The sequence below is a fragment of the Dendrobium catenatum genome, unplaced genomic scaffold, assembly GCF_001605985.2.
Source record: "Dendrobium catenatum unplaced genomic scaffold, ASM160598v2 fragScaff_scaffold_1287, whole genome shotgun sequence".
Taxonomy (NCBI): Eukaryota; Viridiplantae; Streptophyta; class Magnoliopsida; order Asparagales; family Orchidaceae; genus Dendrobium; species Dendrobium catenatum.
The window spans coordinates 1-60,380 of record NW_021319749.1 but is presented as its reverse complement, the minus strand read 5'-3'; the positions used below and the strand labels follow the sequence as shown (position 1 = coordinate 60,380).

The 60,380-nt window shown below is 37.6% G+C and overlaps 2 protein-coding genes across 4 annotated transcripts; both read left to right on the top strand.

The window, feature by feature from the left end:
* The first annotated feature begins 11,452 nt into the window (after nucleotides 1–11,452).
* Nucleotides 11,453–38,512, top strand: LOC110113539 (phosphomethylpyrimidine synthase, chloroplastic). 3 transcript variants are annotated; one of them, XR_002305157.2, is made up of 6 exons: nucleotides 11,453–11,785; nucleotides 11,929–12,056; nucleotides 12,484–13,310; nucleotides 21,538–22,215; nucleotides 29,103–29,186; nucleotides 38,208–38,512. XR_002305157.2 is itself a non-coding variant. In XM_020846173.2 (5 exons), exons 1-4 carry the CDS (start codon nucleotides 11,475–11,477, stop codon nucleotides 22,210–22,212), a joined length of 1,941 nt encoding a protein of 646 aa, XP_020701832.2. In that variant the 5' UTR covers nucleotides 11,453–11,474; the 3' UTR covers nucleotides 22,213–22,215; nucleotides 29,103–29,321. The 3 variants fall into 3 exon arrangements, 1 of the variants encoding a protein (XP_020701832.2); XR_003702382.1 differs by lacking the exon at nucleotides 38,208–38,512 and adding an exon at nucleotides 29,358–29,707; XM_020846173.2 differs by lacking the exon at nucleotides 38,208–38,512 and having other exon boundaries at nucleotides 29,103–29,321.
* A 13,895-nt stretch (nucleotides 38,513–52,407) lies between these two features.
* Nucleotides 52,408–54,434, top strand: LOC110113529 (uncharacterized acetyltransferase At3g50280-like). Its single transcript, XM_020846165.2, has one exon. The coding sequence runs from the start codon at nucleotides 52,570–52,572 to the stop codon at nucleotides 54,046–54,048; it is 1,479 nt and encodes a 492-aa protein (XP_020701824.1). The 5' UTR covers nucleotides 52,408–52,569; the 3' UTR covers nucleotides 54,049–54,434.
* Nucleotides 54,435–60,380: the final 5,946 nt, after the last annotated feature.

Sequence of the window (60,380 nt, the reverse complement as noted above, 5' to 3'; positions counted from 1 at the left end):
TCCTTATTTATAGATCTATACAAGATATCTTAATAAAGAAATAAATAATAACAGAATTATGCATAATCGCTCTAATATAATACTTCCTAAATCAGCCACCTAAATATGAAAGGAGATCAGTGTGATTCAGGTGAGCCTCCCACGAATCCCTATCCTAGTTGTGGGATCAAAATGCCAAAGGGCGGTTGGAATTTAACACCCCCCATCAAGCTGTGGAATATGGATCAGTCATTTTCAACTCGGTAATCAACCCCAAAAAGGTAGAGTTATCAAGTCCCTTAGTAAGAATATCTGCAAGCTGATCTTTTGATGAGACATGGTAGATACATATAATACAATTGTCTAATTTCTCCTTTATGAAATATCTGTCCGCTTTTATGTGCTTGATCTTGTCATGCTGAACCAGATTGTGAGCTATGCTGATTTATTGTCATAATATAGCTTCATGGGTCATTCCCACTTGATTTTTAGGTCTTCTAAAATCATCTTGATATATATTAGCTCACATATTTCCATGATCATAGCTACGTATTCTGCTTCTACACTAGATCTTGCCACCACATTCTGTTTCTTGCTTCTCCATTAATAAGGTTTCCTCAAAAAAATATGCAATATCCTAAGGTAGATCATTTATCTGGGTTCCCCTTAAGGTAGTGCAGTATTCTGTCTATAGCTTGCATGCGAGTCTGCGTTGGATTTTGCATGAATTGGCTGATCATGCTTATAGCAAATGCTATATGCCTATATCTGATCTACTATGGGAAAGATAAATCAATTTCCCCACAAGTCTTTGGGAAGCTCCCTTATCTACATTCTTTTTTAGCTTCCCCCTATTTGAAATTTAGTTCAATTGGTGTTGGTGTCAGTTTACAAGCTAGTTTATATGTTTCTTTAAGAATAACATTAATGTATTTTTGTTATGAAATGAAGATTTTTTTGCTGGAGTGGGCCACTTTAATTCCAATAAAATATTTTAATCTACCAAAATCTTTGATCTCAAATTCCTTGGTACGACATTTCCTTAGAATCATTTTCTCCTTTTCATCATTCTCAATCAAGATGATATTGCCCATATAAACTAATTAAATTGTGGCTTCCCTTGAGTCTAAGTGCTTGAAGAATAATGTATGGTCTCCTTGGCTCTGCCAATAACCAATAAGTAGCATGTTGAGAATCTTCCAAACCAAGCTCTAAGTGACTGCTTTAGCCCATATTGAGCATTTTTTAACTTACACTCTTTGTTACCCTGAGATTTCTTCTTGAATCTTGGTGGAATCTCTATAAATATTTCTCCCTCCAAGTACCCGTATAGGAATGCATTTTTGACATCCAGCTATTCCAGATGCCAGTTTTAATTAGCTATAGTGAGATCAAGATCCTCACAATGTTCATTTTAGTCACAGGTGCAAAAGTTTTATGGTAGTCAATATTGTATGTATGAGTGTACCCTTTCGCCACTAATCTTATCTTATACCTTTTTAGTATACCATCAGCTTTTTATTTCACAAAGAACACTCATTTGCAGCCGATTGATTTTTTTCCTACCGGTAGGCCGGTGATCTCCTAGGGTTGTTCTTCTCTCGGGTTTGTATTCATATTTTATGACACTTTTTTAATTTCTATCAAATAAGGTCTCAAAAATATCATTAGGAATATGAATATCATTTAGTATAATTAGAAAATTTGTGTGTGAAAATGAGAAGTTATGGAAAGATACAAAGTTGGTTATGGGGTATAAGGGAGATTTTTTTGGTGAACTTATGTTTACCTCAATTTCAGGAGACAGTTCAAATTCTTGGATATGCTCTGGAGTATAGTTTGAATTTATATGACTAGAATACACTTTCCCAAACCTCATGTTATCCATAATAGCTTTGTCCTCAATTTCCCTGGCTTTGATTTCAAGTTTAGGTGGATTAGTTTAAGGTGGAACTAAAAGGTTAAGAGGGGAAAGCTCACTTTCCTTATCTTTTTGAGTTTTAGTCTCCCCCTAGAGGCGAGGTTTGATGAAATAAGTTTTTTTTTTTCCATCAAAGGTAACATCAACATATACAAGAATTTTTTTAGTGGAGGGATGATAATACTTATAATCTTTTTGGGTAGATGAATATCCACAACAACAAAAACAACATCAAGCCTTTATCCCACTATGTGGGGTCGGCTACATGAATCCTTTTTCTCCTTTGTGTCATATTAAAAGTCAAATTCTCGTTTAAATCTAATAAGGAAAGGTCATTCCTAATATTTTTTAACCAAGTCTTTTTAGGTCTGCCTCTATCTTTCTTAACATAAGTCAAATTTAATACATCTACTCTCCTAACCGGGTCATTGGAAGACCGCCGTTTTATGCGACAAAACCATCTAAGGCGACTCTCTCTAATCTTATCTTCTACTGGAGCTACTTCAACCTTTTCATGTATATGCTCATTTCGTATCCTATTTCTAAGGGTAAAGCCACTCATCCACCTCAGCATCCTCATCTCTGCCACACTTAACTTAGTATTATGATTCTCTTTTAATGGCCAACATTCGACACCATAAAACATTGCAGGCCTCACTACCATCTAATAGAATTTTCCCTTGAGATTGAGGGGTACTTTTCTATCACATAATAAGCCCGATGCATTCCTCCACTTCAACCATCCAACTTGAATTCTGCTCATAATATCCCTATCTATTTCATCATCACTTTGAACAATAGATCCAAGATATCTAAAACATGTACTCTTATTAATGACTTGATCGCCCAAAGTCACAATCCCCTCACTAGGTTTATTCTTACTAAAATTACACTACATATATTCCGTTTTAGATCTACTCAAGCAAAAACATTTAGACTCTCAGGTTGACCTCCATAATTCAAGTTGACCTTCAACTCCCTCTCTAGTCTTATCAACAAGAAGAATATCATCAGTAAAAAACATACACCAAGGTATATTTGAGTGCTTTTGGATTTAATTTTTTTCTCTATTTTGACTGTGAATTTGAAAATAGGTAGTGCACCCAAAGATTTTGGGTTTAAGTTTATTTTGGGTTCAGAATTCAGGATAAAAAGAGGATATAATATCCATTGGTGTTTTTAGTCCCAAAATTTTTGAAGCTTGTTGGTTTATGAAATATATGACAATCAGAAGGGCATCCCCTTAGTAGGATTTGGGTACATTGTCGTGGAATAGAAGTGCATGGAGGGTAGAAGGTAACCATTTTTCCTTTCTGCAACTCTGTTTTGTTGTGGGATGTGAATGCAGGAAGACTCATGAATGATACATTCTTTTTTAAAGTAGGAGGATAGAGTTTGGTTAAAGTAATCTTTAACATTATCATAATAAAATTTTCTTAGTTTTACCCCGAATTGGTTCTTGATCATGGTGTGAAAAATGAAAAGGATATGTTAACATCAGATTTATTTTTGAGAAAGATCCAAGAGTCTCGAGTGTAGTCATCAATGAAGGATACAAACTATCGGGCCCCTGAGATGTTAGAGATTTTTTAGTCTCCAGATATCTCTATGAATAAGGTAGAAGAGGGTATCACATCTCTCATGTTTGTTTGAAAAAGAAACTCGTTTATGTTTGGCTAACTTACATGTTTCACAATGAAAAGATTTATTTTCCAATTTATAAAAAAGTTTTGGGTACATAATTTTTAAGACATCAAAAGATGAATGTCCTAATTTAAAATGGTGTCCTAATCTAAAATGATGAAGCCAAATAATAGATTTTTTATCAAATATGGATAACATAGAATAGCTATTATTGATAATATTATATTTGTTTAGCTCTTCCAGGTAGTATAATCCATCTCTCTCCTTAGCAAGTTTAATCTTCTTCCCAATTCCCAGTCCTGAAATAACAAGTTGGGTTAAATAGGACTTTGCAATTATGATCGCTAGTAAGTTTTTATATAGAGATTGGGTTTGTTGATAATTGAGGTATGTGGAGCACATTTTTTAGAGGGAGGGAGGGAGATAATGATATGTCTCATTGGTCTGCTATTGTGATAATAGAACCATTAACAGTGATAATTTTCTCATTACTTGAGTAAGGAGTATAGTTGATGAAGTGGGTTGTGGAGTGTGTTATGTGATCTTTGGCTTCCAAGTTAATGATCCATAAACCTTTCAAATGATTTCTAGTGGCACTTAATCCAATTGATATATGAAACTTACCTAAAAGTGTGTGGACCTTCGAAAAGATACCGCCGACTACAAAGTGCAGAGGGATATACGATCACACCACCTCGAGGGATAGAGACGATTACAAGCCTTCGTGCTCCTCACAAACGGGCCAATGGAAGGGTAGATTATATCGTACATATGACTAACCATTGAGGATAATAGCTCTCGCCAGCGCACCTTGATAGGTAGTAATATATACGACTTGATCAAAACAATGGGTTTTCTCCACTCGATACATCAGCTTGAGTGGGGTTTATTTGATATGGAATTTTGTTTCCCACAGGCGCAAGTCCCCTTGGTTAATTACATCTCGGGCCGGAGCCCGAAAATACTCTCGATTAAGGATCCAATATTATTCTTCCCAGACAAGGGAGGATTGTCACACAAAGGGAGACTAAAAAATCTTACTCAAAAGGAAGGAAGGGTTTTAAATGGCTTAGTCAACACGTAGGGTTCATACCAATATTCGGAGGGACTAAGGCAGTAATGAGAGAAATATAATCACACACTCAGAGCATACAGAGGGGAAGAATAGAAGTAACAACATCCATGTGACGCGGATAAGCAGGATTTATAGTCCCTGAAGAAAAGGAACTTACCCACTATTTAGGCATACTATGAGACACCCAGTGTAGTAGCCTCGAATCCTAGATCTATGATGGGATTAGTGTTCGCCCAACACTAATACCCGTGTCCTAGTTAATGCACCTAGGCTTATATCCTACATGAAGAGGGAAGCTATGAAATTGATTTGAAATCAAATGAAAGGAAATTGGGTCAATTTGGGTCAACCTAGGTTGACCTAGTCAACTAGGTTAACTCAGGGCCTAGGTCTGGGCTCAACATACTCAGGTTGACCCACTGAATTGATTGGGATGGGTCTTGGGGCCTGGCCTGGTCAAATTGACCAAGTCAACCCTTTGACCCCGGGGTTGGAGAAAAACATGGTCAACAAACGGACCCCCAATAGGAGTGACAAACAAACTAGTGAATTGCTGGTGTTGACGTTGATCGAATGTGACAAACAAAAAGGAGTAAAAAAATGACTGTAAAGATCACCAAAAGGTAAAAGAGTATTAGTATCCTCTCCTGGCCTTACCCCATAGTAAGGGCAGAGCTTAGGAGAGACCAATGAGCAAAGTGGAGATCACCAAAAGGTGAAAAAATAGTGAGATCATCTCCTGGCCTTACCTATAGTAAGGGCAGAGCCGAGGAAAGAACCCAATTAAGGTAGTAAAGTAGAAGATCACCGAATAGTGATCAAGTAGTGGGATCCTCTCCTGTCCTTACCCTATAGCAAGGACAGAGCCTAGTAGAAGACCCAAGCAAACAAGGTAAGAGAACACCGGACGATGAATGAGTAGTGTGATCATCTCCTATCCTTAACCTATAGCAAAGGCAGAGCTGAGGAAATAACCAAAGTAAAGCAACAAAGTAATTCTCCCCTAGCCTTACCCTATAGCAAGGGCAGAGCTGAGGGGAAAGCAAAAGAGCGAAGTAGAAAATCACCGAATGGTGAACAAGTAGTGAGATTCTCTCCTGGCCTTACCCTATAGCAAGGGCAGAGCTGAGGAAAGAACTGAAGTAAAGATCACTAAAAGGTAAAAATAAAGTAAAGGAACTCTCCGCTAGCCTTACCCTATAGCAAGGGCAGAGCCGAGGGGAAAACAAAAGAGCAACAGTGAAGATCACCAAAAGGTGAAAAAGTAGTGGGGTCCTTTCCTAGTCTCACCCTTTAGCAAGGGCATAGCCGAGGAACGAACAAAGGTAACAGTAGTAAAGTAGACAAATTATCTGCCTGATCTTCTCAAAACAGCAAGATAGAAGGTAAAAGGGGTGGTGAGGAATGCATTCAAGGGGCTCTGTCAGGCTCTCTCAACTAAGTAACTCTCTACATCTACCTTGCCATTTCAGCTTAGCAAGCATAGATAGGCTCACTATTCACTTGGCCATTTCAACCAGGTGAATAAAGAGTCAAGATCTGATGCCTACTTGATCACAACAGGGTATTAGAGAAAAAAGGTGGTGAGGAATGCCTCCCAGAGATTCTATCGGGCTCTCTCAACTGGGTAACTCTCAACATCTGCCTTGCTATTTCAGCTTGGCAAACATAGATGGGCTTGATGTCCACTTAATCATTTCAATCAAGTGAATAAAGAGTCAATGTGATGGGGTGTGCCTCCCAAGGGCTTTGTCGGGCACCCCTAACCAGGTAATTCTCTACATTTGCATTGCCATTTCAGCTTAGCAAACATAGATGGGCTCGATGTCCACTTGATCATTTCAATCAAGTAAATAAAGAGTCGGGGTCTGGCGCCTGACTGATCACAACAGGGCATTAGAAAAGAAAAGTTGTGAGGAATGCCTCCGAGAGACTCTGTCGGGCTCATCCCTGGACATAGTAGGAGTATCTACGCTCGTCATCTGGGGTACCGCCCCCAACGCTGTCAATTGTGCGGCCATTGCCGCCATGGCTCTGGCCATCTCTGCCATCTGAGTCTGAAGGTGTAAAACGGTAGCCTCTGTATCAACTGACTGGGGAGACCCACGCACCTCGGGCTCTCCCTGCTCCTCACCGTCCTCGGGCTCTCTCTCCTCGTCCGAGTGACCTCGACAGGTAATCACACAGACTTTGTGTACTGGTAAGTCCTCGTCTGACTCATCCTCAAGTACGTCCTCCTCGGAGAAGGTCTGACGAAGTGCCTCTATGTGCGGACCTTGTGAATCATCAGGGGAAGCTACAACATCTACATCGCAAACCATCAGAACTGCCTCAGACCCGATAGGAGCAACTGCCTCTATCTACCCAACTGCCTTTGTCTCGATAGGGTTGTCCGCCTGTCGTTGTCTCCAAACCCACTTACTGTGGTGGGGCCCAGAAGGGGCAACTGGCTGCTGAGGGAACTACTGAAAGGATCTGAGCGCTGGTAGGCTCCAATCGCTGTCTGGCTCCACGACGACGACGGTGTCGTCCACCTCCAGGTGTAACTGTCTGTGGTCGGACTGTCAGAACTGAACTAACTGGCTGCCTAGGTGGCTGTCCTCTCTGCCATCTATACCTCTATCTCAAGGTCTGCCTTTGTAACTGAAAGGACGCCTGAGAGATCTGACGGAGTAACCTCTTTCGACTAATAGACCCTCGACCTCGCGCTAGGAGGACGATACTTCGAATCCTCTGAGAGAAGGTTAGGGCAGCATCGTCCTTGGGGGAACTAGCTCGAGGTAGAGCAATGGTAACAGGAGGGGTCGCCGCGATACGGACGACGTCCTCATCACCATTGTGTGCTAGTGCAGAGAAGCGTCCTCCCTGGATTGCTTCTATCTCATGCGCTACTACAACCTTTGGAGTAGGTGGAATTGACACTGGTCGTGGCTCCCACTACACGGGGACCACTCTCCTCTAAACAGGCTCCTAGTGAGCCAATGCCTCTGCCATCCTCAGTCTATTTACCTCAGACGCAGCCAAACACATTCTCCTATTTCTATTCCTCCGGGCCCTTCTCCCAAGGCCGGAGGTGGAGGAAGGGACATATGAACCCACTGCCTGGGTGACCGGGGGAACAGGAGCTACATGAACTATAGGAAGTGTCAGGGTCTGCTCGCAGTCTCGGGGTGAGAGAGCCTAGCGAACATAGAAGTCCGATGGGCAAAAGGTGAAGGAGCCTCGGTCTGGGCACCCCTCTTCCTAGAGGAAGGAGGGGGAACCCAAACTCGAGCTACATCCACCGGAATAATAGGAGTAGCAGCAACTGGCTGCCGGCGCTGAGGGGATGGAGCAGCCTACACAATAGGTACAGTAGGTAAAGGTTTCCTAACAACTGGACGAGTAGGAGGAACCAGGAGTGGCCTAGGCACTGACTGCCTAACTACAGGGCGCACTGGCTACGTAGGAAGGGGAGCGGGACGAGCAGGTGCTCGGGCTGTCCGCCGAGCCACTGGTCGTCCGAAGGGGCGCATGACTGCGTGTCCTCTCCTTTGAGGAGGAGAGAATGAAGCAGCCTCAGCCGGGGTCGGCTTGCTAAGAGTGACGAAAGCCGAGTTAATGAAGGAACCAAAAGTGATCCCTCCAATAGGGGGACAAGCCAACAGGGACTCAGAGAGAGTAATATGTGCGTCCAAGCCAAAGTAGAAAGTCACGGAAGAAGCACATGAAGCCATGCCTCTGCTGCCAAAAGAACATAGAATTGAAAAGATTAGTAAGAGTTGAGATTACGAGAGAAAAAGAGAATTGATAGGGTATGGAATGGTCTAGAAAGCTAGAAGGAAATGAACAATAGATAAGGGAGAACCCTAGCTAAGAAGAAAACCTAACTAAGAGTAGGACGAACCTAATTTAAAGAGTACCAATCATAGAGTACACACAAGAAAGAATAATATGAGATCCAAAGATGGAGAGAGAAACGAGTCCCACCGTGGCCGCTAGAAACTTGTGGACCTACGAAAGGACACCGCCGGCTGTAGAGTGCAGAGGGGTATACGAGTGCACAACCCTGAGGGATAGAGACGATCGCAGGCCTCCGCGCTCCTCGCAAACGGTTCAATGGAAGGGCAGATTAGATCATACATACGACTAACTATTGAGGATAGCGGCTCTCGCCAGCACACCCCGATGGATAGTAATATATACGACCTGATCAAAACAATGGATTTTCCCCACCCGATACATCAGCTCGAGAGGTTTATTTGATGTGGAATTCCGTTTCCCACGGGAGCTCCCATGGTTAATTACATCTCGGGCCAGAACTCAAGAATACTCTCGATTAAGTATCCAATATTATTCTTCCCAGACTAGGGAGGATTGGCACACAAAGGGAGACTAAGAAATCATACTCAAAAGGAAAGAAGGATTTCAAATGGCTTAGTCAACAGGCAGGGTTCATACCAACATCTGGAGGGACTAAGGCAGTAATGAGAGAAAGATAATCACACACTCAAAGCATACAGAGAGGAATGATAGAAGTAATGTCATCATGTGACGCGGATAAGCAGGATTTATAATCCTTGAAGAAAAGAAACTTATCCACTATTTAGGCGTACTACGAGACACCAGTGTAGTAGCCTTGAATCCTAGATCTTTGGTGGGATTAGTGTTCGTCTAATACTAACACCCGTGTTTTAGCTAATGCACCTGAGCTTATACCCTGCCTGAAGAGGGAAGCTATGAAATTGATTTGAAATCAAATGGAAGGAAATTGAGTCAACCTAGGTTGACCTAGTCAACCATGTTGACCCAAGGCCTGGGTCTGAGCTCAACAGACTCAGGTTGACCCACTGAATTGATTAGGGGGGGTCTTGGGGCCTGGCCTGGTCAAATTGACCAAGTCAACCCTTTGACCCAAGGGTTGGAGAAAAACAGGGTCAACAAAGTGCAAGAGAAGAAGATGCATGTGATTTTTCAAGAGATACCAAGAGTTGTTTTAGCTTATTAATATATTCTTTTTTGAGTTCTCTGAAGCTGGATTGCATTTATGAGGTGGGCTCATTTGTTGTAGTGTTAGGTTATGATGTGCCTTTTTATCTACTTCTATGGTTCCACTCCTTATCAAGGGGGCTTTTCATGTATCTTCCGGCATGTATTATTTGTCTGTCTTGATTTCTTGTAATAGTTACACCAAAGGGAGTCTTTGTTTTTTAAATTTTGAGGAATTGTTACCTTTTTTCTTCCATGGCGCCTCTTTGGTTGTCACAATTCTAAACCTTAAATAACTTTTGGCTCCAGCATCACCTCTCATCGGCTTTCTTCAGCACGAATGAGATAAATGGTCTCATTTAATGAAGATTTGTACTCTTTGCCAAGGATCTAAACTCTAACCTGATCAAACTCCGTATTTAGTTGTGCAAGAAAGACATACACTCTATCTTTATCAATAAAATTTTTCAGGATAGCAGCTTCTTCTGGATACTTGGTCTCTATGCATTTATAGTGATCAAGTTCTTGCCACAAGCCTTGAAGGAGAGTGGCATATTACGTTACAGTTTTGCTTCCTTGTTTTGTGCTTCTCAACTTGACCTTAATTTCGAAGATTTGGGCATCATCCCGAGCATTTGAGAAGGTTTGCCTGGTGGCATCCCATATTTCATTTGCAGTAGATGGGAACATAAATATATCACTAATTTTTGGAGTCATAGATTTCCACAATCATGAAGTTCGCTTCATCCCATGCCCAAAAATTAGGATCTACTTCTCTTGGTCCTACTCTAAGGAGGTGATTCATCTTTCATTTTCCTTTCATTTAAGTCTTCACAAATTGGGACCAATTCATATAGTTCTTCTCATTTAAGCGAATGGAATGTTGCATATTTTGGAGATCTCTTTCTTGGTGCACCATAGAATCTTCAATTTGATCAAAGCTCTAGGTGGAATTAACTTTAGACATTACAGTGTCAAATGGTAGCAATGAAAGCTTTCTGCAAGATATTGGGTAGCAATAAAGGCTACCTGGAACTATACCCTTAGAATTCTGGCAACGACAATGAAGGTCAATGCTTGTTGAGTAAATAAAGATCTATTGCAGCTTCTGTTTGGTTTGCACGAGCAGGTTTCCAAGGTAGGCCTGATCCGCCCCACTCTAGGTCACACGCACAAGTGGATAGAACACCCTCTCAATTTTAGCCCCCTCTCGATTCCTCTGGACAAGACGTGCGCACGAACCGATTGCCTAGACGTGAGCGCGGGAGCCTTGGGCCGCACACCTCTTGTCCGATCCTTCCTGAACTGGTCACATGTACGAGTTGCATGTGAGGAGCCTCTCCTCTCATTCTCGACCTGTTCCCATCTGCTCGGCTGGATGCACCCACACAGGAAGTTCCTGCTCGATCTCTGCTTCTTCTGGTCGTAGGCACAAAATAGAGGATTTGGACAGTTTGACTCTCGTTCGATTTCCAATGGCAATGAAGGCCTCTTGCTCCTCTCCGCTTTCTATGATTCAAGGCTCTTATACCATGTTAAATTAAGAGATTGGGAGAGGGAAAATGATTAATTTTATTGTTACAAGATATCTTAATACAAGAAACAAATAATAGCAAAATCATGCATAATTACTCTAACATAATCCTTCCTAAATCAGCCACCTAAATATGAAAGGAGATCGGCGTGATTTAGTTGAATCTCCCACGGATCCCCATACTAGCTGTGGGATCAAATGCCAAGGGATGCCCCGGGGTTTAACAGTAACTTGTAAATCAACAAATAAATCTTCCATAGAAGGATCATTGGAATATATGCTTTTAAAGATTATATTTTGTGAAGTCAGACAAACATCTCATGATTACTGATTTATTTGATCCTTGTGAAGAGATGGCATCAGCTTATGGGACACCAGGACTTGGTTGTGTGTTGAGTAAGAGTGGCCACATTACTGCAACCAAATTATGCAACACTAGTTTCTTCCCTGGATTTCAAGCAACAAGGCAAGCCTCAAAATTCTTGGAGAAGGAAACATGCCACACTTTTATGAGCTGCAGTGCGAGAGCTACTCTGACCTTTGACCCTTCAACTGAACCCTCAAAGCTAAAAGAGAGGAGACACACCCTTGATCCAGCTGCTCCAGATTTCCTTCCACTTCCATCCTTTGAAGAATGCTTTCCAAAGAGCACGAAGGAGTACAGGCATGTGTTTGATCAAATTTTCTGTTTATACAATCCGCCACATTGATTGTGGAAATGAATTTTTCATTATAAACACAGCAATATTATTTATTTATTCTCTATTTTGAAAATACACACAGTATACGCTGGTAATTATTTTGCAGGGAAGTTGTTCATGAGAAAACTGGCCATGCCTTCAAGGTGCCATTTCGACGTGTCCATCTCTCAGGGATGGAAAAATACTTTGATACATATGATACTAGTGGTCCGCAAAATATGAACCCTCGTGTAGGTGAGTATGCTCTCATTTAGTGCGATTTTCCTGATGCAATGCTTGCACTGGCATAGATGCATGCATCTGTGCCCGCACATGCACACAATAAGAGTGCTAGGGAACAATGCTTACCTTATTCCAGAGATATGTTATTATAATGTTTTCTCTTTGAAGTATCAATTCATGGCCAGTACTTTAGTGGCATGATGTCTGAGAATTTAGTCCAACTGGCAGACAACATTTTAATTACATTGATGATGGTTTTTTAAGAATACATATTTACAACGTTTGAAATTCGATCAACTTAATACAGCTTTGTGCACCTCATATACAATCTGCGTTTTTTTTTTTGTGTTTTATGCCGACCAAAAGTCATTTCTAGTTACTATTAATATCAAAGCTTCTGTTAGTTGATGATGTTGAATCTATTTTTAATCATTTTCAGGTCTTCCCAAGATCCGGAAAGATTGGATTGACCAAAGAGAGAAGCTAGATGAACCCAGATGCACACAGATGTATTATGCTAAGAAGGGAATCATTACAGAAGAAATGCTGTTCTGTGCCACTCGTGAGAATCTTGATCCTGAATTTGTGAGGTCTGAGGTTGCTCGTGGAAGAGCTATCATCCCCTCCAACAAGAAACACCTGGAATTAGAACCAATGATTGTCGGTAGGAACTTCTTAGTCAAGGTGAATGCTAATATTGGTAACTCTGCTGTTGTGAGTTCTATTGAGGAAGAGGTACATAAGCTTCAATGGGCCACTATGTGGGGTGCTGACACGGCCATGGATCTGTCAACTGGTCGCTACATCCATGAGACTCGTGAATGGATTCTTCGGAATTCTGCTGTGCCGGTTGGAACTGTTCCAATTTATCAAGCATTAGAAAAAGTGAATGGCATTGCAGAAAAACTTACATGGGAAATTTTTAGAGATACTCTTATTGAACAGGCAGAGCAGGGCGTTGATTATTTCACCATCCATGCTGGTGTGCTGCTTCGCTACATTCCTCTTACAGCAAAACGAATGACTGGCATTGTTTCACGAGGAGGATCTATTCATGCAAAATGGTGTCTAGCTTATCACAAAGAGAACTTTGCATATGAGCATTGGGATGATATCCTTGACATTTGCAATCAGTATGATGTGGCACTGTCTATTGGTGATGGACTTAGGCCTGGTTCTATATATGATGCTAATGACAGTGCACAGTTCGCAGAGCTTTTAACACAGGGTGAGCTCACACGCAGGGCTTGGGAAAAGGATGTGCAGGTATTTTAGATGTGTATGAATTGATTTGGTTATTTACTCCCTTCCAGTTTTAATATTTATTTCTCCATATTATTCAATAATCTATAAGTCATCAGTTTGATTGATTTTAATGAGCTATGAAAGATGTACTAGATATAGATGTGTGCATCTATGATCTTCATTTATCAACTTATGTTAACCGCTTTAAGGATAGTTGTCAGTTATGTATCTATCACTAAATATCAGATGTGCCTTGCTTGTCTTTTGAGTTCTTAGTTAATTTTCTACCATTACAGAAATATAGTTCTTATCAATGGGTTGTTTGGTTGATAATGGTAACACAGTCTACATTTTTATGCTGGAAGTAAAAGAGTTACTAATAGCTAACAATAACAATAATAACATGCCTTTATCCCACAACGTGAGGTCGGCCAAATGAATCATTTTTCTCCATTGTGTCTTATTAAATCTTAAATTCTCATTGAAATCTAATTAAAAATATCATTTTTCATTTTTAATAATTTCTAACTAAGTTTTTTAGGCCTATATCTATCTTTCTTGATAGAGGTCTGATCTAATACATCTACTCTTCTAGTAGGGTCATCGAAAGGCCGATGTTTTATGTGACCTAACCATTGAAGATAACTCTCTCTAATCTTATCGACCACCGTAGCTACTCAATCTTTTCACATATATACTTGTTTCACATTCAGTCTCTAAGTGTAAAACCACTCATCCATCTAAGCATCCTCATCTCTACTGCACATAACTTAATTTTATGCTTCTCTTCTAATGGCCAACATTTTGTGCCATAAATAATTGCAGTTCTAAAATTTTCTCTTACGTTTGAAGAATACTTCCTATCACACAACATGCAACATGCATTCATCCACTTCAACCATTCAACTTGAATTTTACTAATAGTATCCTCACCTATTTCACCATTTCTTTGAACAACAGACCCGAGATATCTAAAACATGCATTCTTTTTAATGATTTGATCACCCAATGTCACAATCCCACAATTATATTACTACTAAAATTACACTATGTATTCGGTTTTAAATCCACTCAACCGAAAACTTTTAGACTCTAAGGTTAACCTTCATAATTCACGTTTTTCATCTAATCGCTCTCTAGTTTATCAACAATAAGAATATCATCAGTGAAAAGCATATGTAAAGGTATAACCTCATACAAGTGTCTAGTAAGAACATCCATGACTGAAGCAAAAAAGACATGGGCTTAAAGTTGATCCTTGATGTAATCTAGCTCAAATAGGAAAATACTTTGTTAAACCATCTTGTGTTTGAACACAGGTAACAACTCCTTTATACATATCCTTAATGAATTAATTATAAGCTTTATCAAGTCCATTCTTTTCTAGAATCTTCAGAGCACATCTCTTAGACCTGTATCATATTTAAATGCAGTGAATGTGGGACTTGCTAATAATTGTTCACCATTTGGCTAGTGATGCCTTCAGTTGTATAGGCTTATTGCTATATGTGCAACATCATAGTTTATATATTCCTTCGTTCTTTAAGAGATGTTCTTTAAGTTATTTAAGAGATGTTCTTTAATGATGCTTTGATCTAGGATGGTCAAGGGTCCAGGGTTTCTAATGTAACTTATTTTAGTGAAAATTTGTCGTATTTATTGTATGGATAACAAACATATTCATTCCACAAGATAATGCAGCAATTGCCTGAAATTTGAAATTTCACAAGAAAATAACAGTAAATGATTAAATTCAGCTAGTAATTGATTCAAACTTAAGAAGAAAATTGGGCATACATCTCACTTGAAAAAAATTTAATCACCGCACTAAACCAACGTACTAATTAATTAAAATTGCAAGAATAACAATAAAAGTCACTAAAAAAGGAACAACTAGGCTCCACTGCTTTGTAAGTAGTTGCCCAACCTATGAAGCACTCTTAAGTACACATATTTGTTGACCTCGGTCCCAAAAAAAAAAAAAAAAATCACAAAATCTCATACCTGTCCAATCACACGTCATGGCCATCCTGCGCACGTTCGACGTCGCATCCTATCATACCCTATGCACGTCTTCACCATCGTTAAAAGGGCAAATTATTGGGTCAGGTGACCGAAGCCATCTCTCCGTTCGGTCGCCAATAAAAATGCGACATCTGTAGGAAGGGAGCTCCCTTGCTGTAAAGTTAACTTTCTCCCCTACATGGACTTCTTCGGCCAAATCATGTAAATCCTGTGGTCCATCAAGCCCTTAGGGCAAGAAATGAGGGAAATAGAGGATTCATTCCACCGAGAGTTTTACGGGATGCTCGAATCCTGTATACCCAAAGCCATTTAGCCCACGGCTTAAGTTTTAATCTAATTATAATTAATTATAGTTAAACTATAGTTAATTTTAAATTAGATATAATTAACTTATAATTAACTTTAAATTGAATATAATTAATTAGATATCATTATTTATACTTAATTTATCATTAGTTATAAATTAAAATAATTAATTCTAAATTAATTATAAGTAATTAGAAATAATTAATTATAAATTAAAATAATTGATTTATGATTAATTTTAGATTAATATAATTAATTTTATATTAAAATATAATTAATTATAATCAATCTTTAATTACTTATAAATCTAATTAATTCAATAATTAATTATGGATTAGATATATTTAATTATATGTTAAGTATGATTAATTATAAATAATTTATAATTAACTATAAAATTAGTAAGCTTGCCCTCGGCGTGTGTGACGAGCCGGTCAACCACACATACACGCTTTTCTTAGCGTGGTAGGAGGGAACTCGGTGCGACACCTACGACGAGGCAGGTAAGTAATCATCGACCCCAAAATCCTATTCTCGGCGTTCGTGTCGAGCCAGCAAACCGTCATACACGTCTTTCTCTAGCGTGGTGGGAAGGAAACTCGGTGCGAAACCTAAGACGAGGCGGGTAGGCCTGATGCACGCTTTTCTTAGCATGATTGGGATAACCTTAAGTACCCGTACATGGCTCTGTACCTACGGGGAAACAACTATTTTTCTTTGGCAACAGGTACCGAAGACCCATACACACTTTTCTCTGGCGTGGTGGGATTGAAGATTTCACGGCCGCGATATCTAATGACACATACCATATATGCTTTTCTCTAGTGCGGCGAGAGGCCCAGTTTCCTGTAGTTTCCTCTAAACAAGGGAGACGTCGGGAGGCTGCCGAAATTTCGAGTGAACAGAAGACCGCACTTGGACTTGATTGAACTCAAAGGACATGAATTAGGACTCAATTTGAATTCAAATGAATGCACTACAAAGACATATTTGAACACAAATCAAATGACTAATCAAGACTTGAACCTAAATAAAATAAGTTCGAATTTGAACTTGATTTGAATATTAAGTGAATATGACTTGGGTAATTTTGACTCAAATATAAATGGACAAGACTATGCTTGGACATTGAACATGAATTGGAATTGAACTCAAGCAAAGAGTTTGTACTTTGATTACAAAACACTTGGGCTCGAATTAAGAAGGGAACTACAATGAGCATGAACTTGCAAACTTTTGAACATAAGAGGATTTACAAATTTGGACTTTAGCTTGATGTGAACTGAATATAAGAACTTGCAAGGACTTATGAACTTAGACTTGATTTGAATCAAGCCTTCAGTGCACTCAGATGAATGTTGATGAACAAGTGAACTTGTGATATAGCTTTCTTGCAAGCATGAGTCAACGAAAATCAAAAGGGAATGCAATAGTACGAGTGAAGATGATTGTACAAATTTATTAACAAATGAATAATATGAAACTCATAGTGCTCAAGTCAATCAATATATGAGAAAGAAAAAGGGAACTATAATACAAGTGTTCATCCCAAAGGTAAAAATCACGGACTTGTAATAGCATTAACCATCATCCTACAAGTATATACAAGGAGGCCATGATGAATAAAATGAACTCCCACAACTATTCCTATGAGGTCAAATGTATTGTACTTGCAAGCAATAATAGTCATGTGTAAAATGCACGAGTATCTCCCACATGTATTTATGAAGGCCTTGATGCAAGCGAAAATTCGCCAGTAGAGTGAAAGAACAGTGTTTACAAGTAGTGGTAAAGGGCCTGTTATGCACACAACAGTTCATATAAAGACAACAAAAATTGAAAATGGCAATGTATTGTAGCCAACATTAATAGTTCACATGCAACTGAATACCCTATACTTGCAAGCGATGACAATTGACTGTGGAATGTACGAGTGTTTCTTACTTGCATCAACGAGAGCCTCAACACAAACAACAGTTTGCCTGTGAATTGAGATGGCATTACTGACAATTTATAATAGAAGATCCGTCCTTGCAAACAAGTACATCAAACCACCTAAGATTGATGAAAGGTGGATATGATGCATGAACAATAGTTCTTCTACGAACACCTCCAGGAGGTCATAGTGAATACAACTGGTCTCTTTAAATAAACATGAGCCACTTGTGGATAACAACAGTGGGTATATCGTAAGTATAACGAACTCTTGTAGACGCAAGTACATATATCACCTACAACAACAGTGATTGAGATTTGCGAGTACGTCGGGTATGAAGACAACTCGATGTACGGAGAAGGACACCTCCTGGTAGAATGGAATAAATGTTTGAACAAATTCGAATTAAACTTGTTGGTGTTCCAAAATTTCTTCTTGGTCATATACTTAGGAAGAAAATAGTTCTGACATCCATAAACACTAGAAGTGACAAAAGCACTCAGATACCTCTATTCATTTTGAAGGCCAATTATGTGGTTATGGATGTTACATCTTGTAGAAGCCTTATACGTTATAGATCTTGAAAAGAGTTCTTTTTAAGGTAGTGGTCACGAATTTCAAGAAGGACCTCCCGGTGAATGAGAAAAGGGGAGTCAACATCAGGATGATGAGGTGTCTCATGACATCCAGATAATACCTCCACCGGATCCACAACATCCATGCAAGCAGACAGAAGACATTTATAAATATTTAAAAAACATACTCCCGCACATGCACTGTAATTTGTATACACATAGATACATAAAAAGGGGTAAGTGCAATCATACACCCACATGGGCCCCGGCGAGCATGTTATAAGTACACACGTGACGTCTAGGGATGCTGCGCGGGTCAATATGTAAATTCAAGTTCAAACTCGATCCTTTTATGCGGGTTAATAGGAACTGACAGGGTTCGAACCATCAAACAAATATACGGTGGTGGCGATCGATATATTTGTCTTAATACATTCATATTAGGCCTTCAAGGCCTATATTCAAGAGAATTCACTAATAAAAACATAAAGCCTATGAAACCTGGTCATCCGAAGCGGGTAAAATAGGAATTGACAGGATTCGAACCACCAATTAAATATACAGTGGTGGCGACTGGTATATTTTTCTTAATATATTCATATTAGGCCTTCAATGCCTATAATCAAGATAATTCACTAATAAAAGGCATAAAGCCTATGAAAATCGATCCTTCTATACGGATCAATAGGAGTCGACAGGGTTTGAACCATCAAACAAATATACGTTGGTGACGACAAGTATATTTGTCTTAATACATTCATATAAGGCCTTCAAGGCCTATAACAATGATAATTCACTAATAAAGACATGAAGCCTACGAAACCTGATCATCTGTAATACCTATGATAATATATTTTCAAATTCCCATGAAATTTAAAGCTCCATAGAAAATCTCAAAATCATCAAATCCAAATATTTAAAATTGAAATAATTCATCAAACCTCTAAAAGCAAAATTCATTTACCATCCGCAACAGTTTGTCAGGTGGACAAATTGAAATTTACTTTAGCTCATATAGAGATAATGCATAGTCGAAAATATCACTAAGATCCATTCTCAAAGTCTTCTGCTAGAAAGAACGTGGTACGTGTCATCTTACCGGCAGTTTCGCCGCCAAACAACACTGCATGATAAACGGTTATGACCCAGGGTTCTCTGAGCCGAGTGGTTTTGCCGCCAAATGGCTCAACTAGATACTGGTTATGGCCAGAGCCAATACGCTCCTTAGTGGCATCAAATTCTTGAGATACGAATCAATATGATATAATCGATATGACACAAAACCCTCTGTTAGCTAAGGTGGATTCAAATTTGTCCCCTTAGACAAAAATTCACCCTAGGTCTATAAGGTACCCTTGGACGAAACAACCCATGGTTGCTGACAAGGATCCTTCTGTCAAGTTGGGTTGACTACCTCCTCTGACTAATTAGACCAGGGACCACAATGGTCTGGGATAGGGGTGTAAACGAGTCGAGTCGAGTCGAGTTTTGGCCCTTATCGAGCTTGGCTCGTTAGATAGATAGCGAGCTCGAACTCGAGCTCGAGCTCGAGTGGAGCTCGACAGTCGAGCTCGAACTCGAGCTCGTGTCACTATTAACGAGCTCGAGCCGGCTCGCCAGCCATGGGCGGGAATTTTTAAATTTAGGCGGGATTTTTCAAAAATTTTAAAATTAGGCGGGATTTATAAACTTTAAGCGGAATTTTTAAAACTTAAACAAAATTTTTATAAAAATATGAAATATTTCACTTTTAAATAAAATTTAGGTGATTATTACTATAATTTTTTAATATTTAAATTTAATAAATAAAATAAATTATTTTTAAAAATATTAATATTTAATCGAGCCGGCTCACGAGCCAAGCCGGCTCGAGCTCGAGCTCGAGCTCGTTTACTAAACGAGCTTGAACTCGAGCTCGAGCTTGACTCGTGAGCTCGATAAGCTCAGCTCGCGAGCTCATAAACGAGTCGAGCTCGAGCCGGCTCTTACACCCCTAGTCTGGGACGAGGGAACCATAGGATCTTGATTGAGTTCATCATCTATTCCTCCACCATCCGCTTTAAGTGAAAGATGGTGAAAATTTCAATTTTAAACATCAAACCTTCAAATCCTCATGCCCATGCTTCTACTATATGCCATATAATATATATTTCTATGTATCTAATTAATGACTAGCCTTAATCGAAAGTTAGCTCTCGTTATCGAGAGGGGTAATTAACTATAGGGGCTTGCGCCTATAGGAAACCAGAACTCAAATCATAAAGTCCTCATAAAATGAGGGTGAAATCTCTGGGTTATCTACAAACCCATCTGTCTTCCAAAATTTACCCAAGAACTTAATTCGTTAAAACTCCCTCGAAGAAAAAGCGCAGCGGGTCCGGGGCCGAATTTTCGGAGCCCACAATATTTAACACATACTTGTAAGAAAGAAAAACTGAAATTGTATTTCAATATTGATTGATTAGTGGTTTTCTTATATGCCTCAAGGGCTCCTCTTTATTGGCCTAAAAGGACCCAAAATAAGAAATTATGAAAATTTTCAAGATCTCCTCAAGACAATAGATTTAAATACATTTAGCAGGAATTTCAAACCTTGCCTAAAATTTCTATTGGGAGATTGGTGAAACTTATGCATACATAGAGTGAAAAAATAAAAAAAGATCAACGCACAAAAGTACACTGAGAATTTTTTAAAGATTCACTCAATTGATGACTGCGCCTCATTGCTGCTGTATTAATTTTATTATGAATTGATTGTAAAGAATTACGAAGCTATTTCTGCAGTAGAACATAAGATGACTTTTCCTCAAAAAAATCTAGGGAAGAAAGCATAAAACAAAATTCCTACCTGTCCTACAACTAAATTCTGCATTATGCAATTTTTTCATTGGATAGATACTGCCATAAAAACACATCGACAATAGAAAAAAAATCTGAGGGAAATAATGGAAACAACAACTACATATTGGAACTAATAGAGTACATGGTAGAAGTATAGCTATCACTTTGCTTTTTGGTAATGATTCCAACTCCATGGGTGTTGATTGGAGTTCCATGGGCTGTTAGCTGAAATCATGCAGTGAATAGCTACTCGTAGCAATTTTTTTCAAATACTAGATAACACACACTGGTCGTATAGGAGCTGACCTAATAGCAGGTTTTTACATAGAATAACTAAAAAAACAAAGCATAATGATGCAGAATCATTTAAATCAACACTTTCCATGGTTAGGACGTGTTTTTCCTTTCGGTTTTCTTTCTTGCCCATTTTGTTTTCCAATTCTTTGATCATATGCCTCTGCGTAATTAAGCGGTTAACATTTTCAACAGAATTATTACTTTGTCATTCATAACGATTTCTGTGGTGGTTTTGAAATTGTATCGGGTTCTGCTGTTGATTCTTTAGGTGATGAATGAAGGTCCAGGACATATCCCTATGCACAAAATTCCCGAAAATATGGTTAAACAGTTGGATTGGTGTAACGAGGCTCCATTCTATACACTAGGTCCCTTGACAACTGATATTGCTCCTGGATATGATCATATTACCTCAGCCATTGGAGCAGCCAACATTGGTGCCCTTGGAACTGCACTTCTTTGTTATGTCACACCTAAAGAACACCTAGGGCTGCCAAATCGTGATGATGTGAAAGCAGGTGTTATATCATACAAGATAGCTGCCCATGCTGCTGACTTGGCGAAATGCCATCCCCATGCACAAGCATGGGATGATGCACTAAGCAAAGCGAGGTTTGAGTTTAGATGGTTGGATCAGTTTGCTTTATCATTGGATCCTATGACTGCCATGGCCTTCCATGATGAGACACTTCCGTCCGAGGGTGCCAAGGTTGCACATTTCTGTTCAATGTGTGGACCTAAGTTCTGCTCTATGAAGATAACAGAAGATGTTCGCAAGTATGCTGATGAGCATGGATATGGAACACCCGAGGAAGCTTTGAAGCAGGGCATGGAATCTATGAGTGCTGAATTTCTTGCTGCCAGCAAAACTATCAGTGGAGAGCAGCATGGTGAAGTTGGTGGGGAGATCTATGTGCCTGAAGGCTATGCCACACGCCAGTAAAAGGTAGGCTGTAGTTCAAGTTATTCTTTGACTTATTTCGTGAAGATATGCTTTATTTTCCAGTGTGTTTCACATACTTTGGGCTTCTGGCTTGTGGATAGTTATCTTTAAGGCTCAATGTGGTGAGAAAGTGAGTCTCTGAGAGTTCAAATTCTGATATTCCCATAACTGCAAATTAATCATTTTACATTTATAAACTAATCAGTGTCATTTGCATTTAATACTTTAATATAACTATATTAGGTTTTAAAGAATGACGTGTCATGTTATATGGTAGATGGATGATACTATCAATGTATGCAATTAATATCAATTACCCTCTATGAATTATGGATGGTTAGATCTGCTCTTTGTATGTTACCTCACCAATCTATGTACTTTAGGATGTCTCCTCATCAGTTACTGTGCGCTAATTTATTGTAATTAAAATTTTAGTTCCAGATTTTGTATATTTTCTATTAACTCATTTAGGGTTGTATACATATAGGTCAAAGGATGGAATAAACTCAAGCAGTTTTGGGCACAACTTTGTTTGTTATTGTTTGGGGAAGTAAAACATGCATATATCACAAACAAGAAAGATATAATACAGCTGAAATAAAGAACACTAGGTTTTAACATGAAAAATCTGTAACTGGGAAAAAATCACGGAGCTACGCCACATTAAGAAATTCAACATAAAAATTTGGGAGAAATAGTATAGATCTCTCTTCTACCTCACTCTCCTTAATTCTTTTCACCCTTGCACTGTTATCACACTAGAATATACAAAGCGAAACATACAAAACCACTAAGGGACGCAACCCTTAATGAAAAATGAGAAAGAAAATTTTCAGCCCGTCTCGCAGCGCCTCGACACTCTACTCTTTGTCTTTAGTCTGCTTGACAGCACCGTAATGCCTCCTTGGCAACGATGCAACGCTTCACTCTGTCTTTCTCCAAAAAAACTATACAATGTCGGGGCATTTGGGTACACAGTGCCGTAACATTGTACAATTGTACAAATTTTTTTTTAAGTGCAAAGCACCCAAACCCAAGCAGGGGAGGACCCCCTGCAACCCCTCAATGAGTTTAATAGACTTAATTGAGGTCTGATGCATTCGTATAAACCAATTGATCAACACAATTAGATTCCACATAGAACTAATAATCTCTTACTTGGAAACTAATTGTAATCAATCATTCTCCCCATCTGTAACACCATTCATAGTACATGTAGCATGTCTCACCCCTACTCTAATCCTTTATAAAGGCCAAATTAAGCTACACAGCTTCAACATCAATTGTCATTATCTTTGCCAGTAGGGGTGTCAATTTGAACCCGACCCGTTTTTCAAACGGGTCGATTTTTGGAACCCGAACCCGACCCGGTTCGGGTTGACCCAAACCCGAAATTTTCGGGTCGGGTTCGGGTCGGGTTTTCGGGTCGGGTCAAATGTTGACAGCCCTATTTGCCAGCATGTTTGCAAGATTCCGGGTCTTATAAATCTTCTTTAAAGATAACTGACCATCTTCTAAAAGCAATATGATGAAATGATATCAAAATTGGATGTTCTTTGTCCTAGAATGGAATGCCATATTCTTAGCTAGATGAATAGCACTTATGCTGTCAGTATGCAACTTCCCATTCCTTTTGCCAAGTTCTGCGAAGAAACTTTACAACTATATCATCTTCTTGCTAGCCTCAGTGATAGCAATATACCCAACTTCTATGGTTGCAAACGTAACAATTTTTTGTAACTTGGAAACCCAACTTGTTGGGGATGAGAGAGTAAAACACCGCAATGAAACAATGAAGAAAGTAAAAGCAACGGAAAGTAAAGGACGCCAATATTTAATGTGGGAAAATTCAAATTATGGAAAAAACCACGGAGTCACACCACACCAAGAAATCCACTATGAAAATTAAGAGAAATAAGTACAAATCTCTCTTCTCTCTCACTCTCTCCTTGTTTATTTTCTCACATATATCATTCTCAATGTCGACATACAAGAAATATAAGAGAAAGTAAGTTATATCCACCAAGGCACGCAACCCTTGAAAAAAACAAGAAAGAAAACTGTTCAGTCTATCTCACAGCACTAGTTTGGAGCGCTATAGCGCTCAAGCCTCTATCTGATGATGTTGTAGCGCTCAAACTCGCAACCCTACGGTGTCGAATCTAGAGCGTTGTGATGCTCTGCTCTCTGTCGATCAGTGCTGGGGCGCTTGGGAACACATCACTGAGGTACACATCGCCGATGCATTGTACCAATTTTTTTTTTCAATGGTAAACCAAAGCAGGGGTAAACCCCCGCACCCCTAGTAAGAACAACAAACTTGAGGTCCGAGGCAATAGAACAATCCGATTGATCAACACAATCAGATTCCACACATAATATAGCTCACCGTTGTCTTTCCCAAAGTGAAGATATAACCAGTTGTGTTTCTCCTACCATTAAGATCTCCAACAAGATAAGAATCTACATACCCCTATAGATCAATCACTGCATCTCCAAAGTTAAGAGCTTTGTCAATTGATTATCTCAAGTACCTGAGAATCCACTTAACTGACTCCCAATAAAGTTTCCAAGTATGCTGATGAGCATGGATATGGAACACCCGAGGAAAGCTTTGAAGCAGGGCATGGAATCTATGAGTGCCGAATTTCTTGCTGCCAGCAAAACTATCTGTGGAGAGCAGCATGGTGAAGTTGGTGGGGAGATCTATGTGCCTGAAGGCTATGCCATACGCCAGTAAAAGGTAGGCTGTAGTTCAAGTTATTCATTGACTTATTTCGTGAAGATATGCTTTATTTTCCAGTGTATTTCACATACTTTGGGCTTTTGGCTTGTGGATAGTTATCTTTAAGGCTCAATGTGGTGAGAAAGTGAGTCGCTGAGAGTTCAAATTCTGATATTCCCATAACTTTCAAATTAATCATTTTACATTTATAAACTAATTAGTGTCATTTGCATTTAATATTTTAAGATAACTATATTAGGTTTTAAAGAATGACGTTTTATGTTATATGGTAGATGGATGATACTATCAATGTATGCAATTAATATCAATTACCCTCTATGAATTATAGTTAGATCTGCTCTTTGTATGTTACCTCACCAATCTATGTACTTAAGGATGTCTCCACATCAATTACTGTGCGCTAATTTATTGTAATTAAAATTTTAGTTCCAATTTTTTTATATTTTCTATTAACTCATTTAGGGTTGTATACATATAGGTCAAAGGATCGAATAAAACTCAAGTAGTTTTGGGCACAACTTTGTTTGCTATTGTTGGAGGAAGTAAAACATATAGCGAACACAAACAAGAAAGATAAAATGCAGCTGAAATAAAGAACACTAGGATTTAACGTGAAAAATCCGAAATCGGAAAAAAATCACGGAGCTACACCACACTAAGAAATTTACCATGAAAATTTGGGAGAAATAGTATAGATCTCTCTTCTATCTCACTCTATCCTTAATTCTTTTCACCCTTGCACCATTCTCACACTACAACATACAAAACCACTAAGGGACGCAACCCTTTATGAAAAATGAGAAAGAAAATTGCCAGCCCGTCTCGCAGCACCGCGACACTACTCTCTGTCTTCAGTCTGCTTGATAGCATTGTAATGCCTCCTTAGCAACGACACAGTTCTTCGCTCTGTCTTTCTCCAAAAAAAAAAAAACTATATAATGCCGGGGCATTTGGGTACACAGTGCTGCATCACTGTATAATTGTACGATTTTTTTTTTAGTGCAAAACACTCAAACCCAAGCAGGGGGAGGACTCCTTGCAACCCTTCAATTAGCTCAATAGGCTGAATTGAGGTCTGATGGATTAGTATAAACCGATTGGTCAACATAATCAGATTCCACACAGAACTAACAATCTCTCACTTGGAAATTGATTGCAATCAATCATTCTCCCCATATGTAACACCATTCATAGTACATGTAGCATGGCTCAACCCTACTCTAATCCTTTATAAAGGCCAAATGAAGCTACACATAGCTTCAGTTTATCAACTGTCATCATCTTTGTTAGCATGTTTGTAGGATTCTGGGTCTTATAAATCTCCTTTAAAGATAATTGACCATCTTCTAGAAGTGATCTGATGAAATGATATCGAAGCTGGATATTCTTTGTCCTGGCATGGAATGCCACATTCTTAGCTAGATGAATAGCACTTATGTCAGTGTTCAACTTCTCATTCCTTTGCCTTTTGCCAAGTTCTGCGAAGAAACTTTGCAACTATACCATCTCCTTGCTAGCCTCAGTGATAGCAATATACCCAACTTCTGTGGTTGCAAACACAACATTCTTATGTAACTTGGAAACCCAACTTTAGGTCTGAGGCAATAGTGATTAACACCATCAGGTTCCACAAATAATATAACTCATCGTTGTCTTTATCAAAGTGAAGATGTAACCAGTTGTGCTTCTTCTACCATTAAGATCTCCAACAAGATCAGAATCTACATACCCCTATATATCAATCCCTGCATCTCCAAAGCAAAGAGCTTTGTCAGTTGATCCTCTTAAGTACCTGAGAATTCACTTAACGGCCTTCCAATGAAGTTTATCTAAGTTACTCATAAATCTGCTGACTACTCCCACTACATATGATATATCTGGTCTCGTATAGATCATAACATAAATCAAACCTCCAACTACTGAAGCATACATAGTCCTCTCCATTTGTGCTTGCACTGCTTCATATGTAGGTGATTGTTCCTTAGATAGTTGAAAATGATTATCCAAGGGAGTGTAAACTGACTTTGTCTCAGTCATGTTAAATCTTTGCAGTACATTTTCAAAATACTCAGCTTGAGACAGCTTCAGTATACTCGCTCTTCTATCTCTACTTATTCTCATATCGAGAATTTTCTTTGTTGGACCCAATTCTTTCATTTCAAACTCCTTTGATAACTACTTCAAACATCTTATCTTCTCCATATCTTACCCTGCAATCAATATGTCGTCTATATACAAAAGAAAAATGATATAACATTTATCAAAATATTTGATGAAGCAACAATGATCTATCTGGTACTTTATGTATTGATTATTTGACATAAACCTGTCAAATCTCATGTACCACTATCTTAATGTTTGCTTCAGCTCATATAGGCTCTTTTTGAGCTTACACATCAGATCTTCTTTACGTGTGATCATATATCTTGAGGTTGCATCATATAGAACTCTTCTTTAAGCACTTGAAGAAATGCAATCCTTACATTCATCTACACTAGATGTAAATCCTCCATTACTATCGTACTTGTCAATGACGAATGACGCACCACAGCGTAAAGTTTCCCGTAGAGCCATAATGCATAACGTACTACGCGGTGCACGCCATTTTAAACATGACGTACAATTAAATATCATTAAATTGCAAACAATAGATTGATTACAACAAAATTTAAGCATAAATATCCTGCCAAACAGTAAAAATGACAATTTTAAATCCATAAAATTGTACATCAATAGATTTGAGGAGGATTTAAACAATTTAACCTAAGTTTCGCCAAATAGCAAAAATGATAGCTTAAATCTTACAAAAAGTTAAATCCTTTAAATTTTTTGGTATTTTATTAATTTGATGTTTAATTAATTATAATTAATTGTGATATTAATATAGAAACCTTTAAAAAAAATAATTATAATTTATAATTTGAAATCTAAACGTCTTATCCCTATAAATCTTTAAATTGTAGGCATGTTTGGGAAGACATTTTGACCTAGCAGAGATGCTATTTTCTTGTATTCATATTTATATGTTTTGGCCAACTAGCATAAATTTGAGTGGAAATATCAATGTGCTATTAATATCAATTGCCCTCCATAAACTATGGCTAGAATCAGTCCATGCATGCCGCCTCATTGATTCATGTGCTCGTAGATATCACCTCAACAATAAGTGTGGGCTAATTTATTGTAATTAATTGTATAGTTAACTTTAGTTCCTGATTTTGTATACTCCATGTTAAGAAACTCTTTTCGGGCTGTATAAATATGGCCATAGGCTGGAATAAAACCCAAGTGATTTTGTGCACAACTTTCTTTGTAAAATATAAATGGACTAAAAATTTTGAGTAGGAAGCTAACTATGAACATTTACTAATAAACCAATACATTCAAGGTTTCAAGGCACTACAAATCACGAGAAATAATATTAGGAAGGGTTATATTAGGAGAACAACTTACTAGGGAGATGTGCATTTACATCCTCATAATTATGAATATTCTCCTCATTTATTATTATTATTATTTTTGTATTCATCCACTATGGCTATTTAAGGGCTTCTATATTCAATCAATAAGGCACAAAACCCTTCCTCAAGAATCTTGTGTTCTTGACAGTCTGTCAGTTTGTAATGAGGTTTACAACCTTTTTTTCACCGCATTTTAACATTGCATTGGTTTCATGTGTTCTAATATATATAACTTAGTGACATTGTATTATATGTGTTCATGCTAATTTGTTAAATCTGTCAATTTATATTATTGTTCATGCTTATTCCAAAAACATATTGTTTCTCGACGGCTTTCATGCTTTTTTTATTTTTGGCCTGCTCAGTATCCTTGTATCTTCATAGGGCTGATTTTGTTGCGTGAAGATAGAAAACATGGTTAAAAAAATGATAAATTTATATTTATTCATTTTTTCCTGAGATCAAAATTATCACATTTGAGTGTTTTTGAATGCGCATGTGGAGTTTAAACCCGCCATTAGTTTTTTTTGCTACGTCTAAACAAAATGATTAAACCTAGACATTTCACTGTTTTGTAATGTATTTTTCAACTAAGGAAAATGACCGGAGTTGCCCCTTGTTTTCTGTATAATATGTATGAAGTTGTGAACTCATGTTTCATTTTTATCCCTTTTCCCTGACAGGAGCTTGTTTACATCTTGGTATTTGCCGAAGCTTGAAAATGACTCCATGTTACTACAGCAGTTGACATTTCCTGTGGGGTATATGTAAGTCGATATTATACTAAATAATGCAAAGCATTTTTTTGCTTTGCTCTTATGGTCTCGTTTGTTCAGTTTTCTGCTGTAATAAACCGTTACAATCTCGTACGGTATTTTACCTTGGCTTTTATTTGACATCAATCTGCACCGGGGGTGCCCATGCCTGCAATATTATAGGCCATTTGGCCACTATGGAGGCATACTGGCTGAGAAAGACCCTTTGAACCTGAACAGGTTAATACCTGCGTAGGGAGTGTGCAAGTATTTCTTTTCTTTTCTTGCATGTTCAGGGTACTCTACCAACCTTTCCAGACAGCTGACTCCAAGCCGCTAAGCAATTTTGTTGCAGTTGGCCAGGCTTATTCATGGATGGGAAGTAACTTTATTTCCTTTATTTCATTATTAGTCTTTATTTTTCAATTATGATAGATGCAATAAATGTCTACAGAGCGGCACCACTAATTTTCTATGTCTACATCGTATGCTATTCTATTGGCAAATGCCCAGTAAGAAGTATATTTAAGATCTTTTAAAGCGTTACTAATGAATACAATAAAACTATTTACAAGTTAAACTAAACAACTTGTAGCAAATATGCTATGCATTTAGGTGTTCGATGCCATCACATCAGAGAGCACTGAAACATTAATCTAATCTTTATTCGATTCATATATCATAGATGCGTTCACTCCTTGGCTATAGTTTTTTTTGTACATCAGCATATTCTATTGTCTCTATTCAAAATATTTTCTAGTTCCTATCAAAGAGAGAACCTTGAGCTAGTCCTTTGTGCAGACCGAGATGCCCCTTTAGACCAGGATGAGAGAAATTTGTGCATAGAATATGCAGGTTACGGATGATTGTGTTTTCTTACTTCGGCATATGTATTTGTTGAGGTATTGGATCCAAATGTATCCATAGGTGATACTAGAACTCTACTAGCAAGTATAAAATAAGCCTAATAGAGAGATGTAGGAGGAAATGTACAAGGGTGAACTAGAGAGGAGTGAAATTGTTCTTAAGAGCTTAATGAAAATTGGATAAAATAGGAAAAAAATTAAGGAGTATTCAATAGAACCAGGAATAAAATTATTGTTCATTTTTGCTCCGAACACTCCAATAATGCATTAAAGAAGGCTAACTATCCAAAGGACAACTAGTGGAGTCACAACTATGAAGGATAAAAAAGGACAAAAAAAAAAAGACTATTTAAAGTAAAAAAATAAAATGGTTGAAAAAATTAAAAAGTTTTCTCCGTCATTGGAAGAAGTCAACTCTAAGTTTAGTTCAGCGTTAATGGTCCCATGTTGGGTGCCATTTTTGGATACTACAAAACTTGATTTTATTTTCATATGTGCCACAACTACTGATGATGAATCCCAAGATTAGCAACCAATTAACAATGATTTCTCAGCAATCAGAAATCATTTGAACTTTATCCTTCATAAAGAGACTTGTAGCTGGAGATATGTCAATGGTCTAGTAATGCAACCAAACATATAAGCCTGTGGGCTCCGAAAATTTTTGCGCCCCAGAATCTCAGCGCCAGCTACCTTTTTCTTTTTGTTGACACCTGAGAGTTTTAACGAGCTTAAGTTCCAGGTGAATTTTTCGAAGGCATATTAGGTTTTTAGATAAGAGACTACCCAGAGATTTCGCCCTCATTTTGTGAGGACTTTATGATCTGAGTCCCCTATATTTAATTATCCCTCTCGATAACGAGAGAGAACTCTAGATTAAGGATAGTCATTTAAGTAGGTTACAGTAATTACCTAGTGTATAATAGCAGTAATTTTAGGATATGAATTTGATTTTTATGATTTGGAACTTATTACCATAAACTTAAAATAGGTGATGGAGGAATGAAGACGCTTGATCAAGATCCAATGGTTCTGTTGTCCCGGACTGTCATGATCCTTGTTCTACTTAGTCAGAGGAGGTAGTCGACCCAACCTGACGAAAGGTACCTTAACAACAGTCATGGGTTGTGTCGTCCAAGGATACCTTGTAGACCTGCGGTGATGTTTATCTTAAGGGGATAGATTTGATTCCACCTTAGCTGACAAAGGGCTTTATGCCTATTGAGTATACCCTATGATTCATTACTTAAGGGTTTGACGCCATTAGGGAACATACGGGTTTAGACCGTAATTGTAATCTAATTGTGTTATTTTGCGGCAAAACTACCCGATCAGAGGGCGTGTGTCACATCCCTACTGGCAAGAGACTATTTGATAATGAATCTTAATGATACACCTGACATGACACTCTCTTTATGAGTTGAAGTTAATTTTAAATATATCATCCCCGACAAACAATTGCCGGAGTGGATGTATTTTTAGTTTTAAGTTTTTAGGTGATAGATTTCATTTTAGAGATTTAGATTTTTATTGGATTTTAGATTTGACCCCTTTGGTTAATATTTATATTCAACACGGTCATCATCACTTTTATTTTTGTAGGAATTTGGAAGTCATTTTATGATTCAAGTCAGGGTGACTCCAGTCCTTTCATATAGGACAATGAAACTTGAATATTTGACCCGCACTGTATTCTCGGATCGTTGGATTTAGGAATCAAATGTGATTATAAGAGCACATGCGGGATATATTTTCAAGTGTATTTCCAGTATTTTTGTAAGGATATAGGACTTCTATTTGCTTGTACAAGTAGGTTGCAGATCTCGTGGCTTGTAGGGAATGTTTATTCAATAGGCATTAGGAAATGATGTTCTGGCTTGTGAGTTACACCATTTGATACAAAACTCCTATTGCTGCTTACAGGCTAATTGTGTGTACTATCAATCCCTTGCTCCTGCTCATAGATGAACTATAGCATGCATTAGAAGTTCCCTGCTATTATCCCTAAACATACTGGTTTGTTTTGTACAAGCTTCTTGTCCATGTTGACTAAAAATTATCCGAATAAAGTGTACCTCGGTCTTGATAAGTTTGGATAACTCCTCTCTAGCAATGCTCTCCCGCGGAGTTAGGGCATTCCCGTTCCGCTCCGCTGGGCTTCTCCCAGCGGATTTTCTTTGGCGACCCTCGCCGGTGTCGTCTCTCTGGATTAAGGAAAGTTTTTCTTTGTTTCCTTTGGTTTTTTTGATACATTTTCGGTTGTTTTTCGTTTCATCCCCTTAGGCCATTCATGGCCTGAATGGCAGCAAATCGGGTCTTGGATCTTGGTTTTTTGGATGGATCCAACAAGTCGCGTTCTTTCTTGGATGCTTTATCTAGTTCTGCCTCTGATGTTTGTTTTTCGAAGATCAAAACGACTACCTTTAAGGGGTTTCCAGCTGTGTGGATCTTAGAAGAGTCCTTTCCGTCGCCCTAGCTTAGATTTCATCCGTAGGTTTTTTTCAACCTTAAGCTCACTACTGATTTCTTGGTTAGCTTGCTTGACTCCTCTTATGTGTTGATAAAATTGATGAGTGACTTGGATTATAGCAGGGTTTTTTTCCATAGATCTTATATTGTTTATAATTGTTACATGAAATTATCCAAATGGTTTCCCTTGATATTGGTGTTGAATCCTCTATTATTCCCATTTGGATTTCATTTCCTAACTTACGGCCTCATCTATTCTCTCCCCGAATTCTACACACTTTGGGCTTGTTGTTTGGCCGCCCGTTAAAAGTTGACTACGCCACCTCCGTTGGTTCTCGGCCTTCTCTTGCGCATGTCTTGGTAGAACTTGGCATCACTAAAAAGTATCCGGATAAAGTGTGACTCGGTCCTGATAAGTTTGATACATTCAGAGTGTTGAGATGGAGGCTTTCCCTCTATTTTGTGATCAATGTAAAGCTCTTGGGCATGTGAGGGTGGAGTGTCGTTCCCTGTCGTCTGTCCCGGTGAATGGTTCTGCTATTTCTAATATTCCTATTAAGAAGGTTGGGAATGAAATTGGTGTTGTGGAAAATATTGTTGTTGATGGAAATATTGATGTTGTTTCTTCTAAGGCTTTGTGTCCCGTTACGTCTTCTAAGGAGGTCCTCATTAGTGCAGGTATTGGGGTGGTTTTGATCTTGGGGTGGAGGCAGCTGGGGCTGTTGTTCATTCCACTGTTGTTGGTCTTATGGGGCCTTCCTTGGTTGCTTCTGATTGTGGGTCTCCTGTTGTTCCAGTTATTTCGGACGCTGATGCACTTGTAATGGAGAATTTGAATGTTTGTAATGTTAATATTGATATTCATGAGCTTGTGGTTTGTTTGGGCCCTCCAACTATTCTGGAGGGGGTTATTGTGCCTGCGGGTTCAATATTTTTTCTCCTACTATTATTGAGAAGTCACTTATTAGTTTTGTTTCTGGTGATAATCGGGTCGAAGAGGTTGAGGGTCACTGTGAAGTTAATCAGGTGGTAGATGTTGGATCCTCTGAGTTGGGTTTTACAGCTGAAAGTTCTCATGTGATTGATTTAAATTCGCCTATGGGGGCGCTTGCGATTGCTCATTTTGTTGATGTGTCGGTTTCTCTAATTTCCAATGAGGCGATGCATGCTCATTTGGCTAGCAAGTTCATTCTGATTGGTTGGATGTTTCCTCTTTTAGTGGGGAAGGGGAGGGGGAAGGTTTGGCTGACCCGACTGACAATTTGCATGAATTTTATAGTTTGCAGGTGGGTCATATTGTGGAAAATGCTTGTTCCTTGGGTGGGGGCAAGCATTGTCATAGGAAATCCAAATAATGGTGTCTTTTTGCTTATGTCTGGGTGCTAGTGGTTTCACTCGTGTTTGGATGGGAGTTTGGGATGCCTTGTTTTGGCTGTCTGGCATTTCGGCTTTGGGGTTGTGGAAGGCTTTCGTTGGTTTGGATGGTGGTGGTGAGATTTTTACCCTGGGAAATGATGAGGCGATTTTGCTCTCCATCTGATCGGCTAGGCTTGTTGGCAACCACTGGGGCGGCTGCTTGGTGATCTTCTTGTGGGTTGTCACTATGTTTGTCCATTTATGGGTTTCTTCGTTGTGGCCTGATGCTTGCTCCTTTTGGATGGTCCCTGCCTACTGATTGGGTGGTCGCAGATTTTCGCCACTAACTGAGCCCGGATTATTTGAGTTTTCTTTTATGATTGATTGTTTCCTCGAGGTTGTTTTCTTCTAGTTTGTGATGCTTAGTCCTCTTTTGGACTTGCTTGTACCTTTCCCTTTAATGAAATATTTTCTTAAAAAAAAAAGCTTCTAGTCCATGCCTGCAGGAAAATCATTGTGGGCACTAGGAATTCTCTGCTCCCATTTACAGGTGAATTGTAGTGTGTTGCTTACAAGTTTGTTAATATTTCTCGTATAACAACACATCAAATTACATTCATTACAAATCATTTGTTGTTGCCCGTAAGCGAGTGTGGCCTAGACAATTTCACAATTTCTTTGAGTATAAGATCTTAATGAATTTTGAGAATTATTAATTCTTCAAATCATCAAATTGTGATTTCTCTTTATTGTTAAACACATTTATATACTATGTTCGAAGCGTCATAATCAATTATGCATTGCTCACTAAGATTTTCTATAATTCTTATGATCTCTTCACATGCATGGATGACTATATCTATCTGAAGAACTACAAGATTTGGGGGGCCTTTCGGTTCTACAAAGACCCTGAGAGATGCTAAGTCTTGATACATGTCCATCTATAGAAAGAAGATCTAAGCTGATCTCCACATAACAAAGGATTTTCCAAAGAACTTTCATAAGGGAACTTAGAGAAGTTCTTTGTTGCAGGACATCAAATGATAATTAAATGTCAAATGTTCTGTTGTATATGTTTCTTGAACTTGGAATATGAAAGATATATTCAACCCTGCCAAGATAAAGGCTATTCAACCCAAAAAGACTCATTCTTCATGCTATCAATCATGCTCACGACAGTATTAGGACGCTTATTATTCCAACCGTTTCAGTAGGTATTTAAAATAGATGAGGTTATAGATTGTTGTGATGATTATCCGCAACAAAGGAGATAAACTGCTTTAGCTTTGTGGGAATGGGTAGGACAATCCATACAATTTATTAAAAGGATAGAAATTTCTCATTACAAGATCACAACTTTTCATATTCTGATGAAAAGCAGGCCACCTAGTTGATGCATAATTAACATATCAAGTAACCCTCAAATCTGAATCGTTCATACTAAACCATTGTTTAATATTTACTGGGTCAATAATTTTCACATCAACATAATTTTTGGTTAGATGAACTTCATATTGATTCCTAAAATGAGGTAAGCAAACTCTATGAATGATCCCATCTTTGGTAACTCTAAATTCTATTTGAACGTGGATACTACATCCATGTGATGGTGAAAAATATAAGTGGGTTATAGTGTGTAAAATTGAATGGCTTCGGTATTATTGCCACTGACCAATCATATGGATAGCTCAGATGGGTAATCCAACCATTTATAATCCTAATTAGATACCCTATGCTTGGGGCGTTTAGGTCCAGAAGTTGTCTTTCTAATGCCCCATGATTTAATAGCCTGATCTTTACAATTCAATATGCACATGTAGTCATTGGAATAGTTAAATCAGGAAATAATTAAGAGTCCCCATAAATTAATCCTTGATAAATTCATATGAGACAAATTAAATACTAATTGCCTTCCCATTTGTTGTGTATCCATTGACATTTGGTGATGTTACTGATCTCTTCCAATATGAGAGATTCATAATATGATTGGTTGGCTTAGAGTAGTACTCATCATCCAACCATTTATGGAGATGTATTTTAAGCCTGTTCTTACAAGCAAATTTATACCCTTTGAGGTTGAATAACAAATCAAGTCAATTTTTAATTATCGGAAGGTGGTTGTGTAGGTCTTGCACTTTAATTTTTTTTATTAATTTAAAGTGACAAATTAATTGTGTGAGGATTCCTTGTTAATTTTGATTTCGGCAGCCTCTCGGCATCCCCTCACCTTGAAGGGAGGTTAGGGAGGGCACATGCCCTTTTGGATCGACTTAGCCAGATCAAATAAACGGCGAGGACTTCGGGGGAGCGAATCGGCCCCGGAATTGATCTTCGAGAAGAGAAGAGAGAGGCTAAGAGAATTAAATAGGGAAGCTCTAAAATTTTATGAGGTATTTATTATAAAATAGAAGATAATTTGATTTGAGTTAATAAGAATGAGTTAGGATATATCATACTCATCATCTGATTTTCTATTTATTAATTTAGGTTGCGGTTCAACACTACAATGATAACTTTATTTGAATAATATAAGTAAAATTATATATCAAGGCTTAACAATACTTACCATAAAAATATGAAGTTTTTCTAGATAATGTTTAGATGAATCCCAATTGAGGATGTGATCATTGGAGGAAGAATTTCCTTTGGCGACCTCTCGGATGAGTTCCGTAGCAAGATCTCTACATAAGATCAAAGATGAGTTATCTTGGCAAGTTCATTTTAAATGGGAGAGTAGCCTTAGGTGTCTTGATGACTTCAGTTGCGAAGTTCATGAATGAGTCAATCAGCTCTCTAAGTGACTTCAATTTTTTGGCAAATTGATTTATGTGGCTTCAAATGAACCCTTAAGAAACTTCATGTTCTTAGTAAACTAGTTCATAATATTCATGTGACTTAATAATTAACTAGGCTAAAGTGACATTGGGTGTACAAGAAGCCATCCTATTAAATGTGTGCTAATGATTTGGAAAACAAATAGGTCTCCATGTAAGTCGAATTAATTTGGTTGAGCTGTAATTCAAGAACACCGGCCTCTGTTAAATGAAGAAGCATATGCTGATTTATGTTCAAAATGGTTCGAGGCATCTGTTGTAGAATAGTACAAATGAGAAACGCTAAATTTGTTTTAAGTGGCATTCTGATCAAATTCACTGGTACCTTGGTTAAAGTGATATTCAGTATCGGCACAATTTCTGCTTTAATATTTTCTCAGAAAGATGTTAGGGAAGATTCAAATCTCAAGACTGTCGATCACATTAACCAGTTCAGTTAGGAATTGAAACTAGTTTTTTGTAGCTTCTGCATCATGAACCTATAGATGCTTGACTAGGTTCTTTGATTAGCATTCAGCACGTCTTCGTAATGGAACTTCCAAAGTACCTTAGTGTTAATGCAAAATACACGGTGTAAGAGACGTGAATGGGTTAGCCTCTTTCAGTTCTTAATCAAGTCAAAGAATCAAACTGTATAATTTTCTGGAAAATAGACTTGTATTCAGACAAGATTTGGTTTGAAACTGACCCTAACCAAAACAAAAAATTAAGTGTTTAGGTAAATTTGGTTAAAAGAATGCTATATATTGATATATCAGAACCAAATACTGAATCTGAGATTATGAATTGTGAAGTAAAATGCATTTTGTTACTCTCATTCCTTTAAACCAAACTTAGCCTGAAGAAACTGTTTGAGCCTTTTTAAATAATTTGTGTTGTGATTTTAACTACAGAAAAAAAGAAGCCTAGCTAAATGAGGCATCAGTTTAAGTCAAAACACTAATCTATCTTTTGAGGGAAAAAAAAAAAAAGATTGTTCGCTCCAAACATTCAAGAACTCTGTTGAAAGAACTGAAACCCTAAATCAACCTGAAATGCTAGTTGTAGAACATAATGAGTGACCTTGGTTCCGTCACCAGTTCTCCCTTCTGATGGCTCCGAAATATACTCGTACATATTCAAGAGGCATCCCCCATTCTCATCACCCTAAACAACACAGAAAAAATTCAGTTATAATACTTGTTATTCTTTTAAAATTGTTCTGCATCGGTTTTAAAATGATTTTGAGATCAATTCTGATAAAAAAATTGATTAGAATATTATGAGCTAAATTTTTTAATAAAAGCTCCATGGACGAACTATCTACTGCACGAAATCAACACTCAAAAGAAAGGTCACTGGGTATTTAAAACACTGGTGCATACATCAAACTTCGTTGGAAATAAGGTTTTTTTCTCTTAATTTTTTTCTCCATTTCTCTACAAGCAGTTTCACTGTTGTTTTATTCATGTCTATTTGCTTCCTTACTGAATCTAATCAACACTAGGGGTGCTTGCACACTACTGCAGGCCCAGACAGTCCCTTTGAACCTGACCAGGGTAATACCAGCCTAGTGAGTGTGTTGCTTCGCTTCTTCTTCTTTTTCTTCTTCTTCTAAGCTAATATAATCATGGCATTCTAGTCTTATCTACTACCTTCTATGGCTTTCCAAGTAGGTGATGTCAAGAAACCTTTTGTGAATTATTACTGCAAATGTTATTCTGTCATGAGCTTGAAACAGCAACAGTTTGGCATGTCTGGAAGCTAGCTAGTTCATGTATAGACTTGGAATTCTGCGTAGCAAAAAACTGCACCTTCTCATTTTGTTTGTCCATAAGCTTAAAATCTTTATTTTGTGCATTTTTTAAAAATGAAATTCGTTAAATGAGGTGATGCAAATCATCATAGTATTGCTTTAGGCTTCATTTGAGATGACTTTTTTACTGCTTTATAAAACTGATTTTCAGTACAAAATATCTTAAAAGTAAGAAGAAAACAGTGATATAAAGTCGTCTCAAATGAGGCAGTAGGTGATGGTTTGTTTTTTTACTGCTTCATAAAGCATCTTTTTAATACAAAAATAATACAAGAAAGCTGTTTTAAGAAGCAGTAAGAAAATTGCCCCAAACTAATCCTTAATTTGATGGAAAAAGCAGCATCTGCATGATTTTAAAATTGCCCAGCTCAGCAACCAAGTAGATTTAGCTTGTAAAGTAAGAAGAGCAATGCTATATTTCCTTTATTCCTTGTTTACCACGTTGAAATAGTGCGATTGGCCCCATTCGTAATATGAAACAAGGGAGCCATTTTGTTTGAGCGTTCACGGTTCGCACACAGCCCATAAAAAATAACAATGAGATGTGATATTGGATAATAATAACTTTTGTCTATGAGACAACATACCATCCCTGACACTAATGTTTATCTGCCCACCTAATAAGCACATTTTATATTATTCATTGTGCATATTCAATTTATTTCCAATCATCTTTTTTTTTTTTATTAATTTAAATGGATGTCTTTTTCAATTTTTTTATTTTAATATAATTATTCATTAATTTATTTTATTTATATTTAGTACGCTGAATTTTTTATCAATTTTTATTTTAATAAAATTATGAGAACAGATTATCCTTTATAGAAAAGGATAAAATGGACTTTTATATATGATGGTCATAGTTTATCATAATAGCAGGAAAGAAACTCATGATTATCCTTTACAATATCGGTTCGGTTGGGTGGGCCAAAGAAGCTTCTAATCCATCCATCCATCCATCCATCGTTCAAGAAAAATCTATTGCGATCAGAATATTCGGGTTTAAATATAATCATGATAAATTTCAGACCCATTAAGTTTATTATAATATAAAATTTTAAAATGTCATCTCAGAGCCAAAAAATGTCTCCATTTTAATTATTGTTGTTGATAGCAAGCAGCCACAGAAGGTGGGGGCGATCCAATATCCATGTTGGTAATGCTACTGCTACTGCTACTACCAAATCTATCCATATAATCTTAATGGATTTGATAGGTACATTTTTTCTTTATGCACAAATCCATCCGTTAAAATATGCAGACAAAATTTAAATTTAATTCGTATGAAGAAGATTTTCAATTTATCTTAAAATAAGTGTTGTATTTGTGTCCAAGTAAAATTAGTAATTAAAATAAAAGGTATAGGAACGGGGATATACAGGCTGCCACTTCACCTTCAAAGGAAGTGTATGGTGGCGTAATTAATTCTTTGACGGAATCTAACGATGCATGGAGCTCACATTTACTTTGACCACTGAATAGTATGTATATCTTAATTAAAATATAGAGAAGCAATTGGGTTGTGACAAGTGCAATAGAAAAGAGGCATTGACCGCTGAAATTGGAGAAAAAAAGAAAGGTGGGGGAGCAAGACATGGAGATGAGTGGAGGATAAAAGTTCAATGAATGGTATAACCAAATGCGCTGCTTTGGCTGATGCCAATGTGGTCTTCGCTGCTGTCATGCAAAGCATGTCTCCTCTCCTATTGATGGCTGAGATAGTGGACACCAAAAGAGCCAATTCATTGCATCTTTTTTTTCTTTCTTTAAATAATAATAAAATAAAAGCCTCTATTTTATCTTTGTCCTCTTTTTTATAATAAATTAATTATCAAAGCATAAATTTAAATTTAATATATAAAGAATTCTATTTTATGAATAATTTTAAAAATCTTTAGTGGCATCTATGAATCTACAATTAATACTCTATTATTCTGTCTTGGGCAAACCAGATAAACCTTATCTCTACTTGGGTGGTGATGAACTGATGTTTGCTCTTCCAATTCTTATATAATTTTTTATTGCCAAAATTTAAATATTTATATTAAAAAATTATTTTAAGAATGATTAAAAAGTCATCCCGAATAAAAAATCATTCTCCTTCATTAAAATCATTTAGACTTTATCATATTAAATTTAAATTTAGTATACTCTATTAAAAATAATTATGGAAAAAATTATATTAGAAAATCTTGATATAAATTCAAATAAACAATTAAATTATTATATATTTTTAAAATATATGATTCTACAGTGATATGACAAATTTGAGGGAGATTCTAAAATATTGTGTTAGAATATTTTGATATGATTTTTTTCATAGATATTTTTATGAGAATATATTAAATTTAAAATTCATGCAGTAAATTATGAAGATATTTATGTGTATAAATTTTTAATTTGGCGTTAATAGCAAATAAGAAAAAGTTTATGTTTTTCCATTCATCCCCCCGTTTTCAGCACAAAACTAACTGACTAGACCCATTTGGATTTTTTTTTTTTTTTTCAAGACGCTCGAAGATTAATTATACTGCCGTAGGGTTGGTAAAGAAATATGAACAATAAAAACTTGTTTATATCTTGTAAATTGTGACTAAGTTCTTCAATTTTCGTAATGTTTTATTTATTTATTTATTTTATTTATTTATTTATTTACTTTTGAGTCAATTAAGGAATTTCAAATTCACACCCAACAGATACACAAGCTATTTAAGAAAAAACCAATGGTGTGGGTTTTAATTAAGGTTGCTATTATGTGTAATTAGCAATATATTTTTGTTGAGTCTTGAAACATTCGAAATAGTAGATAGATAAAGAGCTTAATTATCATTTTGGATTTGAATAAAGATTTAGCACATATACAAAAAAAAAAAGAGGGGGATGCGAGAGTCATAAGAGACACCAACATTTCTACGTGAAAAATCCTAAAAAATGTGAAAAACTACAGGTTCTAGCATAGTTAAAATGATTCTACTATTTGTAGTAGATTACAAATGATGCCCTTACTTTGGATGGAGGAAGATTTTGGCTCAATGTAGCAAATATATATCATATAGAGCACTTTAAATGGTTAGAGTTTGAAGAATATAGTGATATGAGAGTTGTTCTCAAAAGAATATATATTAGCCTGTTTGGTTGGTCGACAGGATAATAGTTAGGTGACGGTAAACAGAAGAACCGCAATCAGGTGACGGTAGTCAAATAGACTATATTTGGTGAACGATGAAAGTCAGAGGGACTGTAGTCGGCAGGCAACGAAGGTCAGAAAGACTGTAGTCGGCGAGTAACAAAGGTCTTAGTCGGTAGGCGAGCAACGGAGGTCGGAGGAATCGCAGTTGGTAGACGACGATGGTCGAAGGGACTGTAGTTGATTGACGGCAATGGTGGAGCGAATGTAGTTAGAGGACGACGGTGGTTAGAAGGACTGTAGTCGTCGAGCGATGTTCATATGGCAATGGTTGAGCATAGGTCTAACAACGACGGCTGGGTGGCGAGGGTTGCAGGATGGAGTTCTGAGATTCTTTTAGCCTTGGAGCTATTTTTACTTTCTAGCCTATGGTCTAAGTCTCCGATTGGGACCGGGTCGCGAGGTCAAGGCGCAACCGGAACAAATTTTGGTTTGAAGGATATTTTTAGAATTCAATGATGATTTCTCTTTACTATTTGGTGGGAGAAATTACCTAAAGACTATAGTATTTTAAAAATTTTTGGGGGCAATTGCTTAAAAACCTTTGTAATAAAGACTAAAAAATGAATGAAGATGGGTAAATTACCTAAAAAAATCATATAATCAATCATATAATCTCTAAATATGTTAGGATTAAGTGGTCTTGGGCTCGGGCTCGTTGGATTCGTTTTGTTGAATCGCTCGAATCGATTATAAGCATGTCATATTTAAAGATCAATTGGTCATCCAATTAATGCTCTAAAGCTTCTCTATATGCTTTAAATTATTGATTTAAGCTCATTTTCGATTGAATTGGACCGATTTTGATGTCGTAGAGTTCGTCTTACTGAGACATTAAATTTGATGTAAGTTTGTTGAAATTCACATTCGGGTGATGTTAATTTTGGATGTTGCTGACCAATATATGCAATGAGATTTGTGCTAGATCTAAGGATTTTTGGTGACTTATCAAATTTTTAAAAAATTTGACTAGTAAAAAGTTGAACTTTTAAATTAAGACATATTCATATGGGATTTAAAAAGTAAAAAGTTTCATCTATAATACCCCAGTGCTATTAATTATTAAGTTTTCAGGTGGGAGTCAGGAAATAAAAAAAATTTAATATATATTGAAGAATATAAATATATAGAAAATGAGATAATAAATTATTCATTTGGTGTAGCAGAATAGTTAGAGTAATACCTAAAAGCAATTATAATTCTCACCTCTTCGTCCTGAAATGACTTTAAAAAAAAAGTAATAGTCATATATAATCGTATAATTCCACACTAAAATAGATAGATTTTTATGGCATTCAGTGATGCTATAAACAGAATGAAACACGTGTTGCATTAACGGCATATCGACCATTACAGTGTTAAAAATTTATATTTAAAAATAATAATAATAATAATAATAATAATAAGTGAGTCGTCGCTGGAATAGGCAAAATAGAATGGCCTTTTGTTATGTGACATTAATTAAGAAGCAATACCTTTCACGTTGTCGAGAAAGAGATGTGATGCATCATGTCATCATGCCATCATCATGCATGCTTCCTATTATTCAGTTCGTGTTAAATATGTCATGACTTGTCTAAATTATCATTTGGCTCAATTTATTAAATAAATAAGCTAACATTCTTTTAATTATGTTACACTTATAATTTATTTATTAAGTAAGATACAACATTTAATATCATTATATAAGTCATAAAATATTTTTATTATTATTTTATTCCATATAAATTTAGATATATGATTTTGTATCTATAATTTTAAACATAAATCCAAATTAAAATAGTAATTCTGGAACCTTGCACATAAATATTTGTGCTTATCTTGTTGAGTAACTAAGTTTATAAACTAAATTAATTAGAGTTAATTAACAACCAAGCCAAAATGTTATTTTGGTAACCCTATTTTGATAGGATGAATCATGTTGGTAAAATTTGTATGTGAAAATTTAGGTGGGCTGGGAGAAGGTGAGCCAAACCTATCATGCATGTTCTTGTCATATGACCCAACTTAATATATTTCATAAAGTTTATTGTCTCGATACTCTTTGTAGTATAATCAGCATTTGAAAAAGATATTTTGAGCTCCTTTAATGGAAGGTTTGTAATCCAAGCTTTTTTGGTTTGGAAGTTTGTATGACATCTTTCTTAATGCTTTTGTGCATGCATGTTTGCTTGGTTTTTTTGTTCGTTAATTTTATTGTTATCTATAGCTTTTCGATTACATCCCTTCCTCACTTTTAGATAAGAAAAAAAAAGTGTTTGGCCCATTGAAAAAAAAGTCCTTAAACAAAATATATTTAAATGTTGGTGCAATGCTTATCTTGAATAATAAGATAACATTTAAGATGTTAAGAATTGTCATCAAATGATGAGTTTTAGGTAATTGTTGAAGGTGGACATCATAAATCATGAGTTAATTGGTTGCGGATGCAAAGAGATTTGGTGATAAAAAAGGCATAACAAATCATGGTTGATGGATGTCGCATACTAGTTGTTTGTTGCGTAAAATGATGATTGAATGTAAAAATATCAAGTCTTATGATGCTCTATAGTTAGCTTATTATTTCTCTCGGTAAAAAAGGTGATGAAGTGATTAAATAAATAGGGATGGATGTCTCATAGACAATGGAAGTTGAGAGATGACATTGATGCCTCTTAATGAGTGTGCCCTAGCATGAAAGACACCAACTTGTGTAAAAATAATAGTCGGTGCGCGCTAGCCTCACTTTAAGGGGTGGCGAGCATGGATGTGTGCGGGATGCAAGAAATGAAAAATGAGAGCATGTGTGTATGTTGTGGTAAGTGTGCATGAACACATGCTTCATTATGGGGTCAATCAGCACTAATATTGCACTTAAAATGTTGTAATCTTGCATGTAGACTAATATAGGAGAATCAGACAATAGGCGATGAGAATGGGCTATCAGCTTTTTCCATTGCATAGAAGCGATAGTGCACAATCACAATGAATCTATCAAGCTTATCAATATACTGTCATTACGATAGCCCACCCACTCAATTTATGGCCACCATGATAGCCTTTCTTAGATATATCAGGCAAAAGCAAATGGATATGGGACCATCTCCCAAACTCTTGCTTGCCTACAAATATTATAAGTTCATCTAATTTAGTCTGTTCTTTCCAGTTTAATTTCAAGATTATCTGAAAGTTTGGAAAAAAAAAATGTGTATGTTAGGATATGCTGGCAAAATTTTTAATATAATATTCAACGTTGAACATCTTAAATCAATTAGTACATTTATATATTTCACTCATCGATCTCTAAACCCTGAATTTAAATATTATAAACATTTTAACACAAAATTTCTTCCTAAAATCAATAAGCCCGTATATTCTTTTTTCAACCAAAGACACTTAAAACCAAAACAATCACAGAGGGTGTAGATAGGCGAAAAACTGGGTTGGATGAATACTTCGAATTTTTTTAAATTTATTTTGAGATAATTATAATAATTGATTAATTGTGTTAATTTCTTCAAACAAAATCAAAATTTTCAAAGAATTTAATATCAAATTTTAATCAGAATTTTCTTTTTCGTGTTGATAATCAAATCAAAATACTTTCTATCTTTTGGATTTATCTCTCTCTCGTAAAGGTATAACCATCTTGAGAGCGACAATAACCCGTTTATGGACAGTTGGGTGGCTATCTAGTTCTCATCCGTGATAAAGAATTTATAGGAATGTGAGTCATTTAATTTTGTTGATAATTTTTTAAAAAATATTATAAAAAATCTTGTGATTAAGGCTTCGTTTTGGACCGTTTTCCTATTGTTTCTTAAAATAGCTTTTTAATACATAAATTTTAATTTTTTACTTAAAAATTATTGTCATAAGCAATAAAAAAACTGTCCCAATCGAGATAATTTTCTTTTTGTTTTTTTTTTTTTAATTTAGTACAAAGTTTTTAATTCAAAAATTTTTTTGTACTAAAAAATTATTTTAGAAAAAAAAAATTATCTCAAACTGATCCTAAATCCCTCAAATACCAACTGTCCCTTTGCACTTGGCATGCTTGCACAATCTGCTTCGCTTGGTGGGACATAAGAAATAAAAAATATTAGATAATAAAATAACATAGAGAATTAGTGATGGGAGTGTCAAAAGTTTTGTGAAGGATCGCTGATATTTACTGGTAAAGACGAAAACATCATGTTCAAAATATATTGAAGGTCCTTGAGATATCATCAGAGACTAGCTGCGGTCCTTTTGGATGCATCATGTGTTAAAATAATTATTATTAATGATCCAAATTATTTGATCATTTTTCAATTTTTAATTCAGCTTTTAAAATTGATTGTTTTCAATTTTAATTTATCATTTAAAATGGGTTGTTTTTAATTTTAATTTAGCAAGGTTGTGAAAATCAAACCAGACATAGAATCAGAAGAAAAAATGTGAAAATGACTGTAGAAATTATTAGTATACCTGAATCCCACACTCATCATGTCGAGGTCAACAAGGCATGGAATGTGAAGTAGCGGTCTCCAAACATGTAAATTCTCCCACGCTCGGATCTGCAATAAATGAATGCAACTCACTATGTTGACCATTTTTGCCCTGGTAGCTTCAGGCAACTCTCTATAAAAACCCTTCTAATCGATGCTCAACTGCCTTCTTCCTTCTGGACTGAAGCAATGCATACTTTTCCTTACCTCATAAACCAACTCCATTCCTCTCATAATTCTCTCCAATCTCTATATGAACTCCTCTATAAAGTTCAACCAACATATCACCATATGCGAATATTCGGCTGTCGCTGCTACCCTTTACTTCACCCATATGCTCCACATAAACTTGCACCACGTTCCATACCTTGCATCTTTTTCGACTATGCTACTCATCAAAAAAGGCTATAAATGCTACAATCCTATTACAAGAAAGATTTATGTCTCCCACATTTTACATTTGACAAAACTACATTTCCTTCAACACCGCCAATGCAACCTGCAGCAAGCCCTTCATCACCCATTGCCTCAACTTCACTATTCCCACCCGTTACCACTAATCAATTTCCTACTACAGATTCACTAACCTCCCACAAACCTACAATCGCTTCCTCCCTAGTACAATCTCCTTCTGTCTCTTGCCTCTCCCCCACACCAACTGCATCCCTTGCTTCCTCACCCATGACATTCTCAACTTCCACAACGAGCTCCTCTACCCCCACATCCAAAATACCACATCACCCAATTATCACAAGACTTCAAACTAGCTCGTTCAAGCCCCGCCAAATTCTAAACCTTACTCATACTACAGATCTCATCCACACCTCTTACACCATAGCCAGCAAATCCTCACATTGGCGAAATGCAACTGTCGAGTTTAATTTTCATCATGCTCAAGGGACTTGGTCCCTTGTCCCACCACCCTCTAATCACCAAATCATAGGCTGCAAATGGATCTACAAAATTAAACGTCTTGTTGATGGCTCCATAGCTCATCACAAAGCTCGCCTAGTTGCCCAGAGATATAAACAAGAATACGTCATAGACCATCATGAAACTTTCAGCCCTGCCATCAAATTTCCTACCATCCTTGTATTTCTGACGGTCGCTCTACATCACAATTGGCAAGTGTTTCAACTTGATGTTGTTAATGCCTTTCTTCTTTGCAAAATAAACAAAACAATCTACATGGCTCAACCATACAACTACATGGTTTCCTTCCCTTGAATCAAGATTAAAAAAAGATTTTAAAAAAGATCCTCAATACCCAAATCATGTATGCCTTCTTCACAAGGCAATCTATGGCCTAAAACAATCTCCTCGCCTTTGGTTTACTAACTTAACAAACTACCTCAACACTCAAAATTTTCAAGTCAGCAGCGCCGACCCGTCTTTTCTTCTCTTATCTAAAAATAATATCAAAGTCCACATAGTAATTTATGTCGATGACATCCTTATCACTGGCAACAACTCCGCTTTCATTTCCTCCCTCATAACCAACCTCCACAACAAATTTCAAATAAGAAATATTGGCCATCTCTCTCATTTACTCGGCATTGACTTTACTCGCACTCTATCTGGTTTTCACCTCACCCAAAATTCATACATTCAAGACCTCCTCGCTATGTTTAATTACAAACCAATACAAACACCTCTACCTACCGAATTCCCCACCGACTCTTCCTTGCAACAACCGTTCGCTCAACCATCACTTTTTCGCCATCTTGTAAGTTCTCTACAATACTTATCTTCCATCAGTCTGAACATTTCTTTTGCCGTCAAAAAACTTTGTCAACAAATGCATCAACCTCTACTCCTACATTACCAGCTACTTAAACGGGTCTTACGCTACCTATAAGGTATAATAGCCTTTTTCTCCCAAAAATAGATTTTGAACTTACTGCCTTCTTCGGTTCGGATTGGGCCGGTGATTCAGTTGATCGCAAATTCGCCACTGGATACTTTATTTTTCTTGGCAAAGCTCTAATAGCGTGGTCTGTTAAGAAATATATTACAGTTGCTAGATCATCTACAAAAGCAAAATACCACTCCCATGTTGCTGTCGCCGATCTCATATGGATTCGTTATCTCTGTAATGATTTCAACATATCTTCACAGCAAACTCCCATTTTCTGCGACATTATCTCGTCAATGTCTATAGTATGCTATCCAATTTTTCATGCGAGGACTAAGCACATAGAGATCGACCATCACTTCTTACAGGACATCATTCATGCTAAGCAAATCGTTGTCCACAACATAACAATTGACGACCAAATCGTAGATATGTTTACAAAGCCTCTACTTGTTTCCAAATTCTAAACACTTCGCACCAAGTTAATGGTTGTTCCGCCCATCAACTTGAGGGACAATGACAAGCAGCCATCATTCTCCACTTCCTTTGAGCACCAACTAACAACAGCTGCGCCTCACCTCTAATCGAGAAACCCTACTCTTTTTGCTTTATGTAACTGTCTAGAGTAGTTTTGACATTTTGCTGCTTTACCAACATCTGTGTATTTATGCTCTTGCTTTGCTATAGTAAAACATATCGATGCTTTCATCTGAAACTAGCTCTTCTTCTTCCTTGAGTTTTTATACTTCTCATGCAGTGCTCTGGATGATGATCCTAAAGGATCCTTATTGTTGGTTTATCATGCTCCTCCAAGTGAAAATGTTTTAAATACTGTTATATCCTCCATCAAAGGCAGGTATTGCAAATGAATTTCTGAGCCTAAAGTATATGGTAGCAATTGGCAGCCTAAAATGGATAAAATATATGCCCGTATATGCCTCCATAAATCAATCTTCGAGAGATCTAGGTAAGAATCACACCAAAAAGTTCATCTCAGTGTGACACATGTCTGAGCATATGTCTGGCCCATCCTAAACTTAGAAGTGATGCTAGGGTCAAAAGGGTCCTGGTAAAGAATATATGGCTTTGGATGCCTTCGAAGCAAATCATTACAAGAATTTGGCTAGCTCAGCCAGTGTCTACCATAACTAACTATGGATGTCCCGCAAAAGTAGGCCCATCAACTTATACACCTAAAATCATTGATATCTCATGTAATGTAATTGTCATTTCACCAGTAGCAAGATTGGATGTATATGAATGCATTGACCAACTCTAAACCAAAGCAGTCAACAAATGGTGGTCAATCCCGATATAACTCATCTATCTCACACAATCCAATCTAATAAATCTCAAAGCTTTTCTGAACCTGGGGCAGTTAACTGGCCAATCATAAACCATAATCAAATGTCAAGTTGCCTCCATTATAGTCCCTCGAAAAAAAATTAAAAAATATTAAGAAAATAACATTAAAGAATTAATATGTTCAAACTAACAAGAAATCATACATGTTCAGAATGAGTTTCTCGGTGGTTGCAAGAAAGGGAAGGGATGCTGGGATGAATGATATGTATAGGTGGCTATGTGGATTCCTCCATATGTGATGGACACTTGCGGTGCCTGCTTGATCTATTTGGATCGGCTGTCATGAAGCCTAATTAGGACAAAAATTTATAGCAGTACTACCAAAAATTAGTGAATTGCATAAGTTCAATAATTAATATAATTTGTAAAAGTACTACGTAAGTAAAAAAAGAATAACATATTTCAATTAATAAAAGCATAACATATTTCAAATAAATGAGTTGAACAATTAATAAACCTAGTAGGACAAGGGCTTATGTTGTGCCCTACCAAGTGACATGCACAACATTGCATGTTGTTGCTAACTCTAACTTCGTCCTTAGTGTTCCTAAATCGATTAGTTCGTGGTCTGCCAGAACGTCTTTTGAAATTTTGGGGGAGGAGATCGTGAAGGCCACGTGTTGGGTCATGTGATGGCCAGGTCTCCCGATCAGGGATGTTATGAAATTCACCAGCATATGTCAATATGTAGTTGTTTAAGGTATAATAATCTGATACATAATCATGGTGTCTTCTCCTGAGCATCAAAACACAACTCACTACGTGTGAACATGAGATTTGATATATAATTCTTTTCCCATAGCTACAAATGCATGTTCTGCCATCTATAAGATAAATCCTGAAAGACCTCGAAGACATGTCAACAACTTAAAACTCACGCATATTGATTCTAATTGGTTGTGGTAACCCCCAGTGCTTCCTATTATATTAAAAAAACACAAAAAAACTTACATCCCAACAAAGAAAAAAAAACACAAATAACAAAATATTTTGATCACCTACAAATACATTGGCAAAAGAGTTTAATATAAAGCTTTTTTACCAACAAATTTCTAAATGACTAAACCTAAAAAAATAATAAAAAATAAAAAAAAATAAAATTAAATTAAAAAAATATTGGCAATAACTAAATATACCATATAAACTTAGAAAAAGCTTCACCTAACTTATGGTAACCACAAAACATAATAATAGTAACCTCCAAAAAAATTAATAAAGGCCTAAAATCTTACCTTAAGCTCATCTTTGCTAGGATGGGGCCGACCGGTCGTCGGATCAGGATAAACTGGCGAAAATAAGGATTCACAGGTGATAAAAGGGAGAGGGTTAAGTCGCCTGTTTGACGGACGACTTACTTAAACAACAAGTCGCTCGTTAAATGGGCGACTTTGCTGAGTTTAGTTGGTTATAAGGCTAATTTATGATTATACTACATTTAGTTTAAAAATTTACCCTATAAAATATATAAATATTTTTATTTGCGTATACAATTCTTTAATGCCTAAAACAAATAAAAAATATGTAAGAAAATACATATGTTGTTTTAAATTAGTTGACATTAGTGCTATCTTTGTCATGATATAGAGATTAGGATACATAAATAAATAGAAGAATTTTGATATTCAATATATAAATACATTAAACATTATGGTATATAGATTGTTGCGAGCTAGAATATTCGGACAGTAAAGTATCAAATTTCAAGCCTTAGCGTTGCACAAGTATCCAGCTCATAAACAGAGAAAGAATATAAACACCATAATTTTTTACATGAAAAATCATGAAGGGAAAAAACACAAGGCCACGCCTAGTTGAAATATTCCACTAGTGTTTGAATAGATTACAAATGATTGGTTCGTCCTTAAGATTGAGGACGACTAGATTACAACAGTCAATCATCATGTTGAAATCTTGCGACCAAAAGGGATCGGCGGAAGTCCATCAACGTTCGATGGACTGGCAGAAATCTGACGCCAGCTGGTGGTCGGGCGATGGTTGAGGAGGAGGAATCTGGGGGCAAGAGAACTCTGATATCTCTCTTTCTTCATTTTCTTTTTTAGATCCCCCTCAACGAAGAATGAGGGGTTTATTTATAATTATTTGGGGGTAGCATGACCGGTAAATTGGGAGAAGATGAAGAGCATGTTTAGAGTGTTTTATATGGATGACCGATATCGACTCCCTTGATTGTGGATCGTTTATCAAGTATTTAAGTGTCATATTGACATCAGAATTCGGCGATCTTGGGCTCGTTGGATGCGTCTTGTCAAGCCGCTTGATTCGTTTATAAGCATGTCATATTTGAAAATCGTTTGGTCATCTATTTTATGGTTTGAACCTTCCGAATGCACTTCGGGTCATCAATTTGGATCTATTTGGGCTCGGATTGGGTCGAATTTGTGCTCGGATTGGGTCGAATTTTCGAGATGTTCAGTTCGACTAAAAGTTTGTTGAAATCGAAATTTGGATGATCGTAGATTTAATTTCGGAAACTTTCCGCTCAAATTTGCTCCGAGATTCATGCCTGCTCAAGATAAAATTTTTATGGTGTATCATAGATAAATCATCTAATTTTTTTAATCTCATGAAGGAAAGAAAAAGTCAGAAATGATAATTTTAATAAATTATTTAATCAGTAACCCTAAGCCTATAAGGCAAGAGCAAGATTCATATTAATCTGATGCATGATGGGCGGAGGAGATGAAGATCACAACTCAGCGTGCTTGTCTCTGATCCACCCATCCAAATCATCAGCGCTCCCATGTGATTAAAATGGTCGGCTGTCGTCTGAATCACTTATTCTTAATTTCCCGAGTAATAGGACATCCCCATGACCCCATCCCATCTCATTCCCATCCCATCTTGCTGAGTTAAAATAAATAAAACAAACCTAAGATTTAACACTCAATCTATCTAGCGATCATACTGGACGGTGATCATTTAAATAATGACAATTAGTCACCCCCCTCCCCCCCATGAATTAATAATTCATACTCATCCAGCCAAAAACAGCACTGGCTTCAGTTACCAATCCCAAATGCATGAATCCACCCATCCCCTCTCACGATATATATAACCCCGTCCTTTCCACTCTCTCATCCCCACAGCTGCCCAATTTCGAGAGAGAGGACGTTGATCCAAATCAAGTTAAGAACTTACCTATAGCAACCCATAGGGAAATTAAAACAGAGATTGATCGATGTCTCCTTCTCTCTCTGCCTCTCCTATCTCCGCCGCCACCATCATAAACTCCAACTCCTTGCAGTTGCCGGCGACCAAATCCCCACTTGTCCAACCTATTACCAAATGCACCGTGCTGCCGGATCGGAAATCGACTGAGTCCGACCTGAAGCTCTCTGTCTCCGACCTTCCCATGCTTTCATGCTACTATATCCAAAAAGGTCTCTTTTTTCCACCTCCTCACATACCAATCCACCGTCTTTTCTCCCTACTTACTCGATCCCTTTCCCGCGCCCTCTCTTTCTTCCCCGGCCTTGCCGGCACACTCACTACCAATCCTGACGACGGCCGCATCTTCATCTCCTGCAACGACGTCGGCGTCGAATTCATCCATGCAGCCGCTCCATCCCTCTCCCTTCAGCTGCTCCTTCGCCCGTCCCACGACGTCCCCATGGAAGTTCAGTCCCTATTCGCCCTCGACGGTGCCGTCAGCTACGATGGCCATTTCCGCCCCCTCGCCGCCTTTCAATTCACTGAGCTCGGTGATGGCGCCGTATTCATTGGCTGCACGGCCAACCACGCCGTCGTCGACGGCACTTCCTTTTGGAATTTCTTCAACGCCTGGGCCGAACTCTGCCGCTCGCCTGCTACGACGACGATCTCACGCCCGCCGGACTTGCGGCGCAACTTCTTCGGGGATTCCACTGCTGTGATCCTTTTTCCCGGCGGCGCTGGACCGGAGGTTACCTTCTCCGTAGGCGCGCCGCTTCGGGAGAGGATTTTCAGCTTCACAAACGCGGCAGTTCGTGAGCTCAAATCAAGGGCAAACCGCTGGGAACACGACAACGCGGAGCTTTACGGGAAGCGAATCCACGACAAGAAACTTATTGCGGAGGGGGAAGAAATATCTTCTTTCCAGTCTCTGTGCGCGCAAATGTGGCGGTCGGTGACGCGGGCTAGAAAGCATCTTCGGCCGGAGGCGCTTACGACATTCCGAATGGCAGTGAACTGTCGTCACAGGATTTCTCCGCCGATCGACAAGTTTTACTTCGGCAACGCGATTCAGAGCCTCCCGACGACGGCGAAGGTGGGGGATGTGGCGGAGAGCGAGCTATGGTGGGCGGCTGAGCTGCTTCACCGGAACGTGGCGGCACACTGGGACGAGAAGATAAGAAAAGGCGTGGCAGACTGGGAGGCGGCGCCGCGGTGCTTTCCGTTAGGAAACCCTGACGGCGCCGGCATCACGATGGGGAGTTCACCGCGATTTCCAATGTACGAAGGTAACGATTTCGGATGGGGAGGTCCGGTCGCGGTGAGAAGCGGCAAGGCTAATAAATTCGACGGCAAGTTTTCGGCTTTTCCTGGTAGGTATGGCGGCGGAAGCGTCGACATCGAGGTTTGTCTTGCTCCGGAAACGATGGCGGCGCTTCTCGAGGATGAGGAGTTCATGTACTACGTGTCCACAGGAAATGAGGGCGAAGCCGTTGACGCAAAATGACAAACACCTTGAGGGCGGCCTCCGAATTTTGGTTTACATAATTATCTAATTGACTCAGATTGAAGGTGATGCGGCGTTTGCTGCAGAGAGGAGGAAATTTTAAATGATTAATAAAAAAGGTGAGAGGAATGAAGGCATATGGCAGCTGCCTACAGATAATTAGGAGTAATAAAGAACATATTATTTGCAAGCAGATATTTGGATATCGTTTTGGATTTTATGTATTTTCACAATATCTTTTGATTTAACTAAGTTAAGTTTAGCGGTTTAAGACTTTGGATTTTTGTGTTTTGGCAAAGTATGGTTCTCCGTTGTGTCTTGTGTAATTTTGACGTCCGAAAGCATTCGGCTTCATGGTATCATAAATTTTAATTCTTTCCGATTAATTACATAAATTGACCGTACAATTAGCATATCTAAAACCTCCTGTTGAAATTGAATAGTCGAATTAACTCACTGCTCAAAAAATTAGAAACATCATTTCTTTGACTGTCTCTCCTTGTAACCTGTTTATAATCTAGGACCTGTGGTGCAAGGGGAAGTCCTTATATGAACACTATAACTATATGGGATTTAATCACACTCTTGTCAACGGTTACATCACAAATTGCCAATGGGACCTCCCCTCCTCCCTCCCCGTGCATATCAGAAAACTAATTCTTGAGACCCTTATCAGTAATTTGCCGTATTTGTCCTGGGATGGTTATACCAAACTAAAATTTAGAAATGTTATCTCTCATTACTTTGGTAATTCGGAAGAGAAGTCTTGGTATAAATTCATTTGGCATAAGAGGCATGCCCTAAGATACTCTTGCTACACTTGGATGGCTATAATTAAGAAGCTTGAAGACACTAATTTGCTTATTATTAGGTCTATCCCTATCAGTCCTACTTGCCCTTTCTGTAATTCAGCTATGGAATCCCACAAACATCTATTTTTTGAATGTGACTACTCCTATATGGTGCTCACTGTTGTTTTGCCTATCTTCAATAGCTTCCTGCCTAGACCGACGTTAATTCAATCTATGGCTTTCATTAATTGTTTGCAGCATTTCAGTAGGGAGGATAAATGCTTTTGTTTTATATCTATCTGCTGCACGGTTTATTTCATTTGGAGGGAAAGTAATAACTATAGGTTTGCAAAAGCTTGGATTAGTCCTGCTTCTCTTTTTTCCATCATCAGGAATGCTTTACTACTTAAAGTCAATTTTTCGAGAAACTTTAATGAGCTCAAGGGCTGTTTTGACATTCTTCAGGAGATATAATTCGGCTCATCTCTTGCGGGTTGCAATAAGCTATGTTTGGTTGTGGGATAGTTTTACTGATTTCGATTGGTTCTCCCAGTTCGTTTGGGAGTTGAAGATTTGCGGCTTATTTTTCACTTTTGTTTGGGTTTTGGTGTTTTGGAACCGATTTTTTGGGTTTAGTTGTTGTTTTGAGCATGCTATGATGAATATGGCCAAGTGCTTACATCTTACTCTTCATCGTCTTTGCTAGAAACTTTTGGTTATGTTGACTAAACTTGGGCGCATAATTTGTCTGCTGCCTTCAGGTTTGGCCCATGTGCTAACCGTTAATCATCACCTAGCTGGCCTTAGAAAATCTGGGCACTCCGGCTAACCCGTCTCCACTATGGCTGCACATCCTTTAGCCCATTTTTTATGATGCATTGGCAGCTGGTCCATCCTGAGCCTAATTTTGACATTTTGGCTGTTTTGGATTCTTGTGGTTAACCTTTTGCATTTTTTCTGGTTCTCCACGCTTTTGTTTTCCATAGGTTTTGTTACTTTTCATCCTACTAGTTCATTTTGTAACTTTTTTGTGATTAATGTACGGACAATGCCCCAAAATTTTCCCAAAAAAAAAAAAAAACATGCTTTCCGGGTGGAGACCGTTTTTGCTTTGCTATGGGGCGGAGTCTGCTTATGCTCTATTAGGATTTTCATCGCCCTAGCTGATACGCCAATGATCCTCCATTTATCACCCTCTTTCCCCCCTTCAGCTTTGTTGGAGGGGTTCCTAGCTTGAGGGGCTCCTCCCTTCCATATCACACATAGATCATGGCCTTTACTTCTGATCCATTTGACTTTCAATCTATTTTGATCCCACCCCATCCATCCCGTATCCTCTCAGATCCCCTAACTCCACCACCATAAACTATAAACAACTCCTCTCCTTTCGAACCCCCTCATCTCAAGCGTTCCCCCTCACCTTTGTTCCCCCTTCGGAGGGTCCAATCTATTTCACTGAAGAAGAAGCATAGGCCAGTTCAATGAAATGGGGCCTTTCACTGATTAGCTACTCCATAGGCTGTCTTCCATACTATGAAGCGTTACTAGGATGAATTCTTAAGGGTTAGTAGTTATTATCTTTAAATAAAAGATTTTTTCTGCTAAAATTTTCATCCTTTGAAGATTATTAAATGGTCAGGTCCATAGGCTTGTGATTTTTCCTGGGTAAACATTTTCTCCTCTAGAAATGGTCACCCCTATTAGTCCCTAAGCGAGATGAGTTCACATATATTCCTATTTGACTTACAATCATTGACCTGCCTCTATCATATTGGAACTCATAGGGGAATATCTTAAATTGCTTGCATGAAAGGATCTCCCCTTGTCATCGACCCCCTCACAACAAAAAAAAGACTAGATTAACCTCTGCATGAGTGTGTGTGCAGGTGATTAATAAAAATACTGTGAAACCCCTTAAGTAAAAGAAGCTAAACTCTTAAACATTGAGATACATTTTGGTGCAATGGTTGTAATTTTATCAAAAAAACTTCATAGTTAAGTGTGCTCATCCCAGAGAAATTCAGAGATGGGTGACCTCCTAAAAAGTTACATCAACAAGATAAAATCATGAGGCCCTAGGGTCAAAGCAGAAAATATCTTAATAGTTAAGAGTTTAAGCTATTATAAATAGTATTATAGCAATATACAAGTTGAAAAATGGGAATTAAATGTCATATAAAATAAAGTGCTACACCATGGGAGTCTCATCTTCAATCATATATGGGATAGTGCTACATGGTGGGAGTCACCACTTGAACTTATAGGGGTCATCTCTAGAATCCTATCTATCTAGTGAATAATTTTGGGATAAAAATATTGACGGTGATGTTAGTTATTTAAATGGATGAGATTATGAAGCCTTAAGTAAAAGAAGTTAAACTCTTAAACATCGAGATATCTTTTAGTGTAATGGTCAGAATTTTATTAAGAAAAACTCCACATTTAAGTATGCTCATCCCAGATAAATTCTAGGAGGGTGACCTCTAACGATATTATGCCAACAGGACAAAACTGTGTGGCTCTTAGGCCAAAGCGGATAATATATCTTTCTAGTTAAGATTTTGGGTTATTATAGTTGCCTACCTAGAGGAAATAACCATATCTATTACTAGAAAAATCATGAACCTGAAAATATAATATGAATGAAAGCCCGTCTAATGTCAACGTTGCGGTTCTCTCATCCATACAACAACCATATGCCAAACTAAACCATCCACTAATATTATGGATGTCTCATTAACCTGTGTAAAAAGTTGAAGTAGAAAACCCAGGAAACCCCCCCATAAGCATGCCACCACATCTTCTAACTCAGGTCCTACATCCACTTTACAACCCTCTTTAGCCCTTAATAATAAACCCATAATGTATTGAACACATCCCTTAACTCTTCTATACCTACCATCACTATTCCTCCACCTCCTCCCACCAAGCCTAATGAAATCTCTATAACAAACACGGCCATCCCTAACCTCAATTCCCCTCACCAAAAAAAAAAATCCCCTCAGTAGAGATCCATATTTTAGGAGACGTCTTAGATCTCCAAGTGATGTCCAATCCCAACCCAATCCAAAATCCAACAAGTTCCAAATACTTAAACATAGCTCCTTATAAAACCCAATGCCGCATACTTTTTTAGAAATGCCGGGGTTAATTTAGTTTCTACTTCCACTACTCCTCCCCATAAATCGAACAGAGTAAAGCAACCAAAAAAGGCTCCCAACCCCTCAACTAAAACATAATGAACCTTCATATTATTACTGCTTGGAACATGAGGGGCTTCAATAACAAAAAAAAAATATTTTATTATAGAGATTTTATCCATCAGTATTCTTTAACATGCTTTGTATTTTGGAGAATAGTATTCATGAGTCATGCTTATTGGATCCCTATTTCTCTGCATCATATTTTATTTTTTGAAAATGAAAAAAAGTTGTCACAATTTTGAGCACTCCAAATCTGGGAGAATTTGGATCAAATAGAATGGGTCCAAAATAAATATTACCCCTTCCTTCATTTCTTGCCAAATGATTCAAGGTATTACTATTGTAAGCCCTCACATCTCCTTTTTGCTGTCCATGATTTATGCTTCCAATTTTATGGAAGAGAAAAAAAGTTTGTGAGACCAAATCAGAGAAATCAAGCCTCTGCCTAATTCTTCTAGGGTTATTATGGGACACTTCAAGTATGGTAGGTTCCAATTCGATAAAGTTGGTGGCAACATCATTCTTAGTAGCAGACTTTGGGATTTGAACTCCCTTATTTTTGCTGCTGGTCTTAGTGATTTGGCCTCTAAAGGTAACATGTTTACTTGGCATAATCAAAGACTGGATAATCCTATACATCTTAAATTAGATAAAGTCATGGTCAATGACTCCTAGATGAAATCCTTCCTATATTCATATTATAGGGTTAATAATCCTCTATATTCTGATCACTCCCATATCTATAATGATAATAACATAAAAGAGCCACATATTTCTTTTCAAAAACTATTGGATGAAAATACGCGAATTATTGGGATGTTTTACTATCTATTTTTTTTTTTCAACAATCTCCCTATTATATATTTATATCATAAGCTCCATATGCATAAAACTATGATTAAATATAAGCATTGGCCGGATACTGTTTCTTCCTTATTTGCCACCATCTCTGACCTTCAGAATATGCATGCCACTTGTCTTATAGAATTAAACTTTGACCCTTTTAATGTTGCTCTCAACTTCAAGCTTAAATAAATTAATAGTTTTGTTGCAAAAAAAACTTTGTTCGGACCTCTTGGAGCATCCAAAAGTTTAAAATCAAATGACTTTACTCAAGGTGAGGATAACCTCAAATTTCTTTATGCTAAAAATTGCTTGAGGAAGAATTACAACCAATCTGATGTGATCTCTAACCCTAATGCTTCTGATGTCATCAACAAAACTACTCAATACTTTAACCAACTTTTTAATGCTCCTACCCCATCCAATCTTGCAATACCCACATTGCTCATGGTGATACCATACCCCCTCATATGATGTTTTCCCGTATAACCTCGATGACTGATGAGGAGATCAAGATTGCTATCTTTTTGGCTCCTTATATTTTGCTTCTAGTCCTGATGGTTATTCCTTTAAATTTTATACACTACACGAAAATTGTCAACTACTGATGGATTTTTCTAGCGGTTATCATAAATTTTCATCCGATTTTGAAAACTACCAGCGATTTTTCAGCAGTTTATTAACCGTCGGTTTAAATGGTATAGGAAATAAATTGCTGCGGTCAATTTCTAGCGGTTAATTTTTTCAGTGGCTTTCCGGCGACAAACACAACTGGCAATTTCTGGAGGTCATAGCGCCGGCGACCGCTAGTTAATTACAGGCGGCATACCGGTAATCGTAGTAGGAGGTGAGCACGAGCACGAGCATATGGAGGAAAATGATACGCGAACAAATGAGGAAGAAGGGTTGGTTTGGCCAATTTTATACTACAGGAAAATAACTCATTACCGGCGTTTTTTGTCGGCTGTTAACTCATATTTTTTGGCGGTTGTGTAAAAAAACTGACGGCTTTTCGACGGTTTCCAAACCGCTGAAAAAACGACGCTGAAAATCATTATCGGTGGTATTTTTTTGGCGATTTTTTCACCGATGGTTTTTCGGTGGTTTGTACCGCCGGGTATCTTTCGGTGGTTTGAGCGCCGGTCATTGTCGGTGTTTTTACCAGCAGCTCCCCGGCCGTCAAACCGCCGGTAAAAATACCATCGTTCGACCACTGAACCATCGTTCGACCACTGGTAGACCACCTGGAAAAGTACCGGCGGTCACAACAGAAGGAATTTTCGGTGGTGTGACCGTCGGCGTGTCACCGGACTACCATCGGCGTGTCGCCGGACACCGTTAGTAAATCGCCGGTAAATACCAGTGGTTATAGTAGTTTTTCGGTGGCATCAATTAGCCATCTGGTATCAAAGTTTCCGGCGGCTAAACCGCCGGAAACCTAGAGCATCTGAAAAAAAATTGACAGCCTCCCCTCTATTTGAGGGATTTTCACCCT

What these genes read in the sequence shown, in the direction of transcription:
- LOC110113529 (XM_020846165.2), top strand. Translation starts at nt 52,570, where the DNA reads ATGTCTCCTTCTCTCTCTGCCTCTCCTATCTCCGCCGCCACCATCATA.
- LOC110113539 (XM_020846173.2), top strand. Translation starts at nt 11,475, where the DNA reads ATGGCATCAGCTTATGGGACACCAGGACTTGGTTGTGTGTTGAGTAAG. An exon ending in AAGAGCACGAAGGAGTACAG is followed by an intron (nt 11,786 to 11,928) that starts GCATGTGTTTGA and finishes ATTATTTTGCAG; the next exon opens with GGAAGTTGTTCATGAGAAAA. An exon ending in CTTGGGAAAAGGATGTGCAG is followed by an intron (nt 13,311 to 21,537) that starts GTATTTTAGATG and finishes TTGATTCTTTAG; the next exon opens with GTGATGAATGAAGGTCCAGG.